We start from the raw sequence: 71,584 nt of genomic DNA, 5'->3' as shown, positions 1-71,584 counted from the left end.
TTATAATAAAAGTGCAATCTCGGTGATAAAAGTGTGGATGAGGGTATAATTGAAATAAATCAAAATAATGGGGACAAATAGACTTTGTCTACTAAAATACTAGTGAAATGCTTTCATTTTATAGCGTTTTCAAAATAGTATAAAATGCTGAAAAAATTGTCTTGAAGTATGTGTACAAGAAACCCTGTTTGGATGGCAAGTACTAAAAAAACCTTTGTCAAACTGAACTTACAATTTAAAAAGGATCATGCTTGACTGCTTGAGGTGCCAAATACGGCCCAAGCCCACTACCAAAATGGCAAAATCCCTCTTCCATTTCCCGCCAAAGAAAAATGTATTAATTAAAAAATATTAAATTCCTTGTGAACTGTGAAGTGAGTCGCAGAGGCGGAGCAGAGCCGGAGAGAATCTAAGAGGAAGGAGAGTGATGGAGAAGGGAAAGGCAGCAGCCCCTACTGGGTGTTACAAATGCGGTCTTCCAGGCCACTGGTCACGTGACTGCCCTTCTTCTTCTGCACCTGATTCAAACCCTAACCCTAGACCTTCCAATTTCAACACTAACAGTTCCTCCTTTAGATCTTCTTCTTCTTATTCGAAACCTGTGGTAGCAGCGAAGCCGAAGAAGGTCCCTAGAAGCCGACCTAAGCTCACACCAGAGCTTCTCCTCTCTGACGATGGTCTTGGCTATGTACTTCGCCACTTCCCTCGCGCGTTCAGGTACCGAGGTCGGGGTCACGAGGTATCCACCCTCTTCCACTTTAATCAAAGAAGGACACAACGTTTCTGTTCTTTTAATCACTTATGTTGTTATTAAATCATTCTGTTTGGTGTATACACTTCTGCATTTCACAGGTTAGCGATTTGGGGAATCTGATCCGAATGTACAGTGAATGGCACTCCCATTTGATTCCTTATTATTCATTTGATCAGTTTGTACATAAGACAGAACAAGTTGCTGCCACTCAGCGCGTTAAGGTAAGACATGGCCATTTTCCTGTTCTTTTTTTGTCATTGGTATGATTGACCTACTTTATATTTCTGTGCTCTTAGTAAAGATGTGATTGTAAAAGTTGGGTCTCTGTTCCTTGGTCAGTTCAAGATATAGTAGTTGACCTAGCAATCTCAAAGTTATTGTTAGTTCTTGGAAAGAGTTACTAAATATTCGGACCCTCAGTTTTGATAAAGTCTGAAATGATATGCTTTTCAGACAAATTAAAAGTTCAATCAAGTTGTAATCATGGCGGCTACTTAATAGATTGGTTTAGATTTCAATAGAAAATGAATTAGCTGACGGAGAGAGGATAGACGAATGCGTAGATAAACAACGAGCCTGGGACAGTGGGGCAATCAATGACTAATAGGTATAGGGTTCTAGTTCCAATGATGTTTCCCTGAATTTTACAATCCATTGTTTTGTACTCGACTTCTGGATCTATTCATGTTTATGTAACTCTTAAATTTTACGAGTATTGGAATTTTTGTTGGTTTTCCTTCAGGGACACATCATGAATGAATAGGAGAATACTTTTATTTTCAATTACATTTCCAGTGATATTTCATCCTCTAGATTTGACATATTTACCAATATAACTCAAATAATATTCAAGACTTATGAAGGTCTGGAGGTTATAAATGTATTGGAACTCATAAATTAAATTTTTAGCAATTGAATGATTTTTTTTGTTTTAATTGAATGGAGTTACTAGTGCTCAAAAAGATATTAGAGAAGGGAATTTTCTGGGGAAGAATCTCAATAATTGGAAATCTTCAAAAGCATAGTTTCTATATGGCAAACAGATGTTTCTTATGTGAAAAGAAGCTGAAACACAAACCACACATTACCCTTAAAAGACAGTAATTGGCATAGATTGGATTTCAGCCAGATCAATAGAGGAAGCATTAAGAACCTGGATTTAATCTCTCTACCTGATTTCTTTGTTTTGCTGTTCTAGATGGAAGTCCTTAATTTTATGTACTAAAATTAGCTTCCTATAGATAATTGTTTTGTATTGGGTTGACATCCCTTGGTCACCTCTGTTTGTGTCCCTTTTTTCCGCTACTTTTTCTATAGTTTTGATTACAACGTAGAGGTCATAGGTTCAATTCCTAGAAATAACCTCTCCATATATATGTGGGTGTAAGGTCTACATATATCTTGTCTGTACCCGACCCCGCCAATTGCGTGAGCCTTGTGCACAAGTTGTTTACCTTTTTTTTATATAGTTTTTGATTACACCAAATGAGGAAAGCGGTTGAAGTTATTCATTTTCAAAAGATTCCCAAAACTCCTAGATGACATTGTAGTAAGAATGAGTGAAGTATTAGTTGTTTGGAGTGGAGATGGGATAGAGTGCTCGGATTGGCTAGATACCATCCCTGGGAACTTTGTTCATTTTTCTATAATTTAGGTTAAGCGATAAAACTTCCATCATATTGAAAATATACATTTACATTCTCTTTTCGGTACTTCCAGATAGGATTAATTACAAATGTCAACACATATGATGCAAGAAACTTTCATACTTTATTATATGTACACAAGTTCCTTACCTGGTTGCTATATTCCTGTGTAGAATGTATTATAAACAAGTTGTAATGATTAATAGATTCTTACAATTTTCTTGGCAGACGTGTATAAGAGAGTTGAGGGAAAGAGTTGCCAACGGGGGTGATCCAACAAAGTTGCATGAGCCACCTGCTGAACATGATGGTCCAAGCAATGAACAAGGTCTACTTGCTATCTTTTCTCCCTCGTTTTTGTCTATAGTAAAAGCTTTGTTCAAATGTTGCACAGTTATATATATCAGTCGGCTTCATTATTTGGATGAAAATGTACTTGTTATTGTTCGTACTAAGGCATCATCTTGTAGATAACTTTAAAAAGCCATATATGGCTGAAAATTGGAGTATTAAAGATTTTCAAGATTCAGGTAGATAAATCACCCTCTATATTTGTATTGCAGATATATCAATAAGGAAGCCCTATATATGATCTGATCGTATGGGATTTTTGATGCTCTGCTAAATGTTTACATATTTATTCGTCCAGAATTTGAAGAGTGAATTATGTCTGACAGTTCATGTGGTCATATATCAGAAATGTGCCATACCTTAGGATGTCAATTTTTGTTTTTATATACAAAACACGTGCAAAATTACATATTTAAAATATATGAAAATTTAATATTTTTGACCCTTTTGGCATGTTCATGTTCCTTTTTTTTAATCTAATGAATCATGAAGCAATATATGATTAAATGGTTTTGAGTTGCAGCTTTTTAGTATGTTAGTTACTTAGTTTAGGTATGTACTTGTGCTTATGTGAGTATGTGACTATGTGCCTGCATTTAGGTGGTTGTGAGTTGAAAAGAGAGATCCCTTCCTTACACATTTTTATTTATAGATCATTTCATATAGCATTATACATTATCCTCTTAATCTCACTTTAATTTGATGAATATATCTATCTCAAGAGATTATTAGGCTTTTTCCTTTTTATTTCTTGTGATCCTTCCTTGATTCTGATCCAGATCTTTCAAACCCTGGCGAAGGTGTCCTTCCCGAGGGACAAAGCCATCATGAGGGAGTTTCATCTCCAAAGGTTAATTCCGCAAATGGCATAGAAGAAGATATGCTTCATGATATATATCAGAGGACGCTTGAAGTAAGTATTATTCACCCTTCTGTTATTCTCGTTTATCTTCTACGGTTCCACTTTCCAACACATTTATCTGAAAGGACTAATTTGTAGAGTTTGAGTTTGAATATGTCTTTCACTTGAAGGTAAACCAAATAAAAGAGTTGAACTTTGTTTTTGTCAATATAATTGCCATCTGATTTTATAAGTAGTCAATATTCACTTTTCAAATAAAATCAATATTTTCCACATTTTAGATTGTTCTGGGTAAAAAGAAAAAACCATCTGCTTATTGCATAAAAGCAACTTGTCTTAGATGTTACATTATAAAGGAGTATTTACAATTATGATGTGCGCTTTTGATCAAAACTAGATTGTAAAAGTTCCTTAGCTTTTTTTACTTTGTTGTTATTGTTGCATGAAATACAAGATGCATGAAACTGGAAAAAATAATGTTTGACGTTTCACTTGGGTTAGGGCTGAGAAGATAAACAAGTGGCGTGGACTACAATCTTCAGTCGAATTCTTTTTTTTAGAAACAGAAAACAAAATATTGAAATGTTTTATTCAAAGGCATTGATTGGACCTCTACATTCTCTCTCCCCACGAAAGTGAGCTGGAATGTGTGCAAGTGTGTTTATCTGCTGCTTGATCTTTCGTTGGTCCATAAATATCTACCAACAAAGAAAAGAGTTCAATATTTGGCATATTTTTGCTATTTCTATATAGCCTTGAAGAGGTAAACCATAGAACATCTTGATTTTGAATTGCAAAAACAGTCCAGCTAACTTTTTGTTTTTTTTATATCAAAGTTTGTTAACAAGGTGTGTAACTCATTGTAGATTTTTTATAGGATGGTAAACAAATCGTTGGTAAGCTGGCTTAAGAGAAGTAATCGTTGATTGCGAAAGTATGGTCAAGGGAAGGGCACTTACTCGTTGATTGCAAAATTGACATAATCGTTGTCATCGAAGATCAATTTTGCAATGAACCAATCCCGAAAATCTGTCTATGCAATGATACACTTGTTGGTATTTAGGCAATATCACAATTAAGCATGTCCTCATTTCCTCATAAATTTGTTGGGGCTTTCTTTTGAATGTGACTCGAATGTTTAAATTGTTGTGGTTTCTCCAACATGTTCTTGTAGTCTTCGATAGGTTGCAATTCATTTGAAAAAAGGCTCAATATATGGAATTGATAAATCTTCAGCTAGTAAATATGCTGGCGAGAATGTCATCAAATTAATCTAGGCAAAAAAATAAGTAGCATATAATTACAGGTATAAGTATAATATATTCTGTGTTTGAGATTCTAAGTTAAGTAATCTATTTCAAGTTCCTTGATAACTGTTATCTAGTGTTAACTTATTTTTTTTGGAATTTAATCATATTCTTCATCATCATATTAAATTCAGGAACAATCTCAGGCATTGGATGGTGACAATGTAGCTGGTGGTAGACCTTTTGTTGAAACCACTGTGAACGAAGTACCAAATCAAGTGCCAAATAGTGGAGAAAGCTGCTCCGAGGAAGATCAGATCACTGCAGAGCAAAGAGCTCGTATGGAAGCTAACAGGCAGAGGGCACTTGAGAGAGCGGCGGCTCGTAAACGCTCAGCACAAGCTGCTTGAGGTGTTTTCTGTCTGATGCATGGTAAAGAAGAAATTTCGTATTTTGTTTCATCTTTTCGTCGGTTGGTCTGTCTTATGTGATTACTGGAATTGGATAGACTTTCTGCCAAGATTTTTTTGTCTGCCGTGACCTTATATACACTGCATTACATTTTGTATTGGCAATTTGGCACATTTAATAGACCACAGAATGTATTTGCCCTTGATGGAGCTGTGATAAGAGTATTTGGGGAAGTTTCATAATCCAATGAGCATTGATTCCTTAAAGATGTATCTCATGTGGTATGTGCTAAACCTCACCACCTTTAGGGGCTTGGGTGCCTTGCAATTATAAGCATAGCAGTGTGATTGCAATTTTCACTAAGACATTCACATTTATCAACAAAGACGAGTAGATCTACCTAGCTCAATAACAAGTGGATAGATTATATGAATGAGCTCGATTATGAAAAACAGTGAACGAAGTCTGAAAAATAAGCTCATTATAGAAAATCTGTATATATAGTATTAACAATTTTGCAAAATAGAAATCAATTCTAAACAAAAATATAACACCTACTTCAACCGATATGCCCCTAGATACAGGAATATATATAACATAGAAATCACACTTGGAAAGGGTGGACAATTAGCTAGAACAAAAGATGTTATAGCGAAAACTCATTGCAAAAGAGGGGAAATGGGTCACATTAAAATGATCTTTTAGAGAGATCCGTTTGATGTCCAAAAATTGCTTAACAACAATAAGACAAAAAAAAATTGCTTAACAACAATAAGACAAATAGGGAAGGTTGGAGTGAACCAAAAAAATTTGGATCTCAATGTTGGCTGATTAAGTATGCTATAGTAAGAGGAGTAGTTATGAATTATGTAGACCATCCCCATATGAGTGGTAATGAAGGGAGCGCCTCAATTGGTAGTAAAAAACTTGTTGACTCGCAGAGTTATCTTGCACTCGAAAAAAGAAGTAGAAAGATGAATAAATATAACGATAACTTGATTTTATATGTCACCGTTCATAGAGGAATAATTAATTGTGACACGTTCACTAAAAAGGTTCTTTTATAATGAATCATTTGTTAAGAAAAATAAATAAACTTAACACACGAAAAAAGAAATGGTCTAGTCAATGAATATTGAAATGAGACATGTGCTACCGTACATTAGTTGTCTTGTTAGCAATCTTGAAATCAATAAACATGGTTGAACAAGATTTTCAAGGGTAGGTAAGAATGCTGGAAGCTCGACAGTGATGGTTTGCAACAATTCCAAATATAATGCTCCACACTCTTAATTATACTCATAAGATTTGAATTAGAGTAGATATGGTAATATTCTTTTTCGAGGTCAAAAACAATAATAAAACGGTTTTATTGAATGCTTGTCATATACTTGAATGCATGTTAGGCCTAAACGAGATGGGAGGTCAGGGCCTTCAATTCTTGACTCCAATGCTCCTCAAAAATCGTGTTGAATCATAATTTTTTTAAAAAAAATATACTAGAGTTTAGGAGTTATAAATTAGTGTTTAGGGTTTAAAGTTTAGGATTTAGAGTTTAGCGTTTAATTTTTAATGTTTAGGGTTTAGAGTTTAGGATTTAGGGATTAAGATTTAGAATTTTTTTTCCAAAATCTATTATATTCTAATATTATGAATATCAAAATATTTCATCAAACATTTTAATTCATGATTTAATATAAATTTAGGAGAGAATTGCGCCGAAATTGGAGCCCCTATCCCGGCCTAAGCACCTAATAACTAAGTACTAACTATGCAAACAATGAAATAAAAACTTATTTTATATTTATTTTGATTTGATTCTCTTTGTGTCCCATGAAAAACTGGACCAATTCACTGATGTCGCCATGTCTTGTTGTATTGAATTGGAATATTACAGTCACTGGAACTGGAAGTACACCACATTGGACATGCAACTGGCACCATCACCACTTCATTATTCATTACTTTCGGTAAAAGGAAAAAAATAAAAATAAAAATTCAAGCCCGTGATAACTCCATTGCACCAACACCGAACCAACAATAAATCTTTTATATAATGCACCGAAAATATCAAAAATCTACACCCCAACAATCAATTACATTTTTTGTTTTGGAGTTTTAGTTCTCGTGGAATGGATATATCAAATTATCTTTACGTGTTTGTTCCGTCAATCCCAACAAATAAGTTAAGCTCAACTCACCAAACATAGCAAAATGGTTAATTAGTTGTTTGAAGGTGGATTTAATCATACATACCCATCAGAAGACACAAGTTTTATTGATGTGACATTTATACGTTTTTAACACTCTACTACACTTGTCAACAAGTAGAGACTATGTCCAACAGGAATGAATTGCTCCATTACCATATCAAAAATCCACACCCCAAAAAATCAATTGTATTGTCTGTTTTGGAGTTTCGATTCTCTTAAATACATCGGATTTGTTCTTCCTAAGGGCAAATGCAATGGTGAATTGATATTGGGCCAACAAAGATGTTGTCTTTTATTGATGTGGCTGTATTGTAAAATGTGTTTTGCTTATGTGGCTGTATTGGGATAAGTGTTTTGTTGATGTGGATGTATTGATATTTGATGTTTTGGTGTAGTTTTGTTGTGGATAATATGGAGGAATGGAATGTTGTTGGGTTGGGTGGAAAGAGAAAGTGTGTGGGAAGAAAAAGTGTATAGAAATTTGTGTTTTGCTGAAGTGGCTGTATTAGAATACGTGTTTGACTTGACTTTTTGTGTAATAGAGGTAGGACCGGGCCAACAAAAATGTTGGCCCAGTAAGTTGTTTCTCATTGCATTTGCCCTAATCCCAACAAATGAGTTAAACCCAACTCACCTAGCGAAGGAAAAAACATTGTTAGTTGTTTGAAAATGGACTTAATCATATATATCCATCAAAGGATACAAATCTTAGCGACGTCGTCTTATATTTTCTTAACAGAAAAGTCTAATAGAAGGCGGCGAGGTGCCATTATCAAGGAATGAATACGTCCCTAGCCATGACTACTTAGTTCTTACACCATTATAACAACGACTATATATGTGGGGGGAACTAAATTATATATATATATATATGTGTGTGTGTGAAATTCTTAGATCATCCTGCCATGACTATCTTTGGAGGCCTAGATTTCAGGCAATATCATTGCGAATGGTTCAACAAGACAACTAGCGAGATCTGCTGAACTGTTGGGGAAAACTTCGGGTTTGTAGTTCCACAAACACAGCCTTAACGTGAACTCAACTACTACTTGAATAGATACGACCCCCCACGTGTTGGCTGTCAACACGTGTAAGGCTTGATAAAAACACCTTGGCAAAGACTAAGACAGCTAGCTAGATCCTCCAATTTATTACTGACCATCTTTGCCTTCAATTCTCTCACCCATTCCTTGCACCTTCGCAGAACCAGATGTTCGAGTACAAGTAGATCTATGGCATTGGTCCATCTTGGATTCTATTGCTGATTTTCTTAGCTAAAATAGTTACTTGTGTACCATCACCGTTCTTTCATTTTTTGGCTCTTCAAGTAGGCCGTTTTTGTGTTTCAAGTTCCAAGCTTTGGAGGGATTGAGATTGCTGCTGTATGTAACTGCGTGTCTGCCATTGAAGAAGCAGAGAATTGGATTCTATGAGTTTCACCCAGAACTTGGTATCGAAAAAAGGTTGATTCTTTGAGGAGCCCTAGGAGGATTGAAATAAAATAATGTGTGGGTTTGTTTTTGTTTGTTCAATAATGCCTGCAGAAATTAAGAACATAGAAAGTTAGAGATTCACAATCTCCTCTGCAACTGTGAAATTATGAGATGAGGAGCACACGTGAAGGCTGCGCTGTACTTGTCTGTGAGTTTTAGAAGCAAAAGAGTTCGAGGAACAATGAATGTCTTCTCTCCATTTGATGAGAGAGTGAGAGAGAGAGTCTTCCATTGATGGAACTCTCTTTCTTCTCAAATGCTCTGGTTTTTACTTCTGGGTTTATGAAATTCTGCAGTAACTCTTCAAGATTTGGGGGTGAAAGTGATTTGAACTATTTTGACATTCTTGATTTGGAAACAAATGTTATATGCTCTGTTTATGGAAATTTACAGCGAAACAAATCAGCCATGATTTAATAGAATCGAGAGATTTTCATTCTTGTGTTCCGCATTAGAGATTTGCAAAGATTGAGAGTCAAATCTCTCTTTGATGGAATCCATGGTTTCAAGGTACAGTCATCTTCTCTTGTTCTTGTCTTTCGCTGTAGTTTCTCTTCAACCTTCTCTGGTTAGATCAGGCGATGCAGAGGTTCTATTAAGCCTGAAATCCTCGATTGATCCTTTCAATTCACTGCAATGGCGAAGAGGAACCGATTTCTGCAACTGGGACGGCGTGAAGGAATGCATGAACGGAAGAGTCACAAAGCTTGTGTTGGAGTACTTGCATTTGACGGGTACTCTCGACCCGAAAATCCTGAACCGGTTAGACCAACTTAGGGTTTTGAGTTTCAAATCGAACTCCATCTCAGGCCCAGTACCAGACCTCTCCGGCCTAATCAATCTCAAATCGCTCTTCCTCAGCAACAACAATTTCTCCGGTGATTTCCCGAAACCGATTACGGGGCTCCACCGCCTGAAAGTCATAGTCCTGGCCGCGAACAGTCTCACCGGTGACATTCCGCCATCGCTACTCAAGCTCAATAGACTGTACGTTCTCTACTTGCAAGACAACAGATTCACCGGCACAATCCCTCCATTGAACCAAACGAGCCTCGGATTCTTCAACGTGTCGAACAACCAACTCTCCGGTCAGATTCCGGTAACCCCTGCTTTGATTCGGTTCAATTCGTCGTCGTTTTCGGGGAACCTCGAGTTGTGCGGCGAACAGGTTCGAAACCAATGTGCAATCAGTCCTGCCTATCCGACAGTTCGAAAATCAAAATCAAATCGTTCAAAACTGATCAAGATCATCGCAAGCAGCGTAGGAGGGTTCGTTTTGCTTCTCCTAATCTTGGGATTCTTAATATTCTTCATCGGCTTCCGCGGCCGGCGAAAAGAGGGGTTACCGGTGGCGAGAAGTGAAGGAATAAGGCCAATTGGCGGCGGAGAAGGTACTACAGCAGAGACGGGGAAGGCATATGGCATGGGAGGTAATAATGGAGGAAAAGAAGGGGGTTTTTCATGGGAGGGTGAGGGTTTAGGGACTCTGGTGTTCCTGGGTGCAGGGGATCAGCAAATGAATTACAGCTTAGAAGATCTACTGAAGGCATCAGCGGAGACACTGGGGAGGGGTACGATGGGGAGCACCTACAAAGCAGTGATGGAGTCTGGGTACATCGTCACCGTTAAAAGGCTTAAGGACTCGAGATATCCAAGGATGGAGGAGTTTCGACGACAGGTGGAGATTCTTGGAAGGCTCAGACACCCTAATTTGGTCCCACTTAGAGCATATTTCCAGGCTAAGGAGGAACGGCTGCTCGTATACGATTATTTCCCCAACGGCAGCCTCTTTTCTCTCATACACGGTACGTCGGTGAATCATTATTCTATTATTATGGCAAAAACTCTGTTCGATTTTTAGTTATCGAATTTGTTAGACTCGGATTAAATTGAGTTTGCACATAATTTATATGTCTGAAATTCGGGTTCAAACATAAAATTTTTGTATTGTCCTAAACCGAGTCCGAGTCCGAGTCCAATTCAGTTAGGTTATTGTTTGGATTTAATGAATCTGAGTTTGAATTAAGTACGTATATTTGATAAATACTTACCATTATTCGACTTGAAACCGAGTCAAAACTGTTTTTTTTTTTGCCACTCCTACATGAGATCCAGGAAGTACGGGAGAGTCGAGAGAAGTTTGTTTGGATCTAGTGGTCTTGAAGCACGTGGAATACACGCTCTCATTTATTTATTTATTGTCTTTTAATAAAAGATAGCAATAATTGGCACGTGCATTAGTGTTTGGAGGTAATGATTTCCTTAAATTATGTTGAAACAAAAAAAAGTTGATAAAAACTTTTTGTGAACGAGTGTGTGGTGGTTCAAGTGTTTGGAGGTAATGATTTCCTATACGTAATTTTGTTTTTATTTTTAAAATTTATTTAACTTTTTTAATCAAACAAAACACTAATCCTGCCACCAAAAAGAACACAAATTATGTCACTACTGAGCTCTTTTGTTTTCTCTTCATCTTCCATTCCTTTTGTCTCTCTTTGTTCTTGAGTTTAGGTTAATGGTTTTGTTAGTTACATACAATACAGCTACTTGTGTTTTTTTCTTATATTTATGTGCAGACAGATTTCTACCAAACATTGCATTGGAGTATAAGTTACTATAATTTGGCACTAGGGAATTATTAAGTTTTGGATGTTTGGTTTGAGGATCTTTAAGTTTTGGAATTTTGATGTAGATCAGTTCTAGTCTGAAATTTATGGACAAAAAACACTCAATGAACTAGGGTTACCCCTCCTAAAAGAAGTGGAAATGTTGAATCTATTAATCGGGATCTAACGTTCCGATCAATATCAATATTCAATGGTCTTGTTATCCTATGTCAAATGTTGATATGGTGTATTAGAGCCAATGGGATGGTGTCAATTTAGAGGTAGTTGGAAAATGAATTGAAAATTGAATTATGAACTAACTATTTTCATTCTCAACCATCCATGAATTGACACTATTCCATTGGTTTAAGTACACCACATCAGCATATGACACGGCATACCAGATCCACTTAATCTCTTCTAATCTAGTTGTGTTAGATGGTCATTAATAAGCGCTCTTATGACACTTGTTAGCAATTACTAGCAGACTTGCTAACAAACTAATGGAATAAGGGCACTTGTTAGGATGTATTTACCATGACCAATCCTTGACTAATAAGTGGTTCATTGATGCCTTCTAACCCAGATTTTCTAGAATAGGTACTTCCTAGTAGTTCCTTCCTACACAAAACATGCAAAATCATTCCCTCCTAAAACAGAAGATAAGAAGGAAATGATGAACTATTGATCAATTTTTTAATGCATTAGTCTAAATTATTAACAGTTGGCTTTTCAAGTCGGACGCCGTCCTTGATCATTGAGATCTTAATTTTTCGTTTGAACTTTCTTTTAGATTAAGGGTAACGATATCGGGTGCCATTAGGGCACCGGATAAGGATGATTAATTAGACTCAACTAACTCCACTATCTCACTTAAAAAGTAGCTCATTAATAAGTTCTGACCAAGGAAGCACCGACACAGACACTCCGACACGGGAATTTCAAAATTTGACTGTTATTTTATGGTAAGCCAAAATTACCGTCAACAAAAACTCCCTCTCTTTTTTTTGTCAAAAATTGCAACCTTGATCATTTAAAATTTGTTCTTTTAATTTGAATTTCCATATATGAGATTTTCTTAGTAGATTATTTTTGTTCTTGTGGTAGTACTGTTATGATTTGAGTAATTTGCACTAGTGAATAGAGTCCTGGAACGCATGGATGCGTACAAATAAAAAATAAAGGGTTAGCTACCCAAAAAGGGAAAAGAACAAAACAAAGATATAGGATTGGAAGACCCGTACAAAAGACAAAAAAGAAGAGTGGGAGCATTTTGTTGAGGATAATTTTAGCTTCTTCCAAAAAGAAGTCAAAACTTATTAATGAGCTACTTTTTAGGTGAGATAATGGAGTTAGTTGAGTTTAATTCATCATTCTTATTTGTTGTCGCAAATATTTCTTAATGAGTGTCCTTTATCCTTTGGTTGTTGAAGGATCCTTGCACACATTATGTTAGATATCAAGGAAAATTCATTCTGGCTTCAAAAGATATGCCATTTCTGATGAATAAATGGAAATTTTATCTTGTTAATTTATGTCAATGTCATTTTTTTGCGGGGTCTCAACCAGAAAAGATCTATAAAAACCAATTATCCAAGCATTCTCTCAACTTTTTAGGCTATCTTTCAAGTGTGCGACTAAATAATTCGGTGGTACGGAGTAAAATGGTGGACAATGCATTTCTAATAGATAACGCTATGAAGAAAAGGACACTCATTAGCAAGGTTTGTTTTTGCTAATGAATGGGCTAAGAGCACTTGTTAAGAATTATTTAGTATTTACTATGACAAACCCATGGCAAGTGAGCTGTTCGTCGAGATTGTGATCCTGGTTTTGTACTAGGTATAAGTAGAGAGAGGCTAAAAGTGAGGTTACCTCTGCCACTTGGGCTTGACAAAATTCATTCCCCGCAAAAGTGGAGATTTGGGAGAAGGGAAGGTCTGATGGAATTGAGAAAATCATTATCAATTTTCTTCTCTCTAGCCAATCTCCAATCTATCCCTTCTACACAAAAACATTGAACATTATTGAAAAAACTTCAATAGACTAGTCCAATCTTTCTTAGAAGTACGCTTGTGAGAATCTGTTGATATAGATTCTTAATTCTAATCATTTCTCATTAGTCCTCACGAATACTTAGCAAAGGAGGCAATAATTGCATGGTGACTATGGGTGAAATGTCTGCACCGCAACTGCCATTAGTTTCAGATGCTTTGGTCTGTCTTGACATCTTATTGTAGCACTGAACTCCTTCCAACTGAACCTGGTGCGCACTTATGGCATGTTCCTGATATGTAATAATTCCTAGAAACTGAACCAATGACCCATGTTGACGAAGATCGTTGTTTACAAGCAAGAACAATGAAACTTTGTCGCATGGAAATAAGCATAGGGAAGTGTCATATTCTCTGTATGTCAGGGCAACGTTGGACATTCACAGTTATGAATATTGGTAATCAATTTATTTTTCAATGACTGCAGGGAAACCAATGGATGAAATTGAACCAACTTCTTTTATTTCTAAAATTTTAAATTTATAAATTTTTTTCATGTTTGCGCTCTATACTCTTGTCTTCAAGAATGATATGTTTTGGCTACTTTTACAGGAACAAGAACTACAGGTGGGGGAAAGCCTCTTCACTGGACATCATGTCTTAAAATAGCTGAGGACTTAGCAACCGGACTGCTCTACATCCACCAGAATCCTGGATTAACCCATGGAGATTTGAAATCTTCTAATGTTCTTTTAGGGTCTGATTTCGAGTCATGCCTCACAGATTATGGTCTCTCCTCATTCTGTGATCCAGACTCGGTTGAAGAAGCCAGTGCCACTTCTCTCTTTTATAGAGCTCCTGAATGTCGTGACATCCGAAAACCACCCACGCAGCCAGCCGATGTCCACAGCTTTGGCGTTCTACTACTGGAGCTCCTAACGGGGAAAACTCCCTTCCAAGACCTTGTTCAAGAACATGGTTCAGACATTCCAAAGTGGGTTCGGTGTGTCCGTGAGGAAGAGACTGATTCTGGGGATGACCCTGCTTCAAGTAACGATGCATCACAGGAGAAACTTCAGGCTCTTTTAAACATTGCAATGGCATGTGTCTCGCTAGCACCAGATAACCGGCCTGTAATGAGGGAGGTTCTGAAGATGATTCGGGATGCAAGAGCAGAGGCTCATGTTTCATCCAATAGCAGTGACCATTCACCGGGAAGGTGGTCGGACACAGTTCTGAGCTTGCCTAGGGAAGAACATTCAAGCATATGAGTGGTGGTTAATTAACAAATTTGGTGGCTTCTTCAGTTTATAGGTCCTGATTCTATTGAATTAATTCTTACTTGTGCTCTTGAGAGTAGGCAGAATAGGGTGTAAAGCTTTTGATTTATTTTTCCTCAAATCTCCAATTTGACATTTGTGGGATGAGCTCAATTTGGTGGAATTTTTTTTGGTTCTGTTTACAAGAGTTGAAGAGAGTCAACATTTGTTTCATTTTGCTCGTTTTTTGTTCTTGATCAGACTCTCAAGCAGGTTAAGCTCAGTCTCGCAGGAAAGGAATGACTACATGTACAAGGACAGCAACAACAAATTCAAACATGTAAGTTTTGAGTATCACAAAAATCTGATATCATTTATGGGTGTGTAGATTGACAAAATATATGGATTTGTGTGGAATCAAGTTAAGTGTAGACATACACCTGAGGCACTAGTTGGAGTGGTAAGAATGGTGTGTATCACTCTAGGTTCCAATCCTCCTTCCCCGTTCAAAAAGAAGAAAAAAAGGTTAAGTATAGACATGGGATAACTTATCTTTTTGTGAAAGAGTTATAAGTATGAAATGGTGAGGAATCAAGTGATAAATCGCTTGTGAGAAATAAAGTAAATAAACTAATATATGAGTTTGCACCAAAAATGCGTTGGGCTTTAAAGGTGGGCCGGAATATGTAGCCCATTGACATTGTCAAATACTCAAATTTGGTGGTCCTAAACCATAAGAGAGCAGTTATTCAAACACCATTTTCGACTCAATGCACATACTTACTTAATACACTACATTCTTTTTGTAATACACTCATTAATTTTTTCAAATTATCCTTTCATATACATTGTAGTAACCGATTTTTGTCTGGTCGAAGAATAATTAATAAAAGAAATAATTCAAAATTCAAGAGCCCGTGTCAGAGGCCCACATGCTTACACAAAAATTCAAAACCTATTTCATGGACCCACAAACATACCAAAATCCTAAGACCTATTTCTTGGACCATAAGCCCATAAAATTCAAACTCAAGCCCAATACAACAAAACCCTAGAAAATATCTAGAGAATAAAAATAAATAAATTAAATGAAAAATTAAAAGTGAAAAAGACCAAAAAGAATAGCCACATTGGTGAAAAGGAAAGAAAAAGTAAGGGCAAAAGGGACAAATTGAAAGAACTAGTGTTCTAGGAGAGAGGGGGTCTCACTCTCTCTTAATATAAAAGAAAGACAACATTCTTTGAGAAGGGGGCCGCACAACAAAAAACAGAGAGAAGGGAGTGGGGCAACCGGCAGAAGAAAGGAAACAAAAAGGGAGAGAAATCGGGTGTGAAAGGGAGAGGAAAAAGAAAGAGAGGAACAAGAGAAGAAGAAGAGAAACGAGTGTCTCCTCCTTTAACTCTTGAAGGTAATATTCGGCACACATTTCTATATCTCTCTATTTTTCTCTGATTCTATCTTGGATTCATACTTTGCATCTCTCCGATTTGGCTTCCCTGGTTTCTATGATTTCTCAGGTTTCATGTATTACTTGTTCTATATGTCCAAGTTGTTGGCTCGAGTGCTTGTTTAGATTGCCTCTGTTTATATTGTCTATATGTTTGTTTGTATGATTATATTAGTTCTTTTGGATATGTTTATATTGGCTCCTGTTTATATCAATTTGTTTATATTGATCGCTCCTGTTTATGTACATGTGTGAATATTGTTCAGGTTTTTAGAGATGTTTATATGCCTATATTCTGTTTATACTAATGATGAACTACTGAGATGTTGTTTGAGTTTGTTTTGATCTCTTTTGCTAGAATGTGTACTAGATTTCCATGTATTAGCTCGTATTTGACGATAAAGCTATTGAGATTCTGTTCGGGTTTGTGGTTCGATTGATCGGACGGATCAACTTGGAATATGAATTTTACACATATATACAGTTCAGATCTAATTTGGATTGAAAGTTATGTAATATGCAGAAATGAAAATTTGTGTATATGTGAAACTCCTAGTAAATATGATGATAAAAATGATTTGTAAAATGGTTTGTAAATGGTGTTCGTATATAGTGTTCGAACATGGTGTACATATAGTGTTTATATGGTGTATATAAATGGCATTATATATAAATTGGATATTGATTTGAATTTTTGTTAATGTTTAAATGTACAACTTTGACCCATTTTGTATTTGTTTGTTGGGCTTGGGACCATTTGGGCCGGAGGACATACTTAGAAGATTTGGACCGGATTTGAGCAATGGGCAGCATGGGTAATATTCCAATTGTTGTATAATATTTGTATTTCTCATTTTATATTTGTCTTTTATACATAATTGTAAAATGTAAACCTTGTAAAGGGATAGAAAAATAGTGGATGTAAAATAGAAACGCATACATGATATTGTAGGATGCTAGAAGCATATAGAAACTAGGGATTGATTTTGTGAATGATGATTGCATTAGAATGCATGCTTAGGACTTTGATTTCTCACATTATGTCATGATGCCTTAGATGCATACTAGGATTGTTTGAATGCCACGAAAACAAATGCAACGCATTAGTCATTAGAATTAATCCAAGCCGTCTCACATTAATAAACACACCAAGACTAAATTATGGAACCCTTATGATTCGTTTAAATACCAAGGAGCCTTCAAGATATTGGGGTTCCATTGGCATTCATCCAAAACATTTGGATTTCGTGGACCCAGAAAACAAATAAGTTTTTAGGGATTAGGAGAATTTATTTAAGGACTCAAAGGTGGGTTTAAAGATATTTGTCCCATTCAATGAGCCATAAATGGATTATTTCTTTTCTCATGAATAGCATAATTGTGAGTAAAACTTAAATTGAACATTTTTCCTTGATTGTGTGCCCTTTTGGTACATCAACCAAGTCCCCAAAAAATCCCTTTTCCAAAAATATCGAAACCCACTCAAAGTGGAATTTTTCATCCAGACTAAGCAAAACAAATCATCTTTGGCCAAGTCGGGAATGACCCCAATGATCCCGTGCACACCTTTTTTCAAATCATCCAAATCTACTCCGAGTGAAATTTTTATTCATCTTTGGCCAAGCGGGGATTGGCCCCAATGATCCCGTGCACACCTTTTTTCAAATCATCCAAATCTACTCCGAGTGGAATTTTTATTCATCTTTGGCCAAGCCGGGAATGGCCCCAATGATCCCGTGCATCCTCTTCAAATCATCCAAATCCACTCCAAGTGGAATTTTTATTAATCTTTGGCCAAGCAGGGAATGGCCGCAGTGATCTCGTGCACCTTTTTTCTTTAAACCACTCCAAGTGGATTTTTCATCACATTCACAATGAGATTTTAGAGCCAAATAAGAAAACATTCAAAGGTAACCGTTTTCGGGAGTTGTGGGGTGTCTAACACCTTCCCCATGCTCAATAGACCCCTTGCCCATTTTTCTCGTAGACCAGAACGAATGTCCAATTGCATCCTAAAAATCAATTGGTGACGACTTCATTGTTTTTCATGCCTGTTGCTTCATATACTAATCACACAATACACACTTTATTTCCGTTAAGGCTTAATGGGCCTAGCCAGACTGCATCAAAGATACATACACCCTGCAATATGCACACCCACCCTAACACCGCTGTCCAACCCCAAACACTGTCCTGAACCACCATGGCCTACCCAGCGCCTCCATCCAACCTTAAACACTGTCCAGAACCACCACCAAGACGTACCCCATACTTACTTAACGTAAAACCCCATTTTGAGTCATCACTATGACCCAAAGAACAGTCGTAAGACATGAATCAGTTTCTACTTTGAGAATTTTCCTCAAGATTGGGACTCCAAGGCTCTAACTCGTAATCTTAAGCTTTATGGGCAAATTAATGATGTCTAGAGAAACAATAAAGGAGTTCGTTTTGCAAAAGATGAAAAAGAAAGGCAATTTTGATAACAACATGCAAATGAGCTAATCTTAAGAGGCAAGGAGAAGAGGTAGGGTTACGGAGTTTAATTTAATGTAATTGTATTGAGTAAAAAAATATGGGTGTAAAGAGTAAATAGATTTTAAGGTAATTTTACGTAAGGATGATTTGATAAACTTAAATATTAAAAAAAAAAAAGTGTGTGCGATGAGTCGAAGTTCGTGTGTGAATATCGGCTCCCAAACCATAATTATGGCAATTTAACACTTTCCTTTGTTCGTGATTCACAAACTAACTTTTGGACTTAATAATAAAAGTTTAGCAAAAAAGCCCAAAGTGTTGGGTCTAACATGATTTCCTCACTACCATTAATCATCATATCAAACATGCATATCCGATCATTACCAGCAAACTAGTGCAATGCCCGCGATACGTGTGGCTATATTTGAATTATAATTTTTCGTTTATAGGACAGTGTAGAGAATTATGTGTTTTTTTTATATTTGTTCTCTTAAAAACATGAACAACGAGTATTTTTTTTTTACAATAAATACTATATAATCGTATACTTAATGAATTAGAGAAAATATAGAAATAAAATAGCATGAATGTTACCTTTCTAGTTGTTCTTCTTATCAACTAAATTACCATTAACAAATATTTTCTCAACTGCACCAACACCTGTTAGCAAACCTACAACATCTAGAAGAGGTAGACAAATTATTTATTTATATTTTTAGCTAATGTTGAAAGCTAGTAGAGGTAAAAAGTCATAAATTACGAACCTGACAAAATATTATTGTTGTACAACTTGTCAATGATTTCATTGGGTGTTTGCAATTCAAATTTGTATTTCTCAATGGCTACATTACCATGATCCGTTATCTTCTCCAATTTTGTTGTAGGCAAAAAAACGAGAGAGAACCTCCCATCCAATGATTTGAACAAAGCTTTGCTTTCAACAACTCTTAAATTTTTAATTTGATAAATGAGCCCCTCCTTCAATACGCTACGGAATGTTTTTTCTTGCCGATTCCATATAATCGCATACATAAGCATGCATTGCTCAATCAAAACATATCAAAAATTTTAAAAAACCTAAAATACTAAACAAATTTGAACAAACTTATTGGCAATTACCTTTGCATCGAGGAGAACCATGTCAATGCTGATTAACTCATCGTTGTTTTTTGCATTCAACGAATCCCAAATGCGAGTGATCCTAACTTGGATGTGCCAGTTAAAAGTAGATGAGTTTAAATCGCCAAAGTAATTGAGAGGCATATTATTTAGATTGTTGCCTTGGTTTTTTTCTTTTTGGCTTAAGAAAATAGTTTGCAATGGATTTGTTTGTTATTTATATAGAGAAATAAATATTACATTTGTTTGTTTTTTATATAGAGAAATAAATATCATCAAGATTAGAGCAATCATGTATCTACATATTTCTAACTTATGCAATTGAATTAATTATATGTGAGTAATGCTATTTATTTGTATAGTGTAAGTTATAAAATTATTGTTAATCAAAGGAATATAAAAAATTTAAATTCATAATAGCATTAAAAAACCATTTTAAAACCACGTACTCAACATAGAGTGTAATTCTAAAAAAGGAAATTATAGAGACACATTTAATTCGGTTTATATTCATTTGTCATACTTTTTTCCTCTAAAATGGAAATTTTCATCAATGATCACATTTATTTCAGTTACGATCATGATAGCCTCTAAAATTCCTTATATAATGGAAATTGCATGTCAATCATGGGAGCAATTAATTTAATTGGGCCAACGAGAACATACAATTTAATAGTCTTATTAAGGCAACGAAATTTTAATGGTAAATTTATAAAATCAAACCAAATTAACACAATATAAAAATATTTTAAAGTAAAATTAATTTCATCTATACAAATGTCTAAATGTGAGGCTTCAATCTTGCTGACGTGGCAACCTAGAATCTCTCCGAGTAATACATTTATGTATTAGATAATGAAGTAAAGCACTCCTGCCATTCCAAAAGAACAAATGTTATTCCTTCTTAGACGTCTTCTATCAAGATTATGCACATCAAACCCCAAAATGATAAAATTGGCAATTAAATCAAACAACCAAGCAAACAAACACGAAAGTGAGTTTTCAAGAGAGTCAAACACTAGGGTTCGTAATTTCATCTCCTCTTATCCATTTGAACTCCATTAATCCATTAATTCTCAATCCAATTGTTGACAATTGATTTCTCAACATATTCAATGTTCTATTCCTAGATATATCGAAAGTATTTTCAATACAAATCTCTGTTATTCATAACAATCGGATTAATAAATCAAAAACCCGTTGAGAGCGGTGAAAATCATTTGACGATTGCACAAGTCATAAACCTATATTCCTATGGTTCATGCAACCTATGTTCTCTATGGATTCTTGCAACACTAGGTATCTCCTTCCGCTCTCAATCTAGGCATAATATCATCGAAATGGTGATCAAGCATTTGAACGCAGTAAACACATCCATAGAAAATCAACAATAGATAGAGATTCAAGAACAAGAGATTAATTTCATTCAATCTTTAAAGAGGGGTTCTATTAAGACTGCTAGTTAGAGGATTAGTTCCTCATAACCAAAGAATACAAAACAAGATCCAAAATAGCAATAATTGAATGTAAGAACAAGAAAGAAATAAAGAGAAACCCCTGAATCCCCTTGCTCAAGCTCCAATGGCTGCTGTAGAGAGACTCCCAAAACTCTTGTTTCTTTTTCCAAAAGTTGTGGAATCCCAAAAACCCTAAGAATCTACCCTTTTATACTCCCAAAAACCCCTGAGTCATTTTCTTACAAGTCTGTGTCATTTTAAACTTGACCCACATGATTTTGGAGTAATTTCAGGCATTTGAAAATCTTCAGAATGGCGAATTTGGCATGGCCGATCGATCAGGAATGTACTCTAATCGATCGGATTTACTCCCTGGAATTTCTTCAAAAACTTGTCCATTGCTTCAATAAAGATGTCTGATCAATCGAGATTTGTGTCCGATCGATCAGAATTCTGTTTTGACTTCAAATTTGTCCTTTTTTCGATCCGATCCAACTCCTTTTCTTCAATAAGTGCCCCGACATATGAAATGTGCAAATAACAACTTCTTAGGCAATATCAGTCCTAAATTGACTCTAAACGATACAAGATTACAAGTAAAGGATGTATAATTATATGTATATAATTAGCACATCAGTGTTCAACACTAGACTTGATCATATACACGTTCTTGATCTGATTTCCTTCAAACAGGTGTTATTCCTATATGATTCTTGTTTGATTTCCTTTTCATTTGTGTTGTTTTTATTGTATGTGATACAATACAATAGTTTGTTTATTAAATTTATTATACAATCTATTAGGCCCTAATATCATAGCCTATATATTATCATTTTTTATAACAATCTCAACCCCAAATCACTCGATATTAGTTCTTAAACCCCAAGTTTAAATATTTAAACTTGTCTACCCGACTCAAATGGATATATATCAACACGTGTTGGCCCTACAAAGATAGTAAAAGTAGGGGGCTTTACATCAAAGCTCATGTTTTCTCCTGTGCAAATACACATCTTGATCCCCCATTTTGATCAACTGATACATCGGTAGAACTGAACAGTCGGATGAGATCCAGTGTAATTTTGCACTCCATCAAACTGAGAGTGTGATCCAAATTGCAGAGAATGGTTCATTTTTTTGTTCAATTATATTGTTTTAAATAATATTTGTTTATTTTGTAATGGGTTTATTATTTTAAGAAGAAGTAAAAAAGGGTTTAGTGCATATAGGTCACTGAAAGATATTCCCATTTACAATTAGGTCATGCAAAGATAAAAATTTCAATTTAGGTCACTCAATGATATAATTTTAAGCAATTAGGTTACTCCGGTCTAATTCCGGCCAATTTCTTATCGAAATTTGCTTACATGTCAATTAGATGACACATGTCAAACATTTTCGATGATGTGGCCAATCCATGTCATTTTTATTTTTAAAAATAAAATTATATGGCCATTTTTAATGCCATATCACCATCTCCATCTCCCAAGGTTGCACCAGCAACAATATCAAGATCTGCAAATCCTTCTCTCAAACAATCAGTTATGGTCTCCCAATTTTGATCCTCAATTTCAGGGAATAAAAACTCCATATACCATTCTTTCCCTTATCGTTCTCAAAAATCAAACAACAACAAAAAAATGAAAGAACAACATGATAAATCCGCATTATAGTTTATTCAAAATCCACACCAAAATAAATCATAACAAAAATCAAGATCGACAATCAAAATAACCTATGAGAATCAAAGACCTAAACGGTTTGTTTAAATAAATAACCGGATTGTTCAACGATCGAAAGCGTACCAATGAAGCTCTCCGGAGGAAGATGGTGGAGGAGGAAGAGACGGTGGCTCCGCATCTGCCTATGGAAGAAGGTTGCGATGTTGCGTGGAAGATCCTACTTTCTTTTCTTCCTTTTTTTTTTTTTTTGCCCTTTTTCAAATTTTTATTTTTTACAGAATATGCCACATGTCATTTTTATTTTTTTAAAATTTTGAAAAATTTGTGACATGTAAACGAATTCCGATAAGAAATGAGTTAATTATATTTTTCGTCACCAAAATACCAGAGTGACCTAATTGTTTAAAATTAGAAGCACTCCAAATTGAATTTTTATCTTTACGTGACTTAATTACAAATAGAGGTATCTTTCAATGATCTATATGCATTAAACCCACGTAAAAAAGATAAAAAAGGACAGGCATGACATACTGAATAGCTTCACGTGTCTGTGTTACCCAAATTCGTTAAAAGGGCTGTCACCAACTTTTCATATGCGCTTTATTTATTGATATTTAAATCGACTCACACACTCAAAATGAGTTTTATTTTCAATTGAAAACCCCAATTTTGACTCAAAATGTGGACATTCTACACTTGTCTAGTGATTTTGAGTGTTTGTATTCGTATTTCTTAATGAATTCTTTATTTTACATATCGTTAACATACCACATCGAAAGATGTGGGTATATGATACCCTTTTATAAGGGCAAACCCTCACTCTACCGATACGGTCTTTTCCTAGGTTTAAGTGAGTTGAACTTAGCCCATTTATTGAGTTTAAGGAAAAACAAAACCCTGTTGGCTCGATATATCCGTAGGAACTAAACAAGCTAAAGCGGACAATATTGTTAGGATGAGTGAGTTGAGATTTACAACATGATATCGGCCCAGTTGGACATTACCTCTACTCCAATTGATGGGTTTTGGCATAACTCAGCCCACAAGTACGGGGAGTGTTAATATACCACATCGAAAGATATGGGTATTAGATGAAGGGCAATTGTTGGGTTTTGACATAACTCAGCCCACAAATACAGGGAGTGTTAATATACCTCATTGAAAGACATGGGTATGAGAGGAAGGGCCAAACAAGTAGGACAACATACTGGAGAAATGAAGGTCCACAAGTACGGGGAGTGTTAATATACCACATCGAAAGATATGGGTATTAGAGGAAGGGCCAAGCAAGGAGGACAACGTATAGGAGAAATGGAGGTTTGGGCTCTAGAGGGATTTGGTGTTTCTCATATTCTACAAGAGATGCTTACTTATAAATCTGATCATATTAAAGCTCGTCAAGAAGTACTTGGTACTACGATCGTTGGAGGAACAATACCTAAACCCGAGGATGCTCCAGAATCTTTTCGATTGCTCGTTCGAGAACTATGATATTTATTTATTATTTTTCATTGCCGGATTAGGGCAGAGCTAAGATTTGGCAGCCTGTGAATGATCGTGTTTGTGTATCGTAAGTGTGCAGCAGAGAGAAGTGAATGAAAAAAAGTAAATATTCTAAGAAGAAATATAATTTAATTTGAACATTTAAAAATCTATGCGAAGAAAAAAAATATGCAATTAACTAGTAAAAAAAAATTGAACTCTTTAGCAGGCATTAGCTGAAATAATAAATATCCCTGTTATTCCTTTTTTTATTACTTTTTTCTTTCAATCACCATTTGTTGGTGTTTGGGCGAGAGAAAACAATTTCAATTGTTTGTTGATATCATAACATTAGGTTTATGGGAAAAAAATTTACAAAGAATCTGTCTTATTGAAATATAATATATATATATATATATATATCCAAATTTATGTGGGATGCAAAATAATCATTGATTATAAACACACTTAACATTCAATACTTCATATTAACTGAAGTAAGATTATGGTCTACAATAAGAATCTTAAACATTTTTTTTAGATGCGCAATCCTCATTAAAGGAGGCAGGGGCGGATTTAGTACATGCTCAGGATGGGCTCAAGCCTACCCTCAATTTTTGAAATTTTTTTACTACATGCCCAAATCAACATATAAGCCCATTTTTCTAATGCAAACTAAGCCCTAGTAACCCCAACTCTCCACAAACCCTAATAAGCTTAACTCTCCACAAATTCTAATAAGTCAATTTCTTTCCCCTAAACCTCATACGAGTCTTACTAGGGTTTGTAAAGCTTGGTTATCTTTATTGAGAGAGGAATTTTTGATGAAATTGATATTGAAACAATCATGGAATATTTTCAGAAGATGAAAACTTGACGGAGTCAATTGTAAAGACTTTATTTAATAGTTTTTTTTGTATGCATTGTTGGAGTCTTAGAGACTTGTGCTTTGGAGTTAAAAATTAAAGGGATAAGTATCAGACAAACCCTTCAACTTATGAAAAAGGATCAATTGGGTCCAGTTCAGGTAAAGGTTTAGCTAATTCAATTTTCAAACTATTTTTTTTGTTGAAATCTGGGATAGATCTACCTTCTATTCCTTTAGGAATGGTTTCAAAAAGAACGGTTATGTTGCTGATTGGTCTTCTGGGAATGGTTTATCAGGCAACACATGTACCTCTTCCAGAGATTATTGTTGCTTTATTAGAAGAAGATGTTCCTGTAAGTTTATCGCCAAGAATTAGGCTCATTGATGAAACTATCCAATCGTGTACCTGTGTTGATCTGAAGATTTCGTTCTTAATAGTCTAAGAGAGCTCCGCCTTGACGGCGAAATTGTGCAGGAGAAGGTTCTTGGTTGTCGGTGAAATTGTGGCGGTGATGAACAAAAGGGAGGTTCTTGATTTTTATTTTTTTAATTATGTTAAAAAGATTTTTGGAATTTTTTTCATAAGAGGCAGTCAAAAACACACTTGGGATCTTTTTATTGGACTTTTTACATGTGGAAATTGATTTAAAAATAAAAAGATTACACCTCAGCACTTAATAGCCACGTCATCAACAACGTTTTTATGAAATAGTGACTCAAGGGCTTGATTGAACAATCAATTGATGTTGAGGGGCTCGTTTAACACGAAAAAAAGATAAAAGGTTGAGTTGACCATTTTTCGTAACTTAGAGGGCCTGTGTGATATTTATCTCAAAATTAAATGGTAAAATTTCGTCATCGTATTAATATATGGATAATTTTGACAATTTTTTTGTTGGATACTTGTAAATGACTCTAAAATTTTTTTTCAAGGGTGTTACCCTTAAATCCCCTTCAACCTTTTCACCCCCTTATGACGTGTGTGTTTGGAGAGCGATTGTATTGATTTTCAACGCTAGCTGTTAAGTTATGAAAAAAAAATTGAGCTTAAAACTCTGAAATAAACTGTGAGGTGTTTAGTAAAGCTGTTAACTGTTGTTAACGATTAAGTTGTATCAAATATATTTTGTTTGTATTTTAAAATATTTTTAGACAAATTTAATTGACTAAACGTTACAAATAAGCAAATTATAATTTTATTTTTTGAATTAATTAAGTTTGAGAACAATATTTATAATTTTTGTATACAATATCTAGAATATTAATAAAATAATCTTCTAAAAAAAGAATAAAATAATATGTGTTGTAATATTTATATATAAATATAAAATAACATATGTATAAAAAACTTTAATTTAAACTCAATAATATTTTTAATTGTTTAAATATGTGAGACCCACACCCAAAAACGTTAAAAATAGTAAATTATAGCTTTTGGGCATGAGACCCATGCTCAAAAGCTGCCCGCCCAAAGTTTTTGCTGAAAGGTATAGCTCAGCTTAAAGCATCCACAATGTGATGATTTTGAAGTGCTTGAGATGATACTTTCTTGATAAATTAAGCGTTAGATGTTCACAATGGGTACTTGAGATGATACTTTCTTGATAAGTTAAGCACTACATGCACACTTGTGATAAAAAATGACACTTGAAAAATTAGTTCATACTTGATCTTTGAAGTGTATGATAATGGATGAATAGTGAAGAGAGAGGTGATGAAAAAGGAAGAGAGATGTGATGAAAAGTAAGAGAGAGATGATGGAAAGAGAGAGAGAAGATAAAAAGGAAGAGAGATGTGATGAAAAATAAGAGAGAGATGATGAAAAAGAAGAGAGAGAAAATAAAGAAAATGAATATAGAGTGTTGGAATGTATGGAGTGTTGATGAATAGTATAGATTGTGGGACCCAATCACCCAATTAAATTGTGACACCTAAGAGAAATGAGAAGAGAGAGAATATAATTTAGTGAAATTTGGAGTGTGTGCACAAGTAGCACCATTGTGGATGCTCTTATCACCCTGTTTGGCGAAGTGGGTCCGTTATGCGGCCCGCTTCCCGTAAGTCATCACGTGACTTCGGAAATTTCCTTAAAATAAAATAGACAGTCAAAACTCAAAAGCAATCCTGAAAAAAACCATTAATATACATCTAAAACATCCACGGGTGAACAGTAAAATAATGTGACGGACTCACGGATCAAATAGATATAACAGGGTAAAATATTTGATTATGTCCTTACAGTGTACTATCAACATTACTATTTTTTGTTCTTCATTTTAGAGGTGTAAGAATCCAGTAATTTAATAAATTAATTTTTAATTAAATTACGACGTAATCAGCCACGTGTACAGGTCGCTAGAGGAGACTAAGCCACGTTAAAATTTTTTGTAGCTTTGTCATCGAAGATTTGACTAAGGAAAGAAATGGATAGTTAAATAAAACTATAGAATAAAAACGAGAAATTTTAAAGAAGAAATTTTAAAATTTAAAGGTAAAATGGAGAAAATGTTCGGGACATAATCAAATATTTTGCCTATAAAAAAGCACTACGTACTACCAACCTTCTATTTTCTAATTTTTAATTAATTAATTAAAATACTTTGGTAGAGACGTCAATACAAAACCCTCACCACCCATCACACCCAAAATGAAGCTTCCTCTCCATTCCCCTTCTCCTACTCCTCCTCTGCAGAAGTCTCTCTCTCTCTCACACACATATGCACAAATTCTTTTGAAGGAGAAGATTGGAAGCTAGTTTCTCTCTCCAGCTTCAAGCTTCAAAGAGAAACAGAGAAATCAAAGAGAGAGAGAATATATAAGACTTTGTTCACTGGGATGCTTTGAGGGGCCTTAACAATGGAGAGCATTCTTGTCCAGGTGAGTAACATTGCTCAGTTTAATTACTTACATGTCTAGTTTTTTGTTTTGAGCATCAAATCATCACATCTACTTAATTAGATTTCTAAGCATTGTTAGATAAGATTGTTTTAGAAGTTTTGGATATATACGTATATATATATATATATATATATATATATATATATAAGTAGTACTGGGTTGTGAAGAGTGAACTGAAAAAAGGAAAAAGAAGAACAAGAATAGGAAGAGAAATGAAGAAGAAACCAGCAGCACCAACCAACCCAGGCAAAAAAAAGAAAGAAAGATCATCTGGTTCAATCACCAGAATCTTAAGGTGGGGGCCATCACACTAAAATCCAATCAACGGTACAAACAAGGGCATGAACATATTACCAAAATGAAAATGGGGCCCTTGATTGATCCATCCACAATCCATTCTACACTGTGTTTGTTTTGAGATCTCTGCACAAGATGGAGGAATTTTGGACATCTCTCTCTGCTTTGTGCTTCACAAATCTCTATTATTTTATATTTCACATGAATCAATAATACAAAACAAAAAAATAGAGACAATTATTGCCACTGTGTGTGCAGTAGGAGATTAATTGTAGTGTAGGATATATAAATACATTACAAATTAATTTTCTTTGGTTGCCTCGGGTTTCTCATATCACGTGAAAAGTGGTCCACACTTTCCATAGCTAATATTGTGTTTAATCCTTGTTATTTTATAGCACGTTGCGATATTTTGTCTCCTTTTTAATCAAAGAAACATATATATATATATATATATTTGGTTATTGAGTACTCACTCTCTCAACCTCAAGTGGTCATGGATTCTAGTGGGGAGACGAGATAATATCTTAGAATAAAATTGTGAGGGAAGGGTAGGAAATTTCATAGAGATACTCAAAACCAACAATATAGGAATGAAAAAATCGTACCCATATATATATATATATGCACACGTATAAATTCTTAGGTAAGGGTGTAAATAAAGACCATTTTTTCATCATTGATTTAAGTATAATGACAAGTGTCAAATGAGTCATTGGTTGAGTGACAATGACTTTGAATGTCCCTGACTGAGGTCATGGGTTCTAGTCTCACCTCCTCTGAATATTTATAAAGAGGTGTGTGGGCTTAGTCTGCCCCTGTGTGGGATTGATAGTCTGCACCTGTGTGGGACCTGTTGACACCTGTACTTTCATAGGCTTGATCTGGTGGTGTGTCGTATATTGTATTTGTACTTGTATTAAAAATATATATATATATAATGACAAGTGAGACCACTACTATATGTACATATGTATATGTATGTGTGAGATCCTGATCCGAAGGGTTTGTAATTAGCAATCAGTAATCAGAAATGCTGGGGGTGTCAGAGTCAGTCGGGGCCTTTCTTTCTTGTAATGGGTTTGTTTGTCTTTTTCCTCAAGCACGAGGCCTGGTGTTTAGGTGCAACTTGCGCTTTTATATTTATGTTTTTTTGTTCTCAATGTGCCAGCTAAGTACTCTACGTAAATGCTTACACAAAAAGAATTTTGGGATTATTTATTTTTTTCCGTGTAATTTACAATTTTAGATTAAGGTTTGTTTCAATTATTTTATTTCATTTTAATTAATCAACCGTGGTAATTAAATCCTTAATTACAGGCTGATCTTGCAACTTCAGAGAAAAATGGTGCTACTGTTGTGTTGGATATAGAGAGTTTACTAGTACAAGCAGCCTTGGAAAGATGTTCAGGGAGCCCTAAAATGAACGTAAGTTTCACAATACATAGTTTTAAATATTGATATTGGAATCATATGGATCGGACTGATATGCGGTATAACCAGTTGAATTGGGTATTTATAACACTAACAAAATATACTCTAGGCCAAATTTCGAAATTTACAAATTATTTATTATTATTATTATTATAGAGGGCATTGTCTCGAAAATGGTCGTATCGGGCAGAGAAATGGAGTACAGATGCAGAGGAAGAAGACGTGGAAGAACCAGGAAAGAGATCTCTAACAAAAGGTATATTAAATTCATTATCCTAAACTCAACTACCTCCCAATAATTAGGCAGAATTAATACTAAAAATATATATATTTTTCTTTTTTTTTTGTTTGAATTAGTGAATTCTCAGTTGGAGGCATTGAAGCAGCTGAACAAAGCTGTTGCTCCACCCACAACTTGCGTCCCTGTTAATCCGACAGACTCCATCGACAGTCGGAACAAGAGGTTTAGCCGCTTAATGACCATCAATCCACGAAAGATCCTCTTCATCTTTGCAACTGCGTAAGCTCCCCACAACATTATATACTCACTTAATATTGTGGTTGTACAAAAAAAAATCGTGCCAAATTGAATTGATCGTCAAACCGATCATTTGATCGGTTATTGTCAAATATATGTTAGTGAGAACCAATCGAAAAAATTGATTAAACCGTCAATAGCCGATCAAATAGTCGATTAAATTTATGTCAAAAAATCGACCATGGATACCCCTACTTAATACAGAAAATAGCTAGTTTTTGCGGTTTCAATAGAAAATAATAATTAATTATGTTGATTTTGGTGGTTGCAGGTCCAGTATGGGCACACTGATACTCATATACTGCACCTTGGCAATCAATAGAAGGGGACAATATTCATATCCTCTTTGATTTCCATCAAAATCATGCCATCATTCCCTTTCCAGCTTGTGTTTTTATTTTATTTTTTGCAGCTAAAATGTCCTCTCTCTACCGAACACTTGGTGGTGGGTTTAATCTGATATATGTTCAAATGTCCCTCTCTACCAGTTCTTGGTTGGTTAGTTTAATTTGTTATATCAAGTAGCTTTTTGGGAGTGCAAGTGTATGTATGTCAATGTTCACAAAACTTGAAGGTTATGCCCCTAAACTTTTACACTCTTGAAGAAAACTTATACCTACTTGTCATGAAGGAAATCAAAGTTGCTTGATGACAAACAATTATGATAAGGATACCAGTAGCTGAGTTGCATGTATAGAATTTCAACAAAATATAACATTTAGTCCCTCAACTATATCTCTAGTTTCACTTTCGTCTTTAAACTTTTTTTGCTCTTAATTTCATCATTCAACTATTGAAAAATATTTATTTCGTCATTCAAGTAAGAGAGTAGGCGGAAAAATCCAACTTGACATCTATTTGACATATCAAAGTAATCCTAGTTGGCAAACTTTGACAAAAGTGAACGATATTATCCCTAAACTATTAATGTCCAACACTTTTAGTGCTTAAACTATATAACAAAATAGTTGAAGGATTTTGAAGAATTAGGTATTTTCGGGATTTTATCATTGTAGAGTATTTTAGCAATTGTAGTTTTTCCTGTGGCTCCCATTCCAAGCCTTTTAATAGGCGACTTTTCAACATTTTCTGCTTATTTAAAGTTTTTGGGAAATCACTTGTACATATATCAGACTTGTTATAAACAGTTGGAAGTATGGGGGACAAAAAAGTCAATTTCAGGTCGGTTTTGAGTTGGACAATAATATGTATTTATGAAATATTTACATGTTCGAACTCTAATATGGATTGAATTTCGGACGTACATAATTGATCAAACTCGGATTGGTTTAAATTCATACAAATAAATCGGATAATAACCTAATTCAAATTAAGATCGAGACAAGTAAATCGGACAAGATTTTTAATTCAAGTTAGGGCCGGATGATCGTCCAGTTCAGCTATGCATATTTTTCATAGTTCATTTGTTTGAGATTTTTTTTGAGAAGATTTGTTTGAGTTTTTTGAGAAAAGAAGAAATTAAAAGTCTAAATATCCTGTCACATAAGCATGTGATAAAGCATTAAAGCTCAATTTGCCGAGAAACTGCCTTCATAAGAGCCTTATATGATAAAGCCCAATTAGCAGCCTAGCCCATATATATTGAATATATGAAGGACGACTTAGATATTATTACCTTATTTTTTGGTTCATCAAGAAAGTTCCTTCATAAGAATACCTTAAAGTGATGTAGATGAAGATGAGATGGAGAGTTTATCCACAAATTAGGTAACAAAAATTGACCTCTCCATGCTTTACTCAGCACTGTTTATAAATATTATCCTTCTTTAGCTTTATTACGAAAGCATACTCTACAATATAATATGGCGCATAGGAACCACAAAGCTATTTAGCTTTACAAATGTTTATTTCTCATGTTTGGGGTAAAGCAAGATGTCCTCTTAGCACTAGACCACCTAGTGAGGAACATGCCAAAAAATGACTATGCAATTCAGTTTACAATATGTTTCGGACCAATAATGAAATCTCGGGCTATACCAAGAAACCAGTTAGAGACTGATAGAAAAAGTAACGATATGGGCTCTCGTGTAAGTAGGAAATATAAAAATCTTTTATAATACCAAAGCAACCCTTCTAATAAAATGCTGACACGTGGCACGTAAGATGTCTAAGAAGAAGTAGTATTGAAGACGGCGTCGCTCTTACTGAGGTGCTAACAAAGGCAAACCCAAACCAAGGTGTCGACAAGACACTCGAAGAGTCACCTTGGTGTCGTCCAGAAGAGACACCTTAGTATTTAGCTTAGGGTACATCTCGATAAATCCAAGTATCTAATTATCAAAGGGATACAAGTTCTTAAGGAACTTGACTCTCATTAGGAAATTAATCTAGATGAGATTTACCATCCGAACAATTCTGCTAGAGATTTGAAGTAGAACTCTTCAACTGATATAAAAAGGAAGCTCAAATAAACTAATTCTCAACTCCGCACTTTTAAATTGCTTGTTCTAAGATTGATAGCTTCGAGTACCAAACACTTCTCTACAGAGAGGTTCCCCGAGTACACCCTCAGGGCCACCATAGCTTACGGTTTTTACTGAAGCTAGTCTGAGCAATTGATTTGCCACTTAGGTCATTCTTATTTTTAACACCATCCATCTTTATTATAGTTGTATCATCATAAATGATCTTTTTTTTTTATTTAATTGAATCTCTCGTTGATTGATGAATGTGTGATATTCTGAATCCTCATCACTAATGGAATAAGAAATAATCTCTGCTACATTTAAATATTAACCACTACTAAGCCATACAAATCTGTTGACTAGATAATATTCTTCTAAGTTTGGCATGATGTTTCTATAAACAACAAAAGAGAGGAAAAAAAGAAGAAGTAAATAAAGTAAAAGCTGCTACAGTAAGATCCTTTTAGTAAATCTTTGTTTTTTGGGTAAATTGAGCTGATTGGATTCCAAGAAAATTCTGGTTGCAACTTGCAAGTGGTAGATTTTACTTATACATAAAGAGGAAAAATCCAAGAGAGAAAATGAAGGAAAAGTGAGGAACAAAAAGGAAAGGTGGAGAGTCCACAATAATTGGCATCAAATGCTCTCATGGGGATTTGCACTGTTGCTGAATTCTAAGATCTGGCAATTATTATTATTATTTTCATTTAATATACAATTCACAAGTCACAATCAAAGTTGTAAGAATTGGATTGGACTGGCTGGTACAACCGGTCCAACGTGTGATTGTCCGACTCGGTTGATGGTTTGATTCATTTGTTTAAATTAAGAAAATATTTTTAAATTTGTTTTGAACCTATGAGATCTTATTCATTAAAAAAAAACTTTAATCACTACGTTATGAAATTTTCTTTATTTAAAATAATACTTTATTGAATATATGGTATTTTATAAAAGTTACCTTATATATTATATACATATAATGTATATATGTAATAATAATAAATGATTACATTGAACCGATTTCAAACCCGATTTGAATACTGATTGAACAATTAAATTGTGAACCGAAATTTTTTTTCATTTTGTTGTTCAGTCCGGTTTTGAAAACCTTTGTCACAACCTCTCTGCTTCCTCATTGGTGCTCCTCAAAGCCCTCTCTTGTTTGGCCAGAGAGAAACAGAGAGAAAGAAAACCTCATTTATTTATTGCATACGCACATAAAAAGGAAAATTAAAAAAAGACAGTGAAGTGCTGTGAGTGTGACTGGTGAGTGCTTGGTACTAGTATTGAAGTTGTAAAAGGGGCAGTAGTGGCAGTTGTGGTGAGGGTGAGAGGAGCAAAAGGAGAACAAAGGCAGTGACAATTGGCCAATCAGGGTTGCGTCGGAAAGTTCTCTCTCAAGCTTTTCTCTTGCTCTCTCTCTTTCAAGCACTGCCACACGTCCGGTTTTGTGGAGTTAATACCATCCATTATCTGCCATTTGAAGCTGCTTTCTGTTCTGATTCTCACTTGTGCAGCATGAGCCAAGGCTAAACCAGTTAAATCTCGTATCAGGGCTCTGATTTTTGAGTTTTAAGGTTGGATTGTTCGGTTTCATTGGGAGAATCTAGGGTTCAGTTTGGTGGATTTCGGCATTTCTTTGATTCTGAGCTCTGATTCGTGTTTCAGGCATGCGTTTTAGGGTTTGCGGGAGCTGTGCTTTTGGTATTTTTTAAACGGTCGTCGTTTGCGTGTTCAGGAATTTTGACACTTTGGGTCGAAGATATGTTGGGCGGTGATTTTACGCGATGTTAATTGCGGCGGCTTTGAGGGTTTCAGAGTAATTATTGGATTGCTTTAGTGGTCAGATAGGAGGTTTGGTAGATAAGAAAAGATTGTGAAAATGGCGGCGGAGTCGAATACCGGTTTTCACCGCGACGAAGCGCTAGGTTCAGCGTTGAATCGTCACGCAATATCATTCCAATCCGGGGCTATAAACAGCTCGTCAGAAATGATACCGATGGGTGGTTACTTTGGGACAACGACGGGCATGATGTTGCCTGGGAATTCGAGCATAATCAATAACAGTCATGGGATTGTTCAAGCTGGAAACTCTTCTGGTTCTTCTTCTATTTTTTCTGATTCGGTGCCAGGGCCAGGCTTGGCCGTTGAGTGGTCTGTACAGGAACAGTACAAATTGGATGAAGGCCTTGTCAAGTAAGTAGTTTGTTCTTCATAGTTTATTTTTTCTCTACAAGAGATTTCCAATTTTACTGAGTTTTTGATTGCCTGCAAATGCATCTATGGGTGGGGAAGGGTCTTGCTTGGCTCAAGCATCTATTAACTTCTGTTGGCGTGGGGGTATTATGTGGTTTTATACGAACATTGATTTTTTAGTTAGCTAGATGCTTGTTTGGTAATCCCTTGTCACTTTGGGAACATCTGACGTTGTTTGCTTTATAATTCATGTGCTAATTTTGTTTTTTTCGTGGTGCTTAATTTTGTCGCTTTCATGTCTGGGAGGTTCTTATTCAACTATCCTATTATCTTTGTGATTTTATAGATATGCAGATGAACCAAGTATCTTGAAGTACATAAAGATTGCGGCCACCTTGCCGGATAAAACTGTTAGGGATGTCGCATTGAGGTGTAGGTGGTTGAAGGTAGGCTCTCACTTTCCTTTTATGTTGTCTTTTGGGTTTATTCGTATTGTTTGAAATATGTCTGATGGATGCTATGAGGTTTTTTAGTTCCTCTCGGTCCTCTCCTGTCCGTCTTTATGCATAGGTATAGGAAATTATAATCATGGATTTTTTTTGTTCATCAATAGTCATGTCGATTTTCTCTTTTACCATTGAACAGCCAATTATTTCAGTTTCTGAATCTTATGGACAACTGAGTAGCAAGGGAGCAAACCCAAGTGGTGAAACTGCATATTGTCTGCCTGTACATTGGTGTTTCTTTTTTTGTGCTGGTTGATGTCCTTTGCTGATCTTAGGTCCATTTTCATTTCTCATCCTTACTGGAGTTACTTTGGTTTTTTTTTTTTTTTTTTTTTTTTTCACATCTACATACTGAGAGTATCCATTTGCGCCCTGTGGAGTCAAAGCACTCTATGTCATTTCATCAAGATCTATTGACTTTCCACACAATATCTCGCCTCGTTTAACTAATTGGCTTATTGATTGTTGTGAATTTGGTATCTTTTACTAGAATTCATATTATTTGACCTCTGAAGTAGAAACTTTACATCTGCAAATTAGGAATTCCATTTTGTAAAACAGCTGTCCAATTCACTGCAACAGCCTTTGTCTAAGGTAGAAAACCAAAATAACTCGGGCCTTCTACATACCACTGATAAGATCATGGGTTTGTTTGGAAGTTTGGAGGGGAAGGAGACGGTAAGGGATAGGTACAGCGAGATGGCTAACCTCTCCTTGTTCTCTTTCTCTGGGAATTTGATTACGGGAAAGGCACGCAATTTGGATGTTATGAAAAATAATTCTGTTACAATTCTTACAGCTTCTATTTTAGTGGATAAAATTGTGAATTCAATTTAATTTATAGGTACTTGGATCCCATCCCTAAAGAATTGTGAGACTAGGGATCAAATACCTACGAACGCCCTTCCCCTCCTAATTAAATAAATTCCTCTACAAATTACAATTGGAAAAGGCATTCCCTACTTCCATTTCCCTTGCTTCCCTCGGAATCTCCCCTCACAAAGAAGTCATAACTCATAAAATAAGCCTTAACAAACAAAAATGGAAAGGAAACTCACATGATAGAACCCACGAATGCACAACCTTGTAAAATATTCTTAATAATATAAAACTATATCCTTGAAGTTCAATAAACCAATGGTATGAGCAGGTGATTAATTAATTATAATCATTCACTAAAAGAAATATTATATGTTGGTACTGTAGAATACTTATATGCCTCATCCACTGTTTCTGGCAATTTGTGCTGACAAGTTTACCTTAAGTCTATTTGATTGGGTTAAAAGAACTGACAAGAGGTGTTTGCAGAGAAAGCAAAGGAAAACGGAAGATCATAATTCAGTGAAGAAGGTGAACAATAGAAAGGTATCTGAATTTTTCCCCCTCCAAATTTGTGGCTAACAATTGTACTTGTTTCTCTCCTTATCCATGCTGCTCTATATCACTCAAGGATAAATCTAAGAATGATTAGTGTCTTCATTCTCCTGATGCATGCCACCCAATGATGTCTTGAGACTGCATCTCTCTCGCCTCTTGCTTAGTTTCCTGATGGCTAGAGCAAAGAGTGAATAATGACATGAGTTACTATTCGGGTTCCTCTTTTGTTTCTTATCCACCAAAATAATTCACTTGCCTCCTGCTCAAAGAGAAATCTCTCACTGGAGCAATAAACAAATTCCTTCCCTCAGGAAAGCAGGAAATTTCTTGATGGTGTCAACTTGTTCGTAGTTTTATCCAGTGAAACTTGCAGCAAGTTTCTCTTTCTTCCCCTCCTTATCCTTATTATTAGCAAGTGTCTCCTGTCAAATCAATCACTGGTATTACATCTGTTGTACATTGTTTTATCCTAGGAGTTATGGTCCTGGTTGATTATTTTTCAAAATTTTGAATCAAATACTTCCTTCTAGGAAATATCATTTTACTCCTTATGCTTTACATTTAACACAATAAGTCAGATTCCTGTTTTAATTTATTGAATCAATTAATCTCTTTAGGATGTAATGTTGATTGAAGAACCAGTATTCTAAAGATCATGCTTCTTCAGGATAAGCTAGCAGAGTCATCCTCCAAGATGAATATTCCTTCAGCTTTTCCACAGAATGTGGCTGCATATTCTACCATGATGCACCATGTTGGCCAGAGTGACCATATGCTTTTTGAAGGTTAGCGTTTCATATTTCTTTCATGCGAAATTTTTTTTTATTGCCCGGTTGTTATTAACCCTTAGATTAAGTAACTTCATCTTCCTGCATTTTTGCATCTCCTTTGAAGTTTCTCCATTCATAAGTTTTTTGGATTGAATTTAACATTGTAATCTGCTGAAATAGTGGTGTGTACATGATTTTAGGACAATGAAGTCTTGGTGTAAGGCTGTAAGCAACACTTGACGCCTACATGTTTGCTTCTTCACCTGTTCTCTGTTAACAATATCTTGCATGTACAATCTCTGAAATCTATACTAGAAAATGGATGGCCTCATCAGATTCTAGTCCATTCCTTACTTTTTACCTGGCTGGATCTTGGATGGGTTCTTATTCGTAAAAAAAATGAGTTGGCCCAGTAGTAATTAATTACATTTTCCTTATGTTTTTGTAGCTAGCCTTTCCTTTCTATTCAAATTGGGTTGGAGATTTATTGGCAGTAATTTGCTTGCTTGCAAGCAATGGATAGTTTATTGACTGCTCTTATGGATGTTTCTTTGTATTGCTAGGTGCTATAGTATCGGAAGTTCATGATTTTTATTAACTTATCTTGCTGGGTAGTTGCAGGAGTAAGTGGCACAGCCAGGCATCTTTTGGAAAAGAATGCTCAAGCTTTAAGCCAAATTATAGCCAACCTTTCCACATTCAAGGTGAATACTCCCTTCCTTAGTTCTTTTGCATTGTTTTAAGTGAGTTTTGCTGAGGGAAGTCCGTGTAGTTGCATTCTTACTAACTATTGTGTGCTTGTGGCATGCAGTAGTGTTCTGTGAGAATTTTATCTACTCTACCAATTGTTGAAAAGACTTTGTCATTTTCAGTTTCAAAAATTATATTAAATCATTTCGGTTTTGTCTTTGTTCATTCAAACAAGCAATGGGCTTGGCAAAATGGATGTAGCATGGTCAATGTGAAGAAAGATGGCACGTCTGCCCTGTCTACCTATTTCAGTTCCAAATCCTTTCACTACATGTCTGCAATCATATAGATATAGAAATCACTATTTCTATCATTTGACGCACCTACCAGTTGTCTCTTAGCAATGCTGAACCTATTCGTTGATTGTTCGTTCTCAACCCCCGCCATCTTTGCTTTTAATTTATTCGCATTTTTAAAGATCTTATAATCAATGTCAATGGATGCATGGCCAGCAAACAATTAAAATGTGTTTTTTGATATATTGCTCAAACGTTGTGCCAAATTTGAAATTTCCGAGGACAATTATTGATAGGTATTGTTATCCATAAATCATACTGCAATATGAGTCATAGGCTCTCTCTTTCTCTCTCTCTAGGCAGGTCAGTTCAGTTCTATTGAAAGGACTGCTGGTTATGGTAAAATATTGTTTGCCAAACTCTGTATTCTTTAACAACTCAGAACTTTTAATCCAAAGTCAAGATTTGAGATTAATACTTTTTTAGATTCTAGTGCAGTAAATTCTGTGACTATTTGAAACCAAAATTTGATGTTTCCTGAAAAAGTATCTGCTTTAATCTTCAGTGGGGTGCTGTGCTCTGTGTTCCAAACCAGATGCAAACCACTTTCATTGAGCCTAGGTTATGCAAGTACTCTGATATTTAGTTGACTTGACAATGGTTGTAAAGATTATCAAGATAACTATGTAATAGCGTGAACCTTAATTTGGTCTACGAAAGACTGACTATTTCATTGGTGATACTGTTTTAGAAATGAATGAAGAACCTGAATCTATCTAGAAAATGCAGAAATTTTATGTTGGCCTATGGTTTAACGTGTTCCTAAAATAGAAGATCAAATGCCAGTGTAAAGAGAAGAAAATGTTAAGTAGGAAAACAAGGCAGTCTTTACCATTGTGTTCAGCTCCCCCCTCCTGGCCTTTTTGTTTTTTCTTTCTTTAGTTTATAAGCAAGATATAGTATTGATACTGTATTAGAACTTGTGTTAAGGGTTATGGTGGACAGTGGCATTGTATTAGTGTGGGTTCCTAAGGAACAACATCTTGTTATGTTTTCTATACTGATGGAGGAATTTTTTATTTGCAGTGGCACAATTTTATCTCAGAAACAAATTTTCCTTTAGGTTTGTGTAAATATCAAAGCACAAGGTGTAAATATCAAAGAACAAGGCATAATAAAGCTTCTCCGAACATTTTAACCTATTCTATGTGGTAGAGCTTTGTTATTTAGTCCTTTGCACTTTGGCTGCACCCACTTGGCGCCTTTCAATGTCACTCACTTTCTTAACTTCTCAAAAAAGTGAAAAACACAAATACCAGAGCATACATGTTCTCTTTTTATCTTGAGATGGTGGCAAAAAAATTCTAGCATTCTTCATTCTCCTACGTACTTTTACTTCTTACCATTGAATGACACTTTAGTCTATAATAAAACTCTACTACTTTTATGTGTAACCTTCAGAGGTTTTGTGGGGAAGTCTTACACATGATTGTTGTTCTTTCTTATCACATCATATTCAGGCATGAATGGTGCAAAGTCTCAATGTATATGTTCGTGAAGTCACCATTGATTTTCTTCACAGAATTGTTACTTTAAGATCTGTGCATGTTCACTTGAGGTTTATTTATTACTTCTTTCTTTCTGAGCAGTTACAGGAAAATATTGAACTCTTTCGTCATGCAAGGAACAACATCACGGCCATTTTGAATGAGTATGTTTGTTCTATTAAATATGTTGAATGTGTCCTAGGTTTTACTTTATTTTTCTCTTGCTAGGTGTTTGCGTTTTGAGAATACTACATTTTTTTTTTTTAATTTGCAGCATGAGAGAAATGCCTGGCATAATGAGCCATATGCCACCATTGCCTGTGTCAATCAATGAGGATCTTGCAAATAGTTTATTGCTTAATACATCGCAGTCGCGGGTAAGCTCGTATGCACTTTGAAAGGATCTACACGTGCACTTAGATTTATTCTTTTTGTTGGTCAGTTGGCTGCCTCAAATTTCACCTCTTGATGACAGCTTCAACTTAGGTGTTTTGCTTTATGGTTGTATTTGACGGTTGCAGATTATTATAGTGGCACAGCTGCCCATCCAGATATTTTCACCTATTAGTCTTACTTTTTTTAAAAAAATTTCAACTAGTTCATATGGTTCCAGAATATGAAGTTTTTTCATGATGATTTTTTTACAAGGGTAAGCCCTTGACCTAGTAGTAAGGTTGCTTCATCAAAACCTAGAGGTTGTGGGTACAATTAGTGGAAACACCCTCCCGCTATGCAGGGATGTAAGGCTGCATACAGCTTGCCCTTTCCCTATCCCACCTCCATTGCGGGCTATCTGGAGACTCCATAAATTGTCCTGCCTCCATTGGTGATACCAAGGGTTGTTTTGGCAATGTTGTATTTAAGTGCATCTGCTTGGTGCCCTATTAATACGTATCTTTGTCCTTTTTTTTCGTTTTTTTTTACTCTCTTGTTCAAAAAAAGGAGTGATTTGGCAATGCCAAAACAATCCTAGGTATTTTAAATTCCTCAAAATATGCTCTGGTATTCTTTGGGTTGGATATAGGGATGGCAAAAAAAACCGATCCGAACACTATCCATAGGATAACCGATCCATTTAAAACCCGAAAACCGATCCTATAGGGTTTGGAAATGGTTTTGGTTTTGATTTTCAAACCCGTTATGATTTAGGGTCGGGTTTGGTTTTTGATACTGGATTTAGGGTACCCGAACCGTTTAATTAAAAAAGTAAATTATAGTAATAACATTATAAATCATCTTTATAAAAGTATATTATTAGGATGCTAAATTTTAACATGATCAAGTATATTAAATAAAATAAAATAATAGAATTATATATTATACATTCAAACTATAATAACATGATAAGTCATATTATTTTTTAAGAAATTGAATTATACATTTATAGAAAATTCAAAAAAAATAAAAAGTTAAATGGTAAACGGGTACCCGATGGTAAACGGTTATGGAATGGTTTCGGTTTTGGAAATTTAAATGGTTTTTTAAACGGTTTTGGAAAGGTTTTGGTATTAGGTACCTTAAATGGAAACGGTTTTGGTATTCACTAATTGGAAGGGTATCCGACCCGTTGCCATCCCTAGTTGGATAACAATGTTGAGCATTTATATTTCATTTTGTTGACATTCGTTCAATTAAATAGTTTTTACATTTGTGATAGACACAGCAGTTAGGTGCAGTTATGTGCTTGATATCACACATGTGAAAACGTGATGATTGCTCTTTTCCTTGGTGATTGAGCATTTTGAAGTGGTGAATTTTAAATTGCTTCCTTCACCTGGACTGTTTTTCTTTCTCATGCATCGCCAGTCAATGATGTTTGGTTCTCCGAGCGGCATCCAACTGAAGCAGGAACCAAGAGATGGAGCATATTGTTGAGGCGTATCAATGATTCTTGTAAGTACAAAATTTTTCTGCTGTAAATGCTAAGAAGCTAATAGGGAGAGGCAAGTCTTCCTCTTGTGTAGACACATACTCAGCCACACTTGTTGGATCCGACGATGGAGAAGATGTAGAGATCCCATTTTTGGTACCTGAACTGAAACTAGCTCACAAGATGTCAGAACCAGCTCCACCACCCTTAAATAAAACAAAAATCTGCTGGGCCCTGAGGAGAGAATCTCTAACCAGATCACTATTCACTAGTGTGTTTTAGATGAATTTTTTGAGTTAAAGCTTCTTGTGTATAAATTATAATTATTATACAGAAGAGTTTGGTCCATGATTTATAGCTACTGTTAGCATATCCTGGTGTTGTCACTTGATTTTGAGTCTAATATTTTAGCTCCAGGGAGCCTCTGGAGTTGCATTTGGAAAATTTTTAGAGCCTGGTAATTCGACATGGCTAAAGAAAGCAGACCTATTTTTAGAGCCTCTGGAGTTGCGTTATTAGGGCTGTTTAAAAAAAACCGTCAAAACCAAAATCAAAACCGATTGAAACCGAAATGATTGGTCTGTTTTTTATAATATAAAGTTGCACATTTCTCTATTAAAAATCAAACCGAACCGACAAAAAACGGACAAAACCGATCAAAATCGACTGTTTAATCGGTTATTTTCATGTCAAAAAAACATTAAAAAACCGACTGAAACCGACCGTGAACACCCATTATGGTTTCTTAAAACTTTTAAGCCAATAAACATATGATAGCATAATCCATGATGGAGAATTCAGGATAGTCCACAGTTGGAACATGTTTTGGTTATGTCGAGTGATAGTTAAGAGTGACGAAGAGGCAACTACATATTTAACTACCTTGTACGGAAATGATACCCTCCAAAAAACTGAAAAAGTTATCTATACATATGTATTTGCTAAATCATATGTTAGATTCTAAATTCTAAATGTTAAAAACTATAAATGGGTTTAAATTTGAAATCCTAAAACCGTAATTGGACTTGAACACTAAACCTTAAAACTTTAAATCATTTTGGAGAGACATGTGTACTCATAACGTAGTTAGCATAATAATAATAATGGACCCCATTTGTCATCTCATTCATCTACACCATTAAAACATAACCTTTATTTTATGTGCATATAATGTATAAGGAAACTTTTATAAAATACCATATATCCAAATAAAGTGTTACTTTCAATAAAGAAAGTCCTATAGGCTAGTGGTTCAGGTATTGCTTGATGAATAAGAGGTTTTGAGTTCAAACTCTACTAAAAACAAAATTTAAAAATATTTTCTTAATATAAACAACTCAAGCAAATCATTTGAAAAATCTCAATTCTATCACCGATTGGATCGGTCCGGTTTTCAAAACCTAACAACAAAATTTAAAAATACTTTCTTAATATAAACAACAATATTTTCTTAATGTAAATAACTGAATCGAACCAGTTGAAAAATCTCAATTGTGACACATTAATCAGACCGGGCAAGTACCCGATCACCGGTTGGACCGGTTCAATTTTCAAAACCTAATAACAAAATTTAAAAATATTTTCTTAATCTAAACAACTAAATTGAAGTGGTTGAAAAATGTCAATTTTGACACATCAATCGGACCGGACAAATGCCCGGTCACCGGTTGGATCGGTTTTCAAAACCATGGGATGCACTGACATGGACACGATACGACACGGACACTCCAACACAAGAATTTCAAATTTTGCGGGACACTGGCAAAACAAAAACACTTATACATAAATATATGTAAAATATATTTAAGTCATATATGAAAACTTAACATAAACAAAGCTTTTTGCATAGGGCAATGTTTGATTTTAATAAATATACTTTGAATCTAATTTGACTATATAATTTCTAGTTTTGTTTGTTTTTCAAATTATAAAATAGTAAAGAAATTAAAAATAAACGAAATTTTTTTCATTTGGTATTTTATTTGGAATTACTTGGTTTATTTTTTATGACACACTAAGGCATATCATTCCTTTTATTTTTTATTCTTTAGAAAAAGCAAGACGTGGCCTGGACACGTGTCTGGGCCGTGTCAGTGTCCGACATGTGTCCAAATTCAGGACGATTTCATTTGGGAAGTGTTCGTGCTTCTTAGTTCATGGTATATCAACTCTCGAAGCCCTTAAAGCAAGAGAAATGAGAATTCTCAGGAACCTACGCATACACAAGAGGGATGAATTACGTTCTCAAATTCCAAATAAAAATTTCCTAGTCACTATGACACAAGTGTGACCCAATTAACACAACACAAACAAGCTTGGTTTGTAAATGCACTTCAATTTCAAACAATGTAGTATATGCAAACGGAAGCACTACACATCCATAAAATAAACATCCATAAACTTACATAAACATGTGGCTTCTTTAATGAAGTTTGTTTGTTTTTTTTAATCTATGTTGCATGTCTATCTGACTTGTCACCTAGATTATGTAAGTTTATGGATGAGAAAATTATGAACATATATCATTTTGGATATGCGAATGAACTCTAGCAATCTAGTGTGATGATATGATGCACAACTTCAGATTTAACAAAAATAGCGAGATTTAGCATAATAGTCAAATTCACTAATTAAGCCTAATATAAAAATGTGAAATTTGGGTTTTAGGCTTAATATAAAAAGAGTTTTTTACACATAAGGACAAACTGTGTGAATTGTATTCCAATAAGGACAAGTCAAAAAGAAGTAAGGACAAATGTTATAAACTTACACAAAAACCCTTGTATTATAAAATAACACACGTTACTCTCTTCTTCCTCTTATTTTCTCTCTCTTCTTCTTTCTTTATGTCTGCCACAGGAAGTTGATCGTCCGGTCATCATTTTCGATGAACAAACTATCGAAATGAAGCTCTAGGTCAGCCCGACCAAAACCCAGTCATCACCAACCATTGATTACCACTTGAGATGTTGAAAAAGTTTCGTGAAATCATGATCACCGTTTGAAAAAGAGTTAGATCCAGTCAATATGACCAATGTCAGCGACCATCAACACCCCCCAATCAACTCTACAGACCAAGGCGCATCACCTTTGAGGGTTTATTGCTTTTTCAAACTCTTTTTTTCTTCTAAAATCGGATTTGAAATCTGCAGATATTATATCTGTTATGATATGTTTCTCTTTTGGAATTTCAAACAGATAACATTTTATTAAAGATAGATAACATTTTAACAAAACATATAACATTATAAAAAATATCAAATTACTCGAAACAGATAACAATATCACATTATCACCTATAATTTGCATATCTTAAATCAGAACCAAAAAACCACGAAAATCATCACAGACATTACCAAAAATAATGATGTGATGACAAATTGAAGGAAAACAACAAGATTTACAAGTCTCGTGGTAAGTATGAGTAGATCTAGTTCTAATACAACAAAAATCGGGATGAAAAATCACTGAAAAAACGACATTTTTTTTAAAAAAATCTACATTTGGCTACAACATAGTGTAGTCTCTCCAATTCTACCAATGGATGGGGGTTACAATTTTATTTGTCTTAGTTGCACTAATTTTAGAGTATGGTGGTTAATTGAGTGTTATTTTATTCAAGTTATTTTACCATTTATGTTGTGATCATGTCATGTAATAGTATTATGTTAATGAGAAATCTTGAGTTGTTGTCCTGCACTAGTTTGCGAACTATGAAACATTTCAATGACAAGCATTATATTGAACTATAGTTGTATAGGGATAATAATTTCACCCCATTTTTGTTAGAATAGTTATTTCCCAAAATAGAATTATTTGAAGGGGAATAGATAGAGAAAATAAGTTATTTATAAGTTAAAAAAAAATCTATTTTGCCATTATAAATAGTAAATTTAAACCCCCATTTTATTTTATTTTTCTTTTATGATAATTAACAAATTATTTTATTTATTTTGTATCTATCCAAGGCCTATTTTGGTAAAACTTTTTGAAAGTAGCAGATATATTAACATAAATGGTGGTAGCAGAATGCTGGACAATTTTAGTAGCAGATATGCCGCATGAATTTAATTTACAACCCATGATTAAATAATAATATCGGTGACTACTATTAATTAATTAATTATATAAAGTGTCAAAATTGTGATATTTAATTATATGAGGGTAAAACTGGAATAAAGGTAATTGGATGGGGACAAAATAAGAAAAAGCTGGTGAAAAGCTAGTGAAATTGTTAAAATTTGTAGCATTTTAGAAGTAGTAGAAATGCCCTATACAAATGTATTGGAATATGTGCACAAAAATGATTGTTTGGATGATTTGCGGCATTTATACTAGCAAGTAGTATAAGAGCATCTACAATGAGATAATTTTAGAGTACTTGAGATGATACTTTCTTGATAAATTAAGTACTAGATGTTCACAATGGGTACTTGAGATAATACTTTCTTGATAAGTTAAGCACTACATGCACATTTGTGATAAAAAATGACACTTGAAAAATTAGTCCATACTTGATCTTTGAAGTTTATGGTAATTGATGAATAGTGAAGAGAGAGATGATGAAAAAGGAAGAGAGAGAAAATAAAGAAAATGAGTATAGAGTGTTGAAATGTATGGAGTGTTGATGAATAGTGTATGCTGTGGGATTCACTCACCCAATTAAGTTGTGCCACCTAAGAGAGAGGGGAAGAGAGAGAATATAATTTAGGGAAATTTAGAGTGTGTGCATAAATTTTATCATTGTGGATGCTTTAAATGCTGCCAAAAAATGTGATTGAAACGTACCCAAATACTCCCTCCGTCCTATTTTAATTGTTCCCTTGAATTTTACATACAGTTTAAGAAATTATATTACTCCCCTTCAATTTGATATTTATACCCTCATTTATAGAGGACAATTAAGATGTCAATGACTCCTTAGGAATTCACTCAATCAGCTTTTCAATTTAAGGGTAAATAAGTGTAAGATGAGAAAAATGGATGAAATTAATTTTAATTAATTGAAATGGGCATGTATTTTGGGACATCCCAAAAAAGAATAGAGGACAATTAAAATGGGACGGAGGGAGTATAAGAGTGAAAAACACTCTTACCAGTCTTTTATTCTTACACTTGTCAATCAATGTCTTTGACTCTTTTCAACAATTAAAAGTAATAATGACTTGTCACTTGTCATTTGTCAATGTCAAAGGGGGGTTTATATAGCAAAAGTGAAGGGTGTCAATAGTAACGCCGTATATATATTTGTAAAGCTTAGAGTCAACTTCTTGAAGTAGTCCTTAATTTTATCAAAGGATCTAATGCGTATCTTCTCGAATCTCCAACATATTGGAAGGCCACCCACTGGTTCTGATTCTTTCGATGGTGTTCCTTGTAGATTTTTGTTAATCTAAAAGATAATAAGTAAATCTAGAGTTTTTGATTGCAATTGAAAAAATTCTTGCTTTGTCTTACCTGACCAAGTGTGTATTCATAGATTGGCTGGCCTAAGTAGGTGTAGGAGGCTCCACTATCAAAAACGAATTTGATTCCCTTTAGTTGTGTCAAACGTTCATCAAATATGAGGTCTGTTGGTCCCAATAACTTAATAAGCATTTCCTAAAGAACAAATATGAAAAATCTAATTCTGCATAGATGATGGTGGATGTTTACTCTTTAGGATTGTTTGCGATTGGCATCCAAGAGACTCCGGAAGCATGTACATGATTGTCTCCTAAAAATAAAAAGCCACCTTCTTCTCCATCACTTAAACAATGGCCAGTCACTTGTTGTATTCAATGTTGCTAATGCATTTGCAAAGCGAAACCGACTGCACCCATACTTAGACCAAAAATTTCATCCCCTTTAAACTCTCCAATTTGTTGGTATCCACACCTGTATAGTATGCAAAATTTCAAATTGTCCTATTAGGACAACTAGAAATCATGGATGGGTGTAATATAGATAAACTCACCCAAAGGCCAAACGATAATGAATGGCAGATTCATTTATTAATTGTAGACAAACTGTCTCTGACAAGATAATCATGGCTTGTAGTGTATCTTTATAATCAATAACATACTTACATCGATATGTTGAATTTGTACAATTGGGTTCATTTTCTTGGACGACTGTGCATAACGAATCTTCACATTGCACAATACTATCTCTTGATGGCTTGTACCAATCTTCATTGTGCTTCATTAGGTACCATGTAATTCCACGTGCCAGACCCCGACCCGGGCACTACTGCACACGCCGACATTACAGGCTCCATGGGCCACTACCCCCAACCCATCACCACACTGGGCCAGCCGCACTGAATCCCCCAGTACCTGGTAGGTTGTTGCTAGGATTCGAACCCTTCACCTAGCCTTTAACATAGTGCCCATGGCAACCTATGCTACCAACTAAGCCATGGCTTAGTTGGTAGCATATGGTGCCTTGTAATAGGACCTATGTTAAAGGCGAGGTCAATGGATCGATTCTCGCAACAACCTCCGTGCCATGCGTGGACGGGATGGGTTGGGCTGTCTGGACCATGGATCCTGGAGAGTACCTGGGGCATGCGTGTCGGCCGGGGAAATTTATAAAAAGGCAGTTTTTATGTAACGACCCGTCCCGACAGGACCCGACAATCGTTACAGGCACCATGGGCCACTACCCCCAACCCATCCCGTCCACGCATGGCACGCTTAGTTGGTAGCATATGGTGCCTTGGGCCCTATGTTAAAGGGTGGGAGGTCGGGTGATCGATTCCCACCAACAACCTCCGTGCCATGCGTGGACGGGATGGGTTGGGGGTAGTGGCCCATGGTGCCTGTAACGATTGTCGGGTCCTGTCGGGACGGGTCGTTACATACCATTTCAGGAATAACAGTAGTAGTTAGTACTAAGTGAAGAAATTATTAGAATGAACCAGAATGTTAGCACTATATATTTTACATTCTTTTTTGTTTACCATATCACAATTCTCGTAAGGCTCACAACATTGGACCCAAGTGAGGGGACTTCCAGTATCAATGACAAGTTCGAAAGGTTGGCTTGATTTTCCTATCTCGATGGTTGTGAAGAACGCCCTGTAGATTGAACTTATCTCAATCAATTGTTAGGAAAAAAAAATCATCACAAAAATGAAGCAAACAAGAATGAATCATGTTCAAAGTGTAGGTGTACTCTGTAGGATAAACGTTTCCGATGAGAGTAAAAATAATAGAGAAAGTGCTCAATAGATTAGTAGTGGCTGAATGCAATGCTAACAACAACAACATTAAAACAAACTCAAATGTGACTAAATTAGCTTCAAACCAAAGATAGAGAAAAGAGAGGAGATAATTCAACAATGAACCTCTTTTGTACTTTATTCTAGATTTTCTAGTACCTCATATATAGGATTCCCGAAGTTATTAATGGAGAGTAGGACTCGAAGAATCGAAGAATTACAGAGGAAGTTACAAAAAGAATTAAATTGTATGAACCGAAAACTCAACATTGCTATTACAAGGATTGCAAATCCTTATGGACATCCTACTATTCTTGCAGAATTTCTAGCCGGACAATTAAAAAACCGAGTTTCATGTCGTAAAATGAATGGTTGGGATTTAAAAATTTTCAAATCATTCCACCAATACGAATTCAAACTCTCCATCCCTTCAAATTGACCAAGCTGAAGAACTTTGATTTCATCCGTTTCCTGCCCTCTTGCAAATAGGTACTCTTATGAGTTAATTAAATTCTTTCACCCTAAACGTAAGAAACTGGAATGAGAAGACGAAATTACACGAAATTAAAAGTAGTGCTTTTGTGGAAATTAATGTCAAGACTAGTAAAAGTTTCATACCGCTTGGGTTAACCTAAGCAATGTGGTTTTTAAGGAAAGCTTTACTTCCTCTCAATAAATGATGCCTTTTTCCCCGAGCCTAAGTGTGATGGCTCAGGAAGAATAGTCGTGCGAGCCTGATGTATCCAAAGTCAATTGGTAAACCCAAAGCGGAGAATATTGTTGGTGTGTTTGGATTGATAATTTTAACATGGTATCGGAGCAAAATTTTGGTCCTATTGAACGGGCTTCCACCTATCCAGTTATTGGGTCTGGCATAACCTAGCCCACAAGTGCAGAGGGAGTGTCAAGACTTCTATGTAAAAATTCCACATTGCTTGGGTAAACCCAAGCAATGTGCCCAAGCAATGTGCTATGTAAGGAAACTCTCACTCCTTCTCCATCAACAATTCCTTTTCGTTGGGCCTAAGTACCGTTAAGTGAGAGAGCTTAGGACAAACAAAGTTGTGTGGATCCGATAGATCTGATATATCCATGGGAATCGATAAGCCAAAATGGATAATATTGTTAATGTGAGTGATTTGAGATTTCTAACAACTTACCCTCACTCTACAAGTAAACACAGATTTAGCAATTTTGTTGCAAAATGAATTAGCGGTGAAAATAATTCCGTCGCTAAAATGCTTGTCGTAAAATTTTAACAACGGAAAATTTGTGTACGGAATATAGAGACGAATTTTCGTTGCCAAAAAGAAAATTAAAAACAAAAGTTTTTCAAATTAGCGACGAAATTATGGTCATCGCTAATTTACCTTGACTTTAGCGACGGAATTTCTGTCACTAATTAATTAATAATCTTTTTTTATTATATTTTTCATATTAGAATTTAATTTTAGCGACGGAATTGTAATGAAATTCCAATGCGTAACTGGAAAATTTGATTTTTTGAAAAATGTATTTATCTAAAATTGAAAAATAGAAACAATTTTGTGAATGAAAATTTATGTTGCTAATATTTTTAATTATGTTTTAATATTTAATTTCTGTATTTTTTACATTTTCTAAATAATTTTCAATAATATAATTAATAATATTAAATTAAGATACTTCTTTTAAAATGACAAAAAAATTTCAAAAAAAGCATAAATTATCTAAAAATGTCTTAGAACAGTTTGTCAAAACAAATTCAACCACCCAAGTTGAACAAAACAAATTCAAACACCTGAGAATCTAAACCTCATCCTCATCATCATCGGGTCACCGACGGGGCGAACACCGGGAGCACAAATATCCTGCATCATCTGACTTTGTGCTAGCATCCTTTTTTCTTGATGAATCATCCTCTGGTCTTGTGACGCTAACCATTGCTCCAGAGTAACAATCGTATGGTGCTTATCTAAATGCTACTTGTGTAACTCGGCATTCATTCGAGCCACGTGCTCATCCATCTCCTGCTGGCTATACTAAGGTTGCGATCCGAACGAGGAAGATGACATGTAGTGCAGACGCCATGCCTATGATCCAAGAGCATAGACACGGCCTTTCTTATTGTACACCTCAATCGCCTCCATGTATATGGAAGTCTCATCCAACGATTGAAAAGGTGACTCGCTACCAGCATTAGAGGTCAACGATCGAAAAGCCATCAACATATTGTAGTCATGTTGTATGAAAGGTAAAAAATTTATAATATCAAATATAATCCATAATTAAATATTATATTAATACATATTCAAATTCAATAAAATTTATATTACTTAGAACAGTTTGCGTTGTTCGTCCGTCTACAAGGTCTTGAGTACCCCTTTTCTGATGGGTACGAAGAAAGAGCTCACTATTGGTGGGCTCTCGACCTAATTCTTCTATCTACAATGTAAGTTAAAAGACAAGTCAATTTTGATTTTATTTTACCAATCTCTTAAAATGCTCCAAGTGTGAAATAGAGCCACCAGTATGAGTGGTCCCGCCAATGCTAGTGGAGCCATTCATCTTTCCCTTCTCCTGTTTCTTCACGTACTTTGGATCCACCCAAATCTCACGAAGGTCATCCCCCTTCTAAACCTTGTCCATCAGTCCCCAGAATAACCTTGCATTTTCCTATTCCACACTTTTATTACTTAACGGTCATAGGCAGGATCCCATTTAATTTTTTATGGAAAATATAGAAATTCATAAATAACAAACAGGTTTGCATCATTTATCATATATTAAATAAAGGGAAAAAAATTGTAAGATTTTTTTATATAAATCTAATTAATTTTATTGATAAAAAGGACAAAGAAAACAACAATGACCAACTAAAGCGATGACAGCTACTACAAACCAAAGTTTAAAGAGAAACTGTTGACCCTAATTAAATAGCCACCATAATAGAACTCAAACAACTCTAGGAATTTCTCAAAGAACCGGGACCACTGAAAGAACCAGAAAGGGAGCAAACACACAACCATAAGAATAAGGACACTCCCCATAAGAACCCAAATCAGAGCCTTTCATATTAATGCAGTGCAAAATCAAAATATATACTTACTGTGAACTCCTCAAAATATATATCCTTTTGCTCCTGACGAAAATAATTTTTCTTATCATTAAATTTCGTCGCTTCACCGTTGCTAATTAACGTGGTGAGAATTTGTGAGGGATTTAGCAACGGACATATCCATCGCTAAATCCGTCATAAATGGTTTTCATTTTAGCGACGGCAAATATCCGTCGTTAATTCCTTCACTAAATGATTTTGACTTTAACGATGGAAATTCAACGAATTTCTGTCCCTAATTTTAAGTTTAGCAATGAAAAATATACCGTTGCTATTTTCCGTCACTAAAACCATATTTTCTTGTAATGGATCGCCTATTGTACACCTAGATGGAAAGTCATCCTCAACCTCTCAAGCATATGTACGCTGTTAATCGGTTGGAACATCCCAACCGAGTGGTTAATAAGGGCAAAGCTCACCTTCAACACATAACTAGGCCTTTTCCCTAGTTTGGTGAGTTGGGCTTAGCCCACTAGCTAGACTAGGGAGGAACAAACCCGTGCGGATCCGATGTATCCACAAGAATCGGACAACCCAAAGCAGACAATATCGTTTGTTTGGATGGGGGTGTGGATTTCTGATATACGCCTAGATGGAAAGTCATGCTCAGCCTCTCAAACATTTCTTGACAAGAATGAGACTAGGAAGAACAAATCATTCTTCTCTAGTTGAATGGACACAAACGATATTCTATATTCTCATGATAGAGCATTCTGCAAGCCCAACTCATTTGGGCCACAAATTTAACTCATATGGGCTTCTTGGACACGCTTAGTAAAAGGCCTAATAATCTGGGCAACATTTAACTCATATGGGCTAAGGGAGACATGTACGTACGAGGATGGACTAGTACAAATAATTTTCATATATATATATAAATAATTTAGTATTAAATTTTTTTGAAGGGGAGTGAGGCAGCCCAACTTATCATTTTTTAAAAGTGAAATATCATCTAGGTTGTAAATGAAGGTCTGCATTCTTGAAGTGAAATATTATTTCTAGAAGGTTATAAGTTTAATAGAAGCACAATTTATGATTGATTGTATTCACAATGATTTAATTACCCACACTTCCTTTTGCACATAGCCTTACAAAATTTTCTTTCATAAAGAACGAAGTCATATTTAGAGTGATTCATAAAACAATATACTTGTCATCGATATGCATAGATGAGTGAAAAAAGCCCGCTCGATTCAAAGATCGTAGTGCAGCGTTTCTCAGAAGCTCGAATGGAGGGATTGAATGGTTATATAATGTATATGTGAGTCATGAAGAATTAAATCGATGCTAAAATAAGTTTGTATCCTTCGAATTAGAGACCGAATCAAAGCATTTAACAAAAGCAGAACACGATCATAGATCAATTGTTGCATTAATTGTTAAATTGTTAAATTATTTATTTCTAGAACGGAGAAATGTTTTATGCAGTGTTTTAAAAGCTGGATCAGAAAACCGGTGACCCGTCCATCAAGTCGGCATGGTTCTGTAAAAATACCAATAATGTAGTTGACCTGGAAAAAACTTATTTAACCAGGCGGTATTCCGCTAAACCATAAGCCTGGACGGTTTTGTTTGAACAGTACATATTGTTAATCTGATATAATTTATCAATATAATCCTATAATATTTATCACAGATCAATATAATATTATAATATATTAACATGTTATTAGTTATAACTCTATAACAGTCAGATTAAAATTAAAAACGTAAAAGAAGTAAAAAAAACACTTATAAAATCCCTAAATATCAAAAGCCCTAAAAATTGAAAGCTTTATACAAGAAAAAAAAGTAAAACTGTAATTTTTTCGAATTCGATGAAAATACAAATTCATAATCACATTCTTATTAGGCATATAATAGTAGCATTTAATTGAATAGTGTAATACCTTAATTTTACCCGAATCATTTTTCATCAAGTATTTTTCATACTTGCATCTGCATTATGTGATATATTTGATTCAATCCCACCTGTCAATTTCTCTTAATCAATTTCCAATCCAAAATCCAAGTCCAAATCCTAATTAATTTTAAGCAAGCTTCATTCTCAAACTAATCCAATCCAAAGTCCAACCATTAACCCAACCTATATCACCGTAACCGAACCAAACTATCCAAGACCCATTTAGTTATCAACCCAACCCAGGAAACATAAAAATGACTAATGAGACAGAAACAAACCAACAAATAAAACCCACAAGCTCAAGCCGAAAACACAAGCCCATGAAACTGACAAAACCCACAAGCCTATGAGTCCACCCTACAAAAAATCTCTCTCAACCTAAGATAAGAGACAGAGAGGATTTTTGGAAGAGTAGAAAGAAGAAAAGGAGAAAAGAGAGTAAGAAAGGTAAAAATCTTTCTTTCGGCCTTATTTTATTTGGTTCTCATTCCTTCTTGCTGTTTGAACTAGTTATTCATAGAAATAATTTCTCTCTAGCTGAGTGTTCTCTTGCAAAAAGGGGACTTCCTCTTTCATGGGATTTTGTCACCGCATAGGAGGAAGTCCTATCACTCTCTATATCAAACGGTAGCCGAAATGGGTCTCAGCCCCATTGAATTTTCTTCGTTCCAATGGAGATAGTTGCTTCGGTGCCCTAGTATATTGTTTGAGTTGGATTCTTTGTTAATTTATTTGGTTCAGTATTATTTTTCTTTCTCTTCTCTGTTGGATGTTTGGCTTCAAACGAGTACTCTTCTTCATAGATTCTATCTTCGTATAGAAGAGATTTTTCCTGCCATTTTCTTGCAAAAAATATCTTGGTTTTGGAAGAGGAATGAAGAAAAAAGTGTCTAGTTTTGATTTTCAACCATTTAAATATTTGGGCTCTTCCATTTCTTTTGGGCCATACTAATTCTTGGCTTACTCCATTTTGGTCCCTTCAACTATTTTGGCTTACATTCTTTTTGGGTTATTGGCATTCTTGGGCTTAAATTTTCTTTTTGGGCTAGTTTTAATTTTTGGGGATTAATCCCTTTTTGGGCCCTTTGTATTCTCGGGCTGTATGTCTTTTGGGCCATAATTATTTCTGGTTCATTTGAATCATTTCCTTTAAGCCAACTTTAACTTTTGGGAAAGCTTTAGATACACCTCCGCTTTTTTGAATTACACCCCTTGTTAACCGTACCCCCTAAAAATTTAAGATATTTCTAATTACACCAAAAACAACCAAAAGCTCAAAATCTCGGGAAATTTCTCCAAATGATCTCATCCACTAACCAAACTGTAGAAATGACCTAGTTTGTTAAAAACAGTAAAAATGACCTCTTTTGAATTTTCAAAGTCAAATATACCCTTACCCTTATAAAACAAATACAGAATATCATTCTCTCTTCCTTCTCTCCCGAAACACAAAATAACAATTTTTCTATCCTACAACGCAGCTGGTCCACCTCAATCTGCACTTGAAAACACTAAAACCTTGATCGAAAATCACAGATCTGAAATACCCATTGTATCGACAACATTCGTTGTTATTTCACACAGCTCTCATTGCAAGTAAGTACATATATATACAATGGTCGTCTTCAGTTTCATTTACTTGTCCTGCTATAGTCGAGCAAATTGCTTGAGCATTTTATATAGTCGATCAATCTATTTTTAGTCGAGTATTTGGTTGAGCAACAGAGAATTATCTGGTCGAGCATTTTTTGTTTGGTCAAGCAAAAGTAAATGATCTGGTAGAGCATTATTTTGTTTCGTCGAGTATATTGAACTTATTTGGTCGAGCATTATTTTTTTGGTTGAATATAACGAATTATTTGGTCGAGCAATATCTCTGCTCGAGCATTATTTTTTTAGCCGAGTATATTGAACTTATTTGGTCGAGCATTATTTTTTGGTTGAATATAACGAAATTATTTGGCCGAGCAATATCTTGTATATGCTCTAGCATTATATTTATACTTGTTTGTGTATTTTTGTTGGTCGATCGTTTATTAATATTTGGTCGAGAAATGTTTTTAGTGGTCGATCAACCTTTTTTGTCTGGTCTTGAATCATTTATCGTGTACATTTTTTTTGCAGGGATGACATCAATTGATTTCGTGGTCCTATATGGTGGTCAATGGGAAATTTTTCGCGGTATGTACAAGTTCAAAGGTGGAAGAAGTCAAGGTGTCATTGTTAAAGATACCATTACGTATTCGAAGTTGGTGGATATGATCTATGAGTTGTTTGAAGTTGATAGTAATACACATGTTTTGGAGTTGAAGTTTGCATATAATACACATTTTGACATGGAACCAATGGTCTTAAGTAATGACCGTGATCTCAAATTCTTCTTAAGGCAAAATGATGATCCTCGAAGACCTGCTACTCCACTTTGTGCATCAATTCTTCCTATATATGAAGATAATGTTCCCTCACAAAATGTGAGTTTCATTCCCCAAACACAGGAGGAGTTTATTCGACAATCGGCAAATGTGTGTAAGGGTTTTGTTGATTGTGGATTCAACGATATAGATGCATCATCAAATCCGGATAATGATGGTGATGATGACAATGAACATCATTATAAGCCTAATGAGGGTTATCTATTTGAGGATCATTGGTTTCATGATGATACCGTTCAAGAAGATGTTGAGAAAGAAATACCTCCAGCAGATACTAATGTGCCTAGCCATCCTGACATTGCCTCTGTGGAGATGCCTAAAAACATCGGATCAAATTCTATTGTTCCATGTGTTGGGAGCAATACCATTAGTAATTGTTCCACCGGTTACAAGATCACAGTTGGGCAGATTTTCTTAGACAAAATGGAGTTACAAAAACATATTGCTTTGTATGCTATGAAAGGGAACTTCCAATTTCATGTGATAAAATCGACGAAGACTCTATATGTTGTTAAATGTCTAGGAACAGGCTGCGATTGGCGTATGAGAGCCATAAGAGTCAAGGAATCACCATTTTTCAAAGTGACAAAGTTTAATGACATTCACACTTGCTCACTGGACTATCTAAATGGAGATCATAGGAAAGCATCAGGGAAGGTGATTGGGGATTGCATTAAAGGAAAATATGATGGTGTAGGGAGGTCTTACAGGCCGAAAGACATAATACAAGATGTGCGGACAGAATTTGGTGTCAATATTACCTACGATAAAGCATGGAGGTCTAGAGAGCATGCTTTAGAATCAATATGAGGATCTCCAGAGTTATCTTTTGCCTATCTGCCACACTATTGTGCGGAGCTAGAGAAGAATAACCCCGGAACTATCACTCATATAGAGTCAGACAAGGAGACATGTTTAAATATTTTTTCTTAGCTCTTGGTCCGTCCTTGTGTGGTTTTAGATCTTCGATGAGACGTGTCATCGCTGTTGACGGTACCCATCTAAAGGGAAAGTATCTAGGCACGCTTTTTATTGCATCTGCTTTGGATGGTAACAATCACATTTATCCTATTGCTTTTGGTGTTGGAGATTCGGAGAATAACGAATCTTGGATATGGTTCTTTGAGAAATTACGACAGGAAATCTCACTTGATGACTTCTCTGAATTGGCTATAATTTCAGATAGGCATCAGAGTATTGAAAGGGCATCGACCTTAGTTTTTCAAGAATCATACCATGGTCACTGCATATTCCACATCAAACAAAACATGAAGGCAAAGAAATTCGATCCTACAGTGTTTCCAATTTATTTCAAGGCAGCGAAGGCATATCGTGTTTTTGAATTTGAGGTCCTAATGACACAGTTGAGCTTAATTGATCCCCGTGCACAGAGTTATCTACTTGAGGCTGGTTTTGCTAAATGGTTTCGTGCACATTTTCCTGGTCGAAGGTACAATATACTTACTACAAACATTGCAGAGAGTATGAATGCTGTTCTTAGAGAAGCTCGCCACCTTCCTATAACAATGTTGGTTGAACACCTGAGGGATTTGCTTCAGAGATGGTTTTATGAGCGACGTACAGAAGCAGCATCTCTGAATTCTGTACTCTGCAAAGAGGTAGACAAACATATACGGAAGCGGATTGATAGGTCTCGTAGGATGGATGTTACACCAATATCACATATTGAATATTACGTTCGTGATAGATGCGGTAATGGTGAGGTTAACTTGCACAATAGAACGTGTTCTTGCAAGAAGTTTGATTTGCAACAACTACCGTGTGTACATGCATTGGCTGCTTGTGCCAATAGAGAAATCGCGGTACATTCTTTGTGCTCAAGATATTATACCAATGAAGCTATTTTGGTAGCTTATGCTGAACCTATATATACAGTTGGTATTGAGCACCAGCGCGTTGAAAACGATATAAGAGTATTATTACCACCTAAAGCGAAAAGACCAGGTGGTAGGCCTAAACAGCAAAGAATACCTTCCCAAGGTGAAACTGTGATTATCAGACATTGTGGTCGATGTAAGAAAAGTGGTCATAATCGTCAAACTTGTAAGGAACCAATAGCGTTGCATCCAAGAACTAAATGAACTTTTGATATTAACATTTGATATTGCTGTATTATTTGCTATAATAATTGCGTTGTGTAAATTGTCTTAACGGTCGAACAATACCTAATTAATGGTCGACCAATAAAATTGTGGTCGATCGATGTAGATAAGATGGTCGAGCGATAATAAATTAATGGTCGAGCAAAACTTAATTAATGGTCGAGCAATAAAACTGTGGTCGAGTGATGTATAAATCTGATCGATTGATGCTAAATTAATGGTCGAGCAAAATAAAAAATTTGGCATAGTGCAAAAATATGTGCAAACACAAATAAGTAAGCATGTACAACAACAATTGACTCCTAAATGTACAGTACAACAGAGTTAGTTTTCACAATGAGAACTCTCCCCCCCAGCTCTCTGCTGTGAACTTTTTCCTGTAAAACGTCATGTCATTCTGATTTATCTCAGTAATAGGAATTTCTGCTATCAATGCTTCAATGAATTTGAATGTAAAAACACCACAATCGCCCCTGTAATTATTAATAAAAAATAAAGTGATTAAAATTGCGTACAACAACTAATGCACAATAAAAATGATTTAGTACACAAATTTGTAAAAAAAACATACCCTCCTGGCTTCTGTTGAGGGCAGGGATTGACCTTCTCAACTTCCCATGGTGTCGTGGGAATGTCATAGCCACAAGGACGTAATATGTATGGGGTCATTATGGACAATGGACTCATGATCTCTGCAAACCTTTCAAAACTTGTAAGGTCATGGTAAGAATCATAGACATTTATTTTCCGTGATGACAATATCATCTCTACTGCCACCCAATGCTTCTCATCAAAGTTTGCAGGAAAGTACACATAGTCCACTTCTCCCCAGGGAACACTTTCAGGAGGAGTGGTACCGACAACGTAGTCTGTGAATAAAGTATCCGAATCAACCCAATTTCCTGGATCTTCTTTGAATACATTGTAGGTAATACCAATCTTGCTCTGTTATTACATGGCTAAAAAATGATCGTTAGTTAACTATGAATATGAATATCTATAGTTCATTAGCAAATTATTGGACACATACAAAGAAAATTGTGTCAAGCATTGCCGCTTTCCTTTTAAATATGGTAGGGTACTTGGCAAGTCTCCGACGTATGTGGTATGTAGCAATGTCAAGATGCTGCATCAAATATTTTTAAAAAGGAATTAATTAGTATACATGATCAGCTAGATAAAATTAAATCTCGACCAGAGAAACATAAAGCTCGACCAGAGAAATATAAAGCTCGACCAGTCAATATTAATGCTCGACCAAATAATATAATGCTCGACCAGATGTATGATATGCTCGACCAGATTATAAATATGCTCCACTACATAAAATGTCAGTTATATTGTACTAAATTAAAACTACTTACCAGGTCTCTCAACCATTTGTCAGGTTGAATTGCCTCAGCAAACCAGACCTTGTCAACAGTACAAGGAATCCATTCAATTTTGTCATGTTGTGTTTTGGGATCCTTCATCCATTTGTGACATTCTGCTAACCACTCCCTTCGATATGGCCTTTTGAGTTCAAAAGCCATTGGCAATATGTCTTTGGGAATTTCAACCTCTTCTGTTACCGTGGAGGATGAATCAGTTTTTTGTTTTTTAGTGGGATTGGTGTAGGGTGTTTTCAATAATGGCCCAAGCTTTCTTTTGCGCTTTTCCTTATTTGAGACATAAGGAATTACCCCACCTTTTTTTGCAACTGGGAATTTGGATGGGGTGACAATCTCCACCCCCTCAGTGCCCATATCCATCTTGTGTGGTGTTCCCAAAGTAGTGGCAGCTATATCCATTGAAATAATATCGTCCTCTGCACCTAGGCTAACAGCATCATCACCCTTCATAACAGCCTCCTCTATATTTTTCACAGGAACTTCCCGGGACTCAACAACCTCTGCAATATCTTTTCCAGTAGTCCCTAGACCATCATTGGCATTCACATCCCTATTCCCATCATCCTCATTTCTTGCATTTTGTTTTTTAACAACTTCTAGAAGAGTCCCCATGGATTCTTCAACAAATTGCAACATCAAACAAAATTCCACCTTCAGATCTTTATGCTTCTTGGAGTGATCCTTAAGCAAACTATCAAATATATCAATCTTGCTTGTAATAGTATCCCTCAAAACATATTAATACACACAGATGGATGTGATACCTGCTTCCTTCTAAAAACACTTAGGATGAGTTCTGTTGAGTCAGGAGTGATTGATGTACTCCAGTTCAATATCCTTGGATACAGAATTTCTGGATCTTTCTGTGCGTATGTCCTCCTGATAAGGGGAATAGCTTCCTAACTCCATATCTTTAAATCAAACAATGATATACAATTACATGCATTGCATATTGAGTTTAAGCTATAAATCAAAACAACATTGAGATAAATGATTAGCAAATTAAATACCTATAGAGTTAACGGGAATCCATAGAGACTGTATTGCTCCTTTTGAGTCTTGGTTGGCTTTATAGTCTTTTTTAAAATTTTTTGAACACGTCCTTTCATTGCTCCTGCAAGTGACTTGGAGGTACGTGCATAACTGACAGATCCCCATGGATACTTGTTAAATTTATCCAAGTTTTCAACCAATTGGAGATATGCCACATCAGAAATGTTCCTACTACGCTCCCTACCAAGCAACACAAACTCCACAAAATAAACAAGAGCTAACTTGACAACGTCATCTTCATTGTCAGGCTGAGGTTTTAGACCCAAAAATGTACTCTCTAATTCAAATCTCTTAATGCAATTATTCCCCTTGAAATAAGCATCCCTTAGCCTATGTGTGCTAGTATCAACAAGTGAAGAGATGGGTGGAATTCCAGTACATGCTAATCCAGTAACAAGCGCAAAATCTTCAAATGAAAATGTTGCTTACTTTCCAGCCAACCTGAAGTTGAAAGTTGTGCCAAAACTATGGTCGGAGGATTCAATCTGTCTTAACAATAATTGATGGACAAGCTGCCCGGAAAAAGTTAGATGTTGGGTGTAAAATACACCTACTTTTACGGGCTTAAAATTACTATTTTTCTATGATATTTAGTGCAAACATACTGCCCATATTGGTATTTTTATGACAGGTATTACAGAAGGATAAAGCTGGCATTAGGCGGAATTTGTGACCTGTTTTGCAGCCTGTTGCGGCCGCGGATCGCGAGAGTCAGACTTGTGTGATTAAGTTGCTGACGTGGCAGGGACAATTGGGCCAGTTTAGGTCTTGCTAAGGACTATATAAGGAGTAATATGCCTGGACAAAGAGAACTTTTTGTGGGCGGCACGATTAAGGGCTACTATTGGAGAGAGTGTGACGGCAATAGGGAGGAGAAGAAATATCAAGTTCGGCAGATCAATTCTTCAGCAAATCTCTACTTTTTCATTGATTTGAACATTGTTAATGAGTATCTTTATGGCTTTTATTATGACTATGTGTTGCTAAACTTTTTTTCTAGCTAGGGTTTGGTAATTCTTCTACCATAAACCTTGTGCATGGATTTAATTGACAATCAGACTAAGTTTAATTCTTTGTTCTTTGGATTGATTGCTTATTTCCTATTGTTGTGCATGCCTAATCAATATCATAATTTTAGGAATTGTTAGTTAAACATATTCGGCTGACCATGACCCGGTGTTTGGCGAAGTAACAAGAACTTGCGTAAGATCCAAGTTTTGGGAACAGAGGACATAATTGATTGGGTAATAGACCATTATCCTAAATTGTGCAACTGTCGATTTCCTAGTGCTTATGCTTGTCTTAGGAAACTCTTAGGGTAGACCAACCAAGACTCCTTTGATAAGAAAAGATCTTGCAACTGGACCAAAGTCAGGATCGTTGTTTAGGGAAATCTAATTGACTGCAACTGGACCAAGGCCTTTCAATTGACATTGTTAAACTTTTAAATTGTGTGATTGCATATTAATCTGTGTGCACAGGTGGAGGTAGTTGGCAAGCCAAACCCAAGCTAGTTTTTCATCCATTGATATTTATCTAAATTTTATTGCTAGTTAATATTAGAAGCATCTGAATTTAATTTACACTATTGTTAGTAGTTATAGTTGGTAATTAATACAGTCCTCGTGGATTCGACCCCATTCACTATTATACTGTCAGTTGGCACGTACACTTGCGATTGGGATAAACCCGTCGGTATTAAGTTGCAAGTATTTCTTGCAATAAAAAGTATCGATCAAGTTTTTGGCGCCGTTGCCGGGGACTGTTAAGTTTATTATCGGTTGTTTCTTACGGCAGTAGTGTGTATTTATTTATTTAGTTATTGTTCCTACTCAAACTTACTTTAAAAATTATATATATATATATATTTCTTGTGCAGGTCCAGAATTGTCTCTTAAATTGCGTGATCAACACTCGTTCTCAACATCAACCATTAGAAGAATTTGACCCAGAAATTGAGAGAACAGCTTGAGCATTAAGACAAAGAAACATGGCTGAAAATCCACCCAATCGAGAGATTCAAATTGCTGGTGGTGCTGGGAATGCTGAGGGTAATGCTCGTATACCCATGATGAACAGATATATCCTGTAGAACATTGCCCAGCCATCCTGTATTACATATCAACCTACTGGAGCAGCTAATATCAATTTATCACCTCAATTGTTGAATTCTGTACCACATTATGAGGGGCGGTTCGATGAAGATCCACACCAACATCTAAAGGATTTTACCGATCTTTGTCGTACTCAACACATGACAGGGATGTCTACTGATAATCTGAAACTGGTACACTTCCCATTCACTCTTAGAGGAGGAGCGAAGATGTGGTACAACTCTATTGAAGCAGGTACTATTAGCACATGGGAGCAGATGGCGACTAAGTTCTTAAGGGAATTTTTTCCAGCTCATAGAACCAAGCAGCTGGTGCGAGAAATTCAAAATTTTCAACAAAAAGATGGTGATCTATTCTATGAGGCTTGGAAAGATTTCAAGAGCCGCTTAACTCGTTGCCCAACTCATAATCTGCATAAGGATGATGTTGTGCTGCACTTTTATGAAGGGTTGAATGAGATTAATAGGATGAAGGTTGATTCAGCTTGTAATGGAGTGTTGATGCGAAAAAGTAGTGAGGAAGCGATGGAGCTATTCGAAGAATGGAGTGAAGATTCTCAACAATTTTCTACACAGGGTAGAAGCTCAACAAGGAAGCAAGGCATGTACGAAGTAAGTGCTGACACTATGGTACAAGCTGAGATGGGAAATATCAATCGAAAAATTGACATGATTGTGGAAGCCATGAAGGGCATGAATATGAAAACTTCGGTGCCAGCAAAGCCAGTTATTGTGTGTGCTATTTGTTCAAATAATGACCATTTGACTGAAGCCTGTCCATTGACTTCTATGACGGACCAAGAACAAGCCAATTACTTGGGGCAAGGAAATTTCAACATGAGAAATCAATCTTACCCATGGCGAAATCACCCAAATTTCTCATGGAGGAATGAACAGAATTCTGCTGAAACAACAGCTCCTGCACAGCAAACATCAAGGAGGAGTGACCTGGAGACCACAATGATGCAATTCATGCAACAAACAACTCAAGCCATTCAAAAGTTAGAGACCCAAGTGGGACAAATGGCTAAGGAGATGAGTGAGAGGAAGAAGGGAGAATTACCTTCACAGCCCTTGAATAACCCAGCTGGGCAACCAGAGCAATTGAAAGCTGTAACAACTCTCCGAAGTGGCAAGCAAATCAACAAAACAGAGTAGCTGCAAACAGAGTCCACAAATGGCAGTAAAGCTACAGACAGGGTACAAACAGGCCGCAAAACTGCACCAATGGAGACACAGGAATGGGAAAGAGATCCTCCACCTTTCCCGCAAAGGTTTGCCAAACAGAAAACTGATTCTAAAGCAGTTGATATTTTTGAGAATTTGCGTAAGGTTGAAATTAATATTCCATTGCTTGATGCTATTAAACAAATTCCATCTTATGCTAAATTTCTTAAAGAATGTTGCACTCAAAAGAGAAAATTTGCTGCTCATGAAAAAATTGCTTTGAAAGAAGAGGTCAGTGCTGTGTTGTTAAACAAACTCCCACCAAAACTTAAAGATCCTGGTAGTTTTACTATACCATGTAAAGTGGGAAATCAATTTTTTGAAAAGGCATTATTAGACTTAGGAGCAAGCATTAATTTGTTACCTTACTCTGTCTATGAAAAACTTGGGTTGGGAGAGCTTCAAGAGACTTCTATAATATTGCAACTAGCTGACCGTAGTGTCAAAAGACCCAAAGGGATCTTAGAGGATGTTTTGGTAACTGTAAATGACTTAATCTTGCCTGCTGATTTTGTTGTTTTGGATATGGAAGATAGTCCTAGATCCTCATCTTTACCTATCATACTTGGACGACCTTTTATGGTTACTGCTGACATGAATATTAATGTGAGAAAAGGGACTGTAACTATGCAAGTAAATGACAAAGAGTTGGAATTTCGTGTGTTTGATGCTCTTAAATCTCATGATGATCATAGGGATTGTTTTGATGTTGATACTACGCATGATCTTGTGAGTGAGGCTTTTCAGGTTACTAGTGTGGAGCCAATTGCAGCAGTAGTGGCGTATGGGTTAAATGAGAAAACAATTCTGGAAGGAGAGTTGGAGGATGACCGTATAGAGGAGGTCATTCAAGCATTCCAGTTGGACCGGCCTTATGGTGGTAAGAATACTCCTCCCTTTGAGCAATTGACGCCTACTAATGCATCTCTTGTTCCTTCTACAGTTAAAGCTCCTAATTTGGAACTGAAGCAGCTGCCTAGTCACTTGAAATACATCTACTTGGGTGAACATAATACTTTACACGTGATAGTGGCAGCAAATCTAAGTTTGGGGGAGGAGGCAAAATTGATCCGGATATTGAGGCAGCACAAAACAGCCCTTGGTTGGACTATTGCAGATATAAAAGGGATCAGCCCCTCAAGATGCATGCATCAGATTTTTCTAGAAAATAATGCAAAGCCTACCCGAGAGGCACAAAGGAGGTTGAACCCACATATGAAGGAGGTTGTCAAAGTTGAAATTCTCAAGCTACTTGACGTGGGGGTAATTTATCCGATTTCAGATAGCAAGTGGGTCAGTCCAATTCATGTAGTCCCGAAGAAAAGTGGCATTACTGTAGTGAAGAATGAAAATGATGAGTTGATACCTACAAGAATGACCACGGGATGGAGAGTGTGTATTGATTACAGGAAGTTGAACAATGAAACGCGAAAAGACCATTTTCCACTACCATTCATTAATCAGATGTTGGAGAGACTAGCCGGGTATAGTCACTATTGCTTTCTTGATGGCTATAGTGGATACAATCAGATTGCCATAGCACCTGAAGACCAGGAGAAGACCACGTTCACATGTCCATATGGCACTTTTGCATACCGAAGGATGCCGTTTGGGCTGTGCAACGCACCAGCTACATTCCAGCGATGTATGATGAGTATTTTCTCTGACATGGTAGAGAAGTTTATTGAAGTTTTCATGGATGATTTCAGTGTATTTGGAGCTGATTTTGATGAATGTCTTGAGCATTTGAGGTTGGTGTTAGAGAGGTGTGAAGAAACCAACCTTGTTTTGAATTGGGAAAAATGTCACTTCATGGTGCAAGAAGGAATTGTGTTGGGTCATCTGATTTCCAGTCGTGGCATTGAAGTCAACAAGGCAAAAATCGAAGTCATATCTAAGCTGCCTCATCCTACCACAGTAAAGGGTGTGCGGAGTTTTCTTGGTCATGCGGGGTTTTACCGAAGATTTATAAAAGACTTTTCCAAGATCTCGCAACCTTTGTATGTATTGCTGACAAAGGATGCTGAATTTGTATGGACAGATGACTGCCGTACAGCATTTGATAAGTTAAAACAAGCACTCACTTCAGCTCCTATTATGCAAGCACCTGATTGGGAGCTGCCATTTGAGTTAATGTGTGACGCCAGTGATTATTCGCTGGGAGCTGTTCTGGGCCAGCGGAAAAATAGGACACCATATGCCATCTATTATGCTTCTCGCACCATGAATGATGCTCAGCTGAATTATTCAACAACGGAAAAAGAATTATTGGCGGTGATTTTTGCATTGGAAAAATTCAGATCTTACCTCATTGGCTCCCGAGTTATTGTGTATACGGACCATGCTGCGTTGAGGTATTTAATGACTAAAAAGGATGTCAAGCCTAGGTTAATACGCTGGGTACTTCTTTTGTAGGAGTTCGACTTGGAGATTAAAGATAAAAAGGGAAGTGAGAATGTAGTGGCTGATCATCTTTCTCGGCTGCTACCTGACAATGAACATGAAGAACTTCCTTTGGGTGACTCTTTTCCAGATGAGCAGCTCCTATCCATAAAAACACTGCCATGGTATGTTGACATTGTGAATTATCTTGTTACTAATTCTTTTCCTACTGATTTGTCTTACCAGGAAAGGAATCGAATAATTTCAAGGGCTAAAAATTACATATGGGATGATCCTTACCTCTTTAAGATTTGCCCGGATCAAATTATTCGTAGATGTGTAGCACAAAGTGAACAACAAGAGATCTTGAATCATTGTCATGCCTATGCATGTGGAGGCCACTTTGGGCCTAAAAAGACTGCACTTAAGGTATTCCAAACTGGATTTTATTGGCCTACTATTTTTAAAGATGCTTGGATTTTTTGCAAGAATTGTGATAGATGCCAAAGGACGGGGAACATAGCTGTCAGGGATCAAATGCCATTAACAAATATTCAGGTCATTGAACTTTTTGATGTATGGGGAATTGACTTCATGGGTCCTTTTCCTAACTCTTTTGGCTTTGAATATATTTTAGTTGGTGTTGATTATGTGTCCAAATGGGTCGAGGCTGTCCCCTCACGAACTAATGATCATCGAGTGGTTGTGAAGTTTTTGCAGGACAATATTTTCTCTCGTTTTGGGATGCCACGAGCGATCATTAGTGATGGTGGCAGGCACTTCAATAATTATGCATGTTCCGCCTTAATGAAGAAATATGGGATCACTCACCGGGTGGGCACCCCATATCATACTCAGACGAGTGGGCAAGTGGAGATAAGCAATAGAGAAATCAAGACCATTCTTGAGAAAACGGTGAATCCAAATATAAAAGATTGGTCTCTTCGTTTGACTGATGCTTTATGGGCATACCGAACGGCTTACAAAACACCAATAGGGATGTCTCCGTTCCGGTTAGTTTACGGGAAAGAGTGTCACTTGCCGGTTGAATTAGAGCATCGAGCTTATTGGGCTATTAAAAAGCTCAATTTTGACATAAAGGCAGCTGGAGACAGGCGTCGTTTGCAACTGAACGACCTTGAAGAATTACGGCATGAAGCCTATGAGAATGCCAAATTACACAAGGAGCGAGCGAAGCAGTACCATGACAAGAAGCTTGTACGGAAAACTTTTTCTGTTGGACAGAAGGTGCTGGTGTATAACTCTCGTTTGAAATTGTTTCCGGGAAAGCTCAAATCCAAGTGGCATGGACCGTATGTGATCCAAGCAGTGTTCCCTCACGGTGCATTAGAGTTAAAACATCAAGATTCTGATTGGACATTTAAGGTTAATGGCCATCGAGTGAAGCCTTATTGGGAGAATGTACAAGTTCCTGTGGATGAAGTGGTATATCTCCACTCTATTGATGTCTGATCGAATCTAAGGCTATGTCTGGCTGAAGACAATAAATTTAGCACTTCATGGGAGGTAACCCATGTGGAAGAGGAGCACCATTTTGATAATTAAATCAGCCAAGTCTCTCTTTCTTTTCCTTCACTTCATTTTGTTATTTATTTTCGTCATCACAAATTTTCGTTTTGTTCTTTCTTTTTAAACATTAAGGACAATGTCAACTTCAAGTTTTGGGGAGAGGGAATTTGCTTGTGCCGGAAAATTTTTTTTTTTTAAAAAAAATTTTGAAATTGTTTTGAGAAGAGAATTGGCATACTTGTGCTTAATTGTTATGAAGTGCCTTTGAGACTGATGGTGTGATTATTTGCATAATCTTTTGCAATGAATGTCTACTTAGTTTACATATTATTTGCAACACCAATTAACTTGTGAGGAGCCTTCAGAAATTTTGTGTGCTATGAATTTCATGATGTTGTATAGCTAGAACTTGCATTAGACCATCAAAAATAGACACCATGTTTTTGTTCTTCGAAAGTGATGAAGGCCTTCTTTGTCAATTTTGGCCTACCTTGAACCCTGCCTTTGCTCCCAGTCTTTTGATTGAATATTCTGCTCTTGCGCTAAACCTTCCCATCTATGTGATGTGTTATGCCTGTGTCACAAGTCATAAAATAGAATCCATCATGAGACTATGGTTGAAGTGTTTGGAAGGTTATTGAGAAGGTGATAGGAGTTCAAGTGTGGTGTTGAAGGGAGATAAGTCTGAATAGTGGAGAGAAGTGTAGAAGCAGAGTTTTGGGGAATTTGTAGCCTTTTTGTGACATAAGTGTGGCCTGAAGCAGATCCAAATAAGTAGTGACCCATGTCCGTAAAATAAAGAAAAAGAAAAAGAAAAAGAAATAGAAAAGAAAAAAAAAGAAAAAAGAAAAGAAAAAGATATATACGGAGAAGGGTTGGTGCCTATTACCCACAGCCGCAATCCCTAACCTTTTACCTCCTCTATTCAAAAGAGGTACCTTCCTAAAAACAAAGACTTGGCAACAATATCGGGTTCACTAATGGCTACAAGAAGTGCAAAGAGGAAGAAGGAGTTAGCGAGCAAAAAGAAGGGAAAGGTGGGTGCAAGTTCGGATGTCCCTGTGGAAGAAGAGGAGAGTTTTGACCGATTCATATCCCCTGAGGTGCAGATCGAGTGTGAGGAAGTGTGGTCCAAGAGGGCTTTGCATGTGGAACGTCATGTGGTGGTGGAGCACTTCCAGCGGGTTAATTGGTATTACAAATTGAAGGAGAGGGGGTGGCTCGGCATCACCAGTGTTCCAGGTGTGGCTATTCGACAACTGGTTTACGAGTTTTATGCCAATTTAATAGTCAATGATAACCATTGTATGGCATATGTGCGAGGTAAGCAATTCTTTTTCAACCCAAGGAGGGTTTCATCTGTTTTGAGCTTACCCGAACCATTGAAGAAACCTAACTTTAAATTTAGGGATTTTGGAACCTCAAATGTTGACACTGTGTGGCCTGATTGGAGAATTGTAGTGGAAACTTTGACTGGGAACGGTAGTGATGAGCCGAACAAAAATGTGATTTTATATGTAGATTTGATGCAGCCTTATAGACTGTTAGCTCAGATAGTGACCAGGAATGTGATACCTGTGACTCATCTTTCCACTGTCAATGCAAAATCTTGCTATTTGATGTATGCCATTATCTGTGATTTGGATTTTTGCATGGCAAGTACTATATATGATCACATTGTTAAAGTGAGAGAGGATAACAAACCTGGTCAAGTGCTGCCATTTGGGGTATTGATTACTACCTTGTGTCTTGCTGAAAGTGAGGAAAAGGAGTTGGGTGATGTTCAGGAGAAAAGGAAAGCACCTCTGAACAGGTTTTGGTTTGATAGAAGTGAGGTGCAGCTTGTTAGGCAGCAGCAGAAAACTTCGGGGACAGCTGAGGAGTCTCGGGTGCATAATACAGAAGAAGGGAATGATGGTGCAGGTTGTGGTAGTTTGAACGAAAGGTTGGAAGCTGTTGAGGAGAAAGTGACTGATTTGGGTGTCGAGGTTGAGCAAGTTGGGAGTTTGCAGGGGCAGGTAATCACCCGATTGGAGCATCTCGAATCAACAGTTGAGTCACTCCAAATGAGTATTGGAACACATATGCATGAGATGAAGGAGGCAATGCATCGATTTGAAGCTCAGCAGAGGAAGATGTTTGATCTGATCCGTGATGGGAGCTTACCCTGATGTTCTGTCGTTGAGAGCTGATGTCTAGCTAGTCTGCTGATACTCTGACTCATTGATTTGGAGTGGAGGGAGTTTTTTTTTTAGTACCTAATTATGTTGGTTTGGGTAGATGGAGTTAGGATTAGTCTTATGATGGATGCCTATTTTTGAGACTGTGTGATATATGGCATGATCATCACATATTTTGTTAAACCATACCCGTATCTAACCTATGTTATTCATTGACGCTTATCCTTGTTGCATTGAGCTTGCTTGTGATTGGATCATGATGACTTTAGTTTGAATCCAGTTTACATTTATTTTGTTCATTTTTGAGCCTTCCTTAGCCAAATTTCTTGCCCCAATAAAGTCCTTCCGATTTATTGAATGAAAATTTTAGTGTGAAGTAAGATTGGTGGACATGTGAGCATATGGCTGCAGGTTATGAATTCATAAGAGAGTAAACACCACCCTTATACACTTGAGTGAAATTTCTCTTCTATATATTATGTGTGTACCTTGGTGAGGGTGTGCGAAAATAATTGTGTAGACTAAAGTGGTTGTGAGCAGAGTTAAGGCTGTGCAACTTTCTACCGGATGTCAAGATTGCATTGAGATAATGAAATAGTACTTGTGCTGCCAATTCTTGATTGCAGATTTTCAACTGATGCTTCAAGGGTTTAAACTTTTTCTTATTTGCTTGCTTGAGGACAAGCAAGGTTGAAGTTTGGGGGATCTTGTTGGGTGTAAAATACACCTAC

At 35.9% G+C, this 71,584-nt stretch overlaps 6 protein-coding genes across 8 annotated transcripts; 5 read left to right on the top strand and 1 right to left on the bottom strand.

Moving 5' to 3' along the window:
* Window positions 1-366: 366 nt before the first annotated feature.
* LOC119998326 (TIMELESS-interacting protein) lies at window positions 367-5,476 on the top strand. The gene is made up of 5 exons (XM_038845629.1): window positions 367-739; window positions 853-975; window positions 2,629-2,728; window positions 3,531-3,664; window positions 5,055-5,476. The coding sequence occupies exons 1-5, from the start codon at window positions 428-430 to the stop codon at window positions 5,268-5,270; spliced, it is 885 nt and encodes a 294-aa protein (XP_038701557.1). The 5' UTR covers window positions 367-427; the 3' UTR covers window positions 5,271-5,476.
* Window positions 5,477-8,622: 3,146 nt separating this feature from the next.
* LOC119998965 (inactive leucine-rich repeat receptor-like serine/threonine-protein kinase At1g60630) lies at window positions 8,623-15,078 on the top strand. The gene is made up of 2 exons (XM_038846448.1): window positions 8,623-10,782; window positions 14,190-15,078. Exons 1-2 carry the CDS (start codon window positions 9,468-9,470, stop codon window positions 14,846-14,848), a joined length of 1,974 nt encoding a protein of 657 aa, XP_038702376.1. The 5' UTR covers window positions 8,623-9,467; the 3' UTR covers window positions 14,849-15,078.
* A 12,932-nt stretch (window positions 15,079-28,010) lies between these two features.
* On the top strand, window positions 28,011-31,146 carry LOC119998918. The gene is made up of 5 exons (XM_038846391.1): window positions 28,011-28,247; window positions 29,886-29,993; window positions 30,156-30,255; window positions 30,357-30,519; window positions 30,809-31,146. Exons 1-5 carry the CDS (start codon window positions 28,227-28,229, stop codon window positions 30,885-30,887), a joined length of 471 nt encoding a protein of 156 aa, XP_038702319.1. The 5' UTR covers window positions 28,011-28,226; the 3' UTR covers window positions 30,888-31,146.
* Window positions 31,147-34,078: 2,932 nt separating this feature from the next.
* On the top strand, window positions 34,079-42,590 carry LOC119999028. 3 transcript variants are annotated; one of them, XM_038846519.1, is made up of 9 exons: window positions 34,079-34,543; window positions 34,635-35,162; window positions 35,509-35,608; window positions 36,977-37,033; window positions 37,713-37,830; window positions 38,431-38,519; window positions 40,451-40,512; window positions 40,623-40,725; window positions 42,155-42,590. In XM_038846519.1, exons 2-9 carry the CDS (start codon window positions 34,849-34,851, stop codon window positions 42,221-42,223), a joined length of 912 nt encoding a protein of 303 aa, XP_038702447.1. In that variant the 5' UTR covers window positions 34,079-34,543; window positions 34,635-34,848; the 3' UTR covers window positions 42,224-42,590. The 3 variants fall into 3 exon arrangements, with proteins under 3 accessions (XP_038702447.1, XP_038702446.1, XP_038702448.1); XM_038846518.1 differs by having other exon boundaries at window positions 34,079-35,162; XM_038846520.1 differs by having other exon boundaries at window positions 34,081-35,162; window positions 38,437-38,519.
* A 4,828-nt stretch (window positions 42,591-47,418) lies between these two features.
* LOC119998531 (aspartic proteinase Asp1-like) lies at window positions 47,419-48,404 on the bottom strand. Its single transcript, XM_038845884.1, has 4 exons — window positions 48,175-48,404; window positions 48,032-48,095; window positions 47,676-47,819; window positions 47,419-47,610 (listed from the first exon to the last, which is right to left on the bottom strand). The coding sequence occupies exons 1-4, from the start codon at window positions 48,402-48,404 to the stop codon at window positions 47,419-47,421; spliced, it is 630 nt and encodes a 209-aa protein (XP_038701812.1).
* Window positions 48,405-57,822: 9,418 nt separating this feature from the next.
* On the top strand, window positions 57,823-58,956 carry LOC119998530. The gene has a single exon (XM_038845883.1). It carries the CDS (start codon window positions 57,823-57,825, stop codon window positions 58,954-58,956), a length of 1,134 nt encoding a protein of 377 aa, XP_038701811.1.
* Window positions 58,957-71,584: the final 12,628 nt, after the last annotated feature.

The sequence above is a fragment of the Tripterygium wilfordii genome, chromosome 5 (genome assembly GCF_013401445.1).
Source record: "Tripterygium wilfordii isolate XIE 37 chromosome 5, ASM1340144v1, whole genome shotgun sequence".
NCBI lineage: Eukaryota > Viridiplantae > Streptophyta > Magnoliopsida > Celastrales > Celastraceae > Tripterygium > Tripterygium wilfordii.
This window is presented reverse-complemented; position numbering and strand designations above follow the sequence as displayed.

What these genes read in the sequence shown, in the direction of transcription:
- LOC119998530 (XM_038845883.1), top strand. Translation starts at nt 57,823, where the DNA reads ATGAGACGTGTCATCGCTGTTGACGGTACCCATCTAAAGGGAAAGTAT.
- LOC119998326 (XM_038845629.1), top strand. Translation starts at nt 428, where the DNA reads ATGGAGAAGGGAAAGGCAGCAGCCCCTACTGGGTGTTACAAATGCGGT. An exon ending in CTGCCACTCAGCGCGTTAAG is followed by an intron (nt 976 to 2,628) that starts GTAAGACATGGC and finishes TTTTCTTGGCAG; the next exon opens with ACGTGTATAAGAGAGTTGAG. An exon ending in TATATCAGAGGACGCTTGAA is followed by an intron (nt 3,665 to 5,054) that starts GTAAGTATTATT and finishes TATTAAATTCAG; the next exon opens with GAACAATCTCAGGCATTGGA.
- LOC119998531 (XM_038845884.1), bottom strand. Translation starts at nt 48,404, where the DNA reads ATGAAGCACAATGAAGATTGGTACAAGCCATCAAGAGATAGTATTGTG. An exon ending in TTGGTCTAAGTATGGGTGCA is followed by an intron (nt 47,820 to 48,031) that starts GTCGGTTTCGCT and finishes TTTGTTCTTTAG; the next exon opens with GAAATGCTTATTAAGTTATT. An exon ending in ATGAATACACACTTGGTCAG is followed by an intron (nt 47,611 to 47,675) that starts GTAAGACAAAGC and finishes ATTATCTTTTAG; the next exon opens with ATTAACAAAAATCTACAAGG.
- LOC119998965 (XM_038846448.1), top strand. Translation starts at nt 9,468, where the DNA reads ATGGAATCCATGGTTTCAAGGTACAGTCATCTTCTCTTGTTCTTGTCT. An exon ending in CCTCTTTTCTCTCATACACG is followed by an intron (nt 10,783 to 14,189) that starts GTACGTCGGTGA and finishes CTACTTTTACAG; the next exon opens with GAACAAGAACTACAGGTGGG.
- LOC119998918 (XM_038846391.1), top strand. Translation starts at nt 28,227, where the DNA reads ATGGAGAGCATTCTTGTCCAG. An exon ending in TGGAGAGCATTCTTGTCCAG is followed by an intron (nt 28,248 to 29,885) that starts GTGAGTAACATT and finishes CCTTAATTACAG; the next exon opens with GCTGATCTTGCAACTTCAGA. An exon ending in AAAGAGATCTCTAACAAAAG is followed by an intron (nt 30,256 to 30,356) that starts GTATATTAAATT and finishes TGTTTGAATTAG; the next exon opens with TGAATTCTCAGTTGGAGGCA.
- LOC119999028 (XM_038846519.1), top strand. Translation starts at nt 34,849, where the DNA reads ATGGCGGCGGAGTCGAATACCGGTTTTCACCGCGACGAAGCGCTAGGT. An exon ending in TTGGATGAAGGCCTTGTCAA is followed by an intron (nt 35,163 to 35,508) that starts GTAAGTAGTTTG and finishes GTGATTTTATAG; the next exon opens with ATATGCAGATGAACCAAGTA. An exon ending in AGAAGGTGAACAATAGAAAG is followed by an intron (nt 37,034 to 37,712) that starts GTATCTGAATTT and finishes ATGCTTCTTCAG; the next exon opens with GATAAGCTAGCAGAGTCATC.